General features: G+C 36.5%; 2 protein-coding genes across 2 annotated transcripts; one reads left to right on the top strand and one right to left on the bottom strand.

Annotated features, from left to right (window-relative positions):
- Nucleotides 1-40,725: 40,725 nt before the first annotated feature.
- Nucleotides 40,726-41,853, bottom strand: LOC120635572. The gene has a single exon (XM_039906585.1). The coding sequence runs from the start codon at nt 41,851-41,853 to the stop codon at nt 40,726-40,728; it is 1,128 nt and encodes a 375-aa protein (XP_039762519.1).
- A 3,728-nt stretch (nt 41,854-45,581) lies between these two features.
- On the top strand, nt 45,582-71,671 carry LOC120635570 (cylicin-2-like). Its single transcript, XM_039906582.1, has 9 exons — nt 45,582-45,615; nt 51,566-51,868; nt 52,040-52,281; nt 61,804-61,857; nt 62,113-62,167; nt 62,423-63,399; nt 67,462-67,492; nt 69,786-69,938; nt 71,539-71,671. Exons 1-9 carry the CDS (start codon nt 45,582-45,584, stop codon nt 71,649-71,651), a joined length of 1,962 nt encoding a protein of 653 aa, XP_039762516.1. The 3' UTR covers nt 71,652-71,671.
- The last annotated feature ends 418 nt before the right edge of the window (nt 71,672-72,089 follow it).

The raw sequence follows: 72,089 nt of genomic DNA, 5'->3' as shown, positions 1-72,089 counted from the left end.
TAAAAATTAATCGATTACAATAATCGATTTTAGAATCGATTCCTATATCCATTTGATTTAGATATCTAAATCAATTACTATAATCGATATAAAATCGATTAGTATAATCGATATCCTTATCGATATCAAAATCGATATCTTTATCGATTACTAAAATCGATATCAAAGTCGATGTCTTAATCGATATCAAAATCGATATCCTTATCGATATCTTAATCGATTAGTATAATCGATATCAAAATCGATATCCTTATCGATATCGAAAACAAATACTATATAAAGAAATCAAAATCGACAAACGGTAATTGACAATGATACACTATATTAATTAACCATAACGATAATCGAAAATGATAACAAAAATGAAAACAAAAACGATAAACGATATTAAATAATCGTTGTTAGCTTATTAAACATTAGGCCTAGGTGTAAAGTCTCATGTAATTACTTACTGTAATTAATTACACCGACAATAACGCCCTTCGGAGCGGAACACAGCATCGCAACAAATAAACATGGCGGTAGTACTTCACCAGACGAACTCAGACGGCTCCAAAGAGAGTACATTGGTTTTCGCAGCTTTAGTTTTAAGTTCTAAGATGTCGAATGTAGTTTCGTGTGTAAACATTCGACTATTTATTACTATTGTAATAAATAAATTATTAATAAATTTTCTAACGGTTGCGACATTCTATAATATTCAATGACAAGTCTATATTGACATGTGCTGATCTAACCTTCAATTTTCTACTCTCAATTATTATATGTATCAAATGAAAATATTTGTAAAATGCGACGGTGATATTAATTAATTTGAAATGGAATATAAAATGAATAGTGAATATATAAATAAAATGGATATAGGAATCGATTCTAAAATCGATTATTGTAATCGATTAAGACAAGATTTTGATATCGATTATAGTTATTGATTTTTATTTGATATCGATTATAGTAATCGATAATGATATCGATAAGGAGGTAATCGATTAATAAATCGATATTAAAATCGATACCTAGAATCGATATCGTAATCGCAATTGCAATTGCAATCGGAATCGTAATCCATTTAATAATCAATAACTAGAATCGATTTTAAAATCGACATCGTAGTCGCAATCGCAATTTCAAACAGAATCGTAATCGATTTAATAATCGATATTGAAATAGATACCTAGAATCGATATTAAAATCGATATCTAGAATCGATATTAAAATTGATACCTAGAATCGATACCTAGAATCGATATTAAAATCGATATCTTATTCGCATTCGCACTTGCAAAAAAATCGTAATTGATATAATAATCGATATTAAAATCGATAGCTAGAATCGATATTAAAATTGACACCTAGAATCGATATTAAAATCGATATCGTAGTCGCAATCGCAATTGCCACCGGAATCGTAATCGATTAAATTATTGATATTAAAATCGATTTAATAATCAATATTACAATTGATACCTAGATTCGATGTTAAAATCGATACCTGGAATCGATACCTAGAATCGATATCGTAGTCGCAATCGCAATTGCAATCGGAATCGTAATAGATTAAATAATCGATATTAAAATCGATTAAATAATCGATATTAAAATCGATTAAGTAATCGATATTAAAATCGATTTAATAATCGATATTTAAATTGATACCAAGAATCGATATAGTAGCCGCAATCGCAATTGCAATCGGAATCGTAATCGATTTAATAATCGATATTATAATCGATACCTAGAATCGATATTAAAATCGATACCTGAAATCGATATCGCAATCGCAATTGCAATCGGAATCGGAATCGATTCAATAATCGATATTAAAATCGATACCTAGAATCGATATTAAAGTCGATACCTGGAATCGATACCTAGAATCGATATCGTAGTCGCAATCGCAATTGCAATCGGAATCGTAATCGGTTAAATTATCGATATTAAAATCGATTTAATAATCAATATTAAAATTGATACCTAGCATCGATATTAAAATCTATACCTAGAGTCGATATTAAAATCGATACCAAGAATCGATATAAAAATCGATATCGTAGTCGAAATCGCAATTGCAATCGGAATCGGAATCGGAATCGATTAAATAATCGATATTAAAATCGATACCTGAAATCGATATCGCAATCGCAATTGCAATCGGAATCATAATCGATTGAATAATCGATATTAAAATCGATACCTAGAAACGATATTAAAATCGATACTAATCGATTTAATAATCGATATTAAAATTGATACCTAGAATCGATATCGCAATCGCAATTGCAATCGGAATCATAATCGATTGAATAATCGATATTAAAATCGATACCTAGAAACGATATTAAAATCGATACTAATCGATTTAATAATCAATATTAAAATTGATACCTGGCATCGATATTAAAATCTATACCTAGAGTCGATATTAAAATCGATACCAAGAATCGATATAAAAATCGATATCGTAGTCGAAATCGCAATTGCAATCGGAATGGGAATCGGAATCGATTAAATAATCGATATTAAAATCGATACCTAGAATCGATATCGCAATCACAATTGCAATCGGAATCGTGATCGATTAGATTATCGATATTAAAATCGACATCGTAGTCGCAATCGCAATTGCAAACGGAATTGTAATCGATTAAATAATCAATATTAAAATTTATACCTAGAGTCGATATTAAAATCGATACCTGAAATCGATACCTGGCATCGATACCTAGAATCGATATCGTAGTCGCAATCGCAATTGCAATCGGAATCGTAATCGATTCAATAATCGATATTAAAATCGATACCTAGAATCAATATTAAAATCGATACCTGGAATCGATACCTAGAATCGATATCGTAGTCGCAATCGCAATTGTAATCGGAATCGTAATCGATTTAATAATCGATATTAAAATCGATACCTAGAATCGTATTAAAATCAATATCGTAGTCGCAATCACAATTGCAATCGTAATCGATTTAATAATCAATATTTAAATTAATACCAAGAATCGATATCGTAGTCGCAATCGCAATTGCAATCTGAATTAGAATCTATTTAATAATCAATATTCAAATGGCTACCTAGAATCGATATCGATTAAATAATCGGTATTAAAATCGATACCTAGAATCAATATCGTAGTCGCAATCGCAATTGCAATCGAAATCGTAATCGATTAAATAATCGATATAAAAATCGATTTAATAATCGATATTGAAATCGATTTAATAATCGATGTTAAAATCGATACCTGGAATCGATACCTAGAATCGATATCGTAGTCGCAATCGCAATTGCAATCGGAATCGTAATAGATTAAATAATCGATATTAAAATCGATTAAATAATCGATATTAAAATCGATTTAATAATCGATATTTAAATTGATACCAAGAATCGATATAGTAGCCGCAATCGCAATTGCAATCGGAATCGTAATCGATTTAATAATCGATATTATAATCGATACCTAGAATCGATATTAAAATCGATACCTGAAATCGATATCGCAATCGCAATTGCAATCGGAATCATAATCGATTGAATAATCGATATTAAAATCGATACCTAGAATCGATATTAAAATCGACACCTAGAATCAATATTAAAATCGATATCGTTGTCGCAATCGCAATTGCAATCGGAATCGGAATCGTTTTAATAATCGATATTAAAATCGATACAGAGAATCGATATCGTAGTCGCAATCGCAATTGCAATCGGAATCGTAATCGATTAAATAATCGATATTAAAATCGATTAAATAATCGATATTAAAATCGATACCTAGAATCGATATTAAAGTCGATACCTGGAATCGATACCTAGAATCGATATCGTAGTCGCAATCGCAATTGCAATCGGAATCGTAATCGATTTAATAAACGATATTAAAATCGATATCGTAGCCGCAATCACAATTGCAATCGTAATCGATTTAATAAACGATATTTAAATTGATACCAAGAATCGATATCGTAGTCGCAATCGCAATTGCAATCGTAATCGATTTAATAATCGATATTTAAATCGATACCTAGAATCGATATTAAAATCGATACCTAGAATCTATATTAAAATCGATACCTGAAATCGATACCAAGAATCGATATTAAAATCAATATCGTAGTCGCAATCACAATTGCAATCGTAATCGAGTTAATAATCGATATTTAAATCGATAACTAGAATCGATACCTAGAATCGATATCGTAGTCGCAATCGCAATTGCAATCGGAATCGTAATCGTTTTAATAATCGATATTAAAATCGATACCTAGAATCGATACCTGAAATCGATACCTAAAATCGATATCGTAGTCGCTCGTTATCGATTTAATAAACGATATTTAAATTGATACCAAGAATCGATATCGTAGTCGCAATCGCAATTGCAATCGTAATCGATTTATTAATCGATATTAAAATCGATACCTAGAATCAATATTAAAATCGATACCTGAAATCAATACCTGAAATCGATACCTGAAATCGATACCTGGAATCGATATCGTAGTCGCAATCGCAATTGCAATCGGAATCGTAATCGATTCAATAATCAATATTAAAATCGATACCTAGCATCAATATTAAAATCGATACCTGGAATCGATACCTAGAATCGATATATTAGTCGCAATCGCAATTGCAATCGGAATCGTAATCGATTTAAAAATCGATATTAAAATCGATACCTAGAATCGATACCTGAAATCGATACCTGAAATCGATATCGTAGTCGCAATCAAAATTGCAATCGTAATCGATTTAATAATCGATATTTAAATTGATACCAAGAATCGATATCGTAGTCGCAATCAAAATTGCAATGGTAATCGAGTTAATAATCGATATTTAAATCGATACCTAGAATCGATATTAAAATCGATTTAATAATCGATATTAAAATCGATTTTATAATCGATATTAAAATCAATACCTAGAATCGATATCGTAGTCGCAATCGCAATTGTAATCGGAATCGTAATCGATTTAAAAATCGATATTAAAATCGATACCTAGAATCGATACCTGAAATCGATACCTGAAATCGATATCGTAGTCGCAATCAAAATTGCAATCGTAATCGATTTGATAATCGATATTTAAATTGATACCAAGAATCGATATCGTAGTCGCAATCAAAATTGCAATGGTAATCGATTAAATAATCGATATTAAAATTGATTTAATAATCGATATTTAAATCGATTTAATAATCGATGTTAAAATCGATACCTGGAATCGATACCTAGAATCGATATCGTAGTCGCAATCGCAATTGCAATCGGAATCGTAATCGATTTAATAATCGATATTAAAATCGATACCTAGAATTGATATTAAAATCGATACCTAGAATCGATATTAAAATCGATACCTGAAATCGATATCGCAATCGCAATTGCAATCGGAATCGTAATCGATTGAATAATCGGTATTAAAATCGATACCTAGAATCGATATTAAAAATGATACCTGAAATCGATACCTGGCATCGATACCTAGAATTGATATTAAAATCGATACCTGGAATCGATACCTAGAATCGATATCGTAGTCGCAATCGCAATTGCAATCGGAATCGTAATCGATTTAAAAATCGATATTAAAATCGACACCTAGAATCGATATTAAAATCGATATCGTAGTCGCAATCACAATTGCAATCGTAATCGATTTAATAATCGATATTTAAATCGATACCTAGAATCGATATAGTAGTCGCAATCGCAATTGCAATCGGAATCGTAATCGATTTAAAAATCGATATTAAAATCGACACCTAGAATCGATATTAAAATCGATATCGTAGCCGCAATCACAATTGCAATCGTAATCGATTTAATAAACGATATTTAAATTGATACCAAGAATCGATATCGTAGTCGCAATCGCAATTGCAATCGTTATCGATTTAATAATCGATATTTAAATCGACACCTAGAATCGATATTAAAATCGATATCGTAGCCGCAATCACAATTGCAATCGTAATCGATTTAATAATCGATATTTAAATTGATACCAAGAATCGATATCGTAGTCGCAATCAAAATTGCAATCGTAATCGATTTAATAATCGATATTAAAATCGATACCTGGAATCGATACCTAGAATCGATATCGTAGTCGCAATCGCAATTGCAATCGGAATCGTAATCGATTAAATAATCGATATTAAAATCGATTTAATTATCGATATTTAAATCGATTTTTTAATCGATATTAAAATCGATACCTAGAATCGATATCGTAGTCGCAATCGCAATTGTAATAGGAATCGTAATGGATTTAATAATCGATATTAAAATCGACACCTAGAATCGATATTAAAATCAATATCGTAGTCGCAATAACAATTGCAATCGTAATTAATTTAATATTCGATATTTTAATTGATACCAAGAATTGATATCGTACTCGAAATGCAATCACAATTGCAATCGTAATCGATTTAATAATCGATATTAAAATTGATACCTAGAATCGATATTAAAATCGATATCGTAGCCGCAATCACAATCACAATTGCAATCGTAATCGATTTAATAATCGATATTAAAATCGACACCTAGAATCGATATTAAAATCGATATCGTAGCCGCAATCACAATCACAATTGCAATCGTAATCGATTTAATAATCGATATTAAAATCGATACCTAGAATCGATATTAAAATCGACACCTAGAATCGATATCGTAGTCGCAATCGCAATTGTAATAGGAATCGTAATGGATTTAATAATCGATATTAAAATCGACACCTAGAATCGATATTAAAATCAATATCGTAGTCGCAATAACAATTGCAGTCGTAATCAATTTAATATTCGATATTTTAATTGATACCAAGAATCGATATCGTAGTCGCAATCGCAATTGCAATCGGAATCGTAATCCATTTAATAATCGATATTAAAATCGATACCTAGAATCGATATTAAAATCGATACCTGAAATCGATATCGCAATCGCAATTGCAATCGGAATCGTAATCGATTGAATAATCGATATTAAAATCGATACCTAGAATCGATATTAAAATCGACACCTATAATCAATATTAAAATCGATATCGTTGTCGCAATCGCAATTGCAATCGGAATCGATTTAATAATCGATATTAAAATCGATACCTAGAATCGATATTAAAATCGATACCTGAAATCGATATCGCAATCGCAATTGCAATCGGAATCGTAATCGATTGAATAATCGATATTAAAATCGATACCTAGAATCGATATTAAAATCGACACCTAGAATCAATATTAAAATCGATATCGTTGTCGCAATCGCAATTGCAATCGGAATCGATTTAATAAACGATATTAAAATCGATACCTAGAATCGATTTTTAAATCGATACCTAGAATAGATATTAAAATTGATACCTGGAATCGATACCTAGAATCGATATCGTAGTCGCAATCGTAATTGTAATCGATTTAAAAATCGATATTAAAATCGACACCTAGAATCGATATTAAAATCGATATCGTAGTCGCAAACACAATTTCAATCGTAATCGATTTAATAATCGATATTTAAATTGATACCAAGAATCGATATCGTAGTCGCAATTGTAATCGGAATCGTAATCGATTTAATAATCAATATTAAAATCGATACCTAGAATCGATATTCAAATCGATATCGTAGTCGCAATCGCAATAGCAATCGGAATCGTTATCGATTTAATAATCGATATTAAAATCAGCAGAGCTTCTCAACAGGTTGGCCTACGAATGAACATGAGCAAGACGAAGATTATGTCTAATGCTCATGTTCCGCTTCAACCAGTAATCGTTGAGAACACTGCACTCGAAATTCTTGACGAATACGTATACCTAGGACACACGATCCAGTTAGGTAGGTCCAATTTCGAGAAGGAGGTGAACCGCCGAATCCAACTCGGATGGGCAGCGTTCGGGAAACTCCGTGCCATCTTTTCGTCAGAAATCCCTCAGTGCCTGAAGACGAAAGTCTTCGAACAGTGCGTGTTGCCAGTGATGACCTATGGCTCTGAAACATGGTCGTTAACTATGGGCCTCATAAGAAGGCTTAGAGTCACTCAGCGGGCGATGGAGAGAGCTATGCTCGGAGTATCTCTACGCGATCGAATCAGAAATGTGGAGATTCGTAGAAGAACCAAAGTTACCGACATAGCTCAACGAGTCGCGAAGCTTAAGTGGCAATGGGCCGGGCACATAGTTCGGAGAAAGGATGGACGTTGGGGTCCCAAGGTGCTGGAATGGCAGCCCCGTACTGGTAAGCGCAGCGTTGGTCGACCCCCAACGAGGTGGACAGACGACATTAAGCGCGTCGCAGGTAGCCGTTGGATCCAAGCGGCTCAGAATCGTGGAACTTGGAACTCCCTACAAAAGACCTATGTCCAGCAGTGGACGTCTATCGGTTGATGTGATGATGATGATGATGATGATTAAAATCGATACCTAGAATCGATATTTAAATCGATACCTAGAATCGATATTGAAATTGATACCTGGAATTGATACCTAGACTTGATATCGTAGTCGCAATCGCAATTGCAATCAGAATCGTAATCGATTTAATAATCGATATTAAAATCGATACCAAGAATCGATATCGTAGTCGCAATCGCAATTGCAATCGGAATCGTAATCGATTTAATTCCTTCCTTCCTTAGTCGTTCACTCTTGACGTGGTCGTGGTTGACGATGGTTCTTTTTCTTTGCCTACTGCAGCCACCGCGAAGCGCCTCCACTTGTCACGATCTTCAGCGTTTCTGGAACATTGGACTATGGAGGTTTGTGTTGTAGCTTTAATTATGTCGGTCCAACGCGTGGGTGATCGACCACGTGACCGTTTGCCTTCCAATTACCCCTGGACAACAAGTCGTTCCATGGAGTGCTTATTCCTAGTTATGTGTCCAAAAAACTTGAGGATTCGTATCTGTACAGTCGACGATAACCTCTCTTTGACTTTTCTTTTTCTGCGCCATACAGAAATATTGGGAAGACCAAACTTCTCATCAGGCGGACTTTCGTGGCCTTAGTTATATTGCGGTTGCTTCACAATTTTTTTAGCCTATCAACGGCAGATCTTGTAATAGCACATCTCCTTTGAATCTCTTCTTCACACCCGCCCGTGTTAGAGATGGTAGAGCCGAGGTACACGTAGCTTTGGACAACCTCACAGTTGCCAATCATGGGAATGTCAGGGCGGTTCAGTTCAGCTCGGTCCACAATCATAATTTTGGTTTTGTCTCTATTGATTGCAAGTCTAAAGGAGAGGCTTATTCTTTCTAGGCGTGTCAGCAAATTCTCCATGTCCTCTTTATTTTGAGCGAAAAGAGTAGTGTCATAGGCGTATCTTAAGTTGGATATCTTCCAACCTCCTACTGAAATCCCTTTGTCGCATTCCTCCAAGAAGATTCTCATAATATACTCAGTATATATGTTGAACAGGAGTGGAGACAGTATACATCCTTGACGGACACCAGCATGTGTGTGGAAGCTTTTCGAATTGACATCATCTATCCGAACAGACGCAGTTCCATCCTCGTAGAGTCTGCAAATGAGACGAATCAGATGGTTAGGTACTCCCATTTGAATGAGTACCTTCCATAACTTATGCCACCTCACATTGTCAAAGGCCTTGCGAAAGTCAACAAAGCAGATAAAGAGCGGGATATTGAACTCTCTAGCCTTTTCAATTATCTATTTAATATATCTATTAAATAATTAATATTATTTAATTATCTATTTAATAAACGATTAAATAATCGATATTAAAATCGATATCTAGAATCGATATTATAATCGATACCTAGAATCGATATTAAAATCGATACCAAGAATCGATATCGTAGTCGCAAATCACAAACAAATTATGCATAGATAAACAATATCGATATTGAATACTTTATCGAAAACGAAAACGATAAACGATAACGATCAACGATGTCAATAAACGGTAACGATAATCAATTATGACATATTTGATGTTGATGACCAACCATTTCAGCCGAATCACCGGTAGTATAGTAGTCTGGGTAGTATCAACTTTGCACAACTCCCACAGTTAGCCCTTAACACAACCTCATGTTATCACGCAGCACAGTATATTATGACAAAGTAAATATTTCGGTACAAGAACAATGAGCGTTGTTAATGAATAAACCTCCAAAAGTATAATACAGATTTAATGAACTTTTATTTGAACAGATGCTCAAAAGTCTCCAATTTTTGGTATAAATTGTGCCCCGGGTGCAACAAAAAGAACCAAATAAACTTATTTGGTTCTTTTTGTTCGTTATTTTCGCAGAGAGCTTGCTACCGTCTATAAATAGGTATTTGATAATTTAAATAGGGCATAACTGCAGCGGCCAGGCAAAGAGGAATTAATGGACGAAGGTGTAAGGCTTTTTTCCAATATGTTAGAGTCTCTACAAACATATACACTTGACGTTTCAAAAGTGCTTATAAAGTAGTCCTACTTGAAACAAATGAATTTTGAATAATATCTTCAGTTAAACACATTTTTTTCCAACACAATAAATACTTTTCATAATCAATAATGAAAAACGTGCAACAAAAAACGTTTGTGTAAATATCTACACACGTTAGAAGTTATACTTCTTTGGCGTAACAAAATAGAAAAAGTTTTCAAAAATTTTATCTTTCGCCTTATTCTACGTTTGTAGAAAAAAAGACAGTAACAATAGAAAAAAGGAATATTTAATACATTGAAAGTTTTATTAAAATGCATTATGTAGTTTTATTATAACGCATTTATGATAACCTCGTTATCGATACATGTTGGAATGTGAGTTCTCTTTGATCAAACCATAGATTTTGCGGGACAAATATTTGTTTCGCAAAAATTTAGATTACAAAAAACTCAGGAATACATTTTTGAGAATCACCAAATCGACATATTTTATCATTGCTACCTCTGTTAGTTAATCGAGAATTTCATCAAAATGAATCTACGCACGGAAAATTTGCTTTATAGTAATTAAATGCAAAAATGTACCATGATCCTGGGCTAGAAGGAAAACATCGTAACGAAACATGCATACCAGAGAGTTATACATGTTCTCAAAGGCGTGTTAAATTACCAATTCGCACTTGGTCAGCGTGGTGGACTACGCCCTAAATCCTTCTCATAGGTAGTGGGCCGGTCATGAGCTGATAATGAGGTTCGTACTATGAAAATGTAGCTTAATTTGCTTAACTCCGCGAAAACCAGGAGACTCTGTACGGTATCATACTTCGCTTCTATTTTCTTATATATTTGCTCTGTATGTATTTGTACATAGTTTTAAAAACAGGCGTGCATAAAAATTAGGCCACCCTATGGAATGCATATTCAATTTTTATCATTTCTAGCAACAACAAAGTAAAAATCACAGCATTGCAATCTCTTTCTAAGGTAGAAGGTAAGAAAAAAAAAATATTACTTATCTATGTAATTGAGTATTACGTAAGTTTATAATAACATAAATATATATCATATATATCTATTATAGTATATATAAATTTATATCGGTATTTGTGTAGTTAATATGTAAATGTAGTATGTATGTCCATGTAAGTTTATATTATTTTTTTGTAACATACTTTATGCACCATCCACTTTCCACTTTTTTATCGGCTTCGTACGCTCAGGTTGCCTTTAAAAGATCACTTTTAGTGATAAGGCCTTTGCACCCTAGGACTAAGTACTATTACTGTTTTCCTTGTATTTTTCCTATTGTGTTGTGTTGCAATAAAGTTTTTCTATTCTATTCTTTTTTTTATTCGTTTATTAAGATATTTTCAAGAACCGTCATCGTCCTATCGCCATCGTCCGACCTATCAAGTTAAAATTAACGCAGTGTATTAGAACTCGACAACTTTTTTGTTTTTTTTTATCGCTGCTAGTACAGTAGTATCTTCTTTTAATTTTACGACGCTTAAAATGGATATTCGAGAAGCAGAAGTTGTTCGCATCATCACGCTATCGGAAACCGAAATGAGTCAACGAAATGTGGCCAGTACGTGTGAAGTTAGTCGTTCAGTATGTGTACAAAAGATATCTGGAGACAGTTGGGTACGTCAGGGTCTTGTCGCCGAAGGAAGACAACGGTGAGAGATGATCGATTTATTGTGTCTACAAGTTTAAGAAATCGTCACCGTTCTACTATTGAAGTACAGCACGTGCTCAGAGATGTTCGAAATGTTAATCTAAGTGAAAGGACAGTAAGAAGAAGGCTTAAAGAACATGGTTTAAAAACTTTTAAACCAGCAACGGAAGAAAGAAATTAACTAAGTTTATTTATTTTTATTGATACACTTTATTTGTACACCACAAATAGGAAAAAAAAACAATGGACACAACAAAAATGAACTTAAATAGTAGGATACAAAGGGCGGCCTTATCGCTTAGTAGCGATCTCTTCCAGGCAACCTTAGGATTAGGAAAACCAAGGGAAACCGATTGGTGGGGTGTATTATTATTATATACATACTTACGAACAATTACACACTAACACTTATCAAGATTACACACATAAAATACTAATAATAATAAATATAAAAAATAATAAACTAATATATACTATAACATACTTAAATATGAGTAAGAGTTAATCACTGTCGTCTTTATTGCTCAAGATAACGAATGGGCTTTAACAGCATTTTTGAATATGTCTAGTGACCTTGACTGTCGCATGCTTATTGGAAGTGCATTCCACAGTTCAGTAGCTTGAACAATGAATGAATGCTTATAAAACTTAGTTTTATGAAACGGCATGCTCAAAGTCAGCGAAAGACAAGAACGTAAATCAGACGAAGTTGAAGTATATTCACAAAAAAAAAATAGGGCATTTTATTATGTGGTCTAATGTTAATGCACGCCAGTTTATTTGTATTTGTATGTGTTGTTGTTATATATAGTTGATATAGTTTATGTTTTGCCATATTTTTAAAATTGCACTATCCCGTTTTCGTAAACATTTTCTTCTTTCATTAGGGATTGTCTGGAGGAGATCGCTTAAAGCGATAAGACCGCCTTTGCGAATTTTTATATATTTATAATATTTTTATATATTATAAATATCCAAGTGTGGATGTTTGTTACTCAATCACGCAAAAATGGCTGAACGGATTTGGCACGCATGTAGCCTTTGACATGGAAAAGAACGCAGGTTACCTTTTATCCCGATTCCTTAAGTAGTTCCCGAGGGAAAATTGAAAGTTGTTTTCAAGCTAAGCAGTGGGTAGGCAGTTTTGAAATTTCGTATGTATGTCGCCTATGTTATGGAAAAGGACTAGTAAATTCTATCATATAGTCCCCGTGGTAAGAAAAAATAACGAGCGAAGCTTTAGACCCAAGTCTGAAGTCCACGCAGATGAAGTCGCGGGCAGAAGCTAGTATGTAATAATTTCTTTAATTTTTATACTAACACAGGCAAACAGATCTTCGGCAATGTACTCTCAACGCAAGTTTCGATCCGACACCGGATGGAATAAGGTTTATTTATTTATTATTTATGATATAGATCGACGGGTGCATACCACGATAATGTTTTGACGGCCGATTGGCGCAGTTTGCAGCGACCCGCTTTCTGAGTCCAAGGTCGTGGGTTCGATTCCCACTACTGGAAAATGTTTGTGTGATGAGCATGAATGTTTTTCAGTGTCTGGGTGTTTATATGTATATTCTAAGTATTTATGTATATTATTCATAAAAATATTCATCAGTCATCTTAGTACCCATAACACAAGCTACGCTTACTTTGGGGCTAGATTTAGTATTGTCGTAGTATATTTATTTATTTATTTTATTTATTTTGGGATTTGTTTATATTTCGAGGCAGTTGCATGGATCGTGGTCACGACAGGACTGCGTAGGTACGAGATGTTAAGTTGGATGTCACAGGCAGAATCTGACTACCCGCTTTCACACACACACACACACACACACACGAATAGAAACACAAGAATCAATATCGTAGTCGCAATCACAATTGCAATCGTTATCGTAATCGATATTGTAGTCGCAATCGCAATTGCAATCGATAACTAGAATCGATATTGTAGTCGCATTCACAATTGCAATCGGAATCAATATCAAGTTGCATTCACAATTGCAATCGGAATCAATATTTAAAAGTATATTATTGACAGTAAACCAGTGGGACACATGCGACATAGCAAGGCTTACATCGTCAGTTTTTCGAGTTGGTTAAGAATTAAAAACAAAAGTTGGTTAAATATAAAATTTAAGAATAATTAACTAAAAAAACTTGAAAGGAATCCTTTAAAACCATTCGTCGCCTTATCAGGTGTTTTGTCTTTGTTATTATCGTTAGGTTTTTTAGGGGTAGTGTCAGATTTATTAGGGGTATGGTCCGGTTTTTTAGGGGTAATGTCAGGTTTTTTTGAGGTGTCTGTGTTTTTCATAGCACCAGCAGAAGCATTGGTGCCGGTAGCGGCAGCAGAGCCGCCGTTTTCTGCGGACTTCGCTACAGCGGTAGGTCCATTATCGCTCATGTTCCCAGCAGCGGCAGAACCGTTTCCGAACGTAGCCGCAGAAGCACTGTCTTTGCCTCGCGTTGTCGCCAGCACCATGATTTGTTCATCGGCTGCCAAATATAAAGATATATTTTATAATTTTTATTAGTGTTTTTAACTTAATTGCTAAAGCGCTCAGGCCACGATTGCCAGAGAGTCGCAGGTTCAAATCCTGTCGTTTCCGAATTTTTTTATGTGCAATTCACACCCAAGCTATTTTATTGTTCAAGTAATCCTTAAAATTATAATAGGATTTTTCTGTAAGCTTACGTTTTATATAAACTTTGAACTTATTGAGAGACATCTTAAAGATTTCATTTGGTAATTTGTTATAATACACAGTTATAATATACAACTGCCCTTGAATGAATTAGCATTATATATACCCAATTATTTTTGCTTCTAATATTTATAGTGTTACACAGTCCATTTTATTTTTAAATTTTGTTATATTTTTATGGACATAAATTAATTTTTTCTAATATCAGTAGGATGATAACTAGCTACGGCAGAAGCCTCTGAGATTGCAGTCGACGCAGCTCTCGACTGCACTCTGCAGGAGTAGTCTGTAGTAGAAGTGGAGTAAAAAAGGAGTATGAGAAAAAAAAATTAAAAAATAAACTGATACGTTTCTGTTTTTTTCCTTTTACGCATGTGGTTGAAAGAAATCGCTATGTAGCGATAAAGCCACCAAATTGTACTCCCTTGCTCTATGTTTATATCTCTGTAACTACTTTTTTCTTTGGTGTTAAATGAAAGTGTATTTATTCATGCATTCATTAATTCATTCATTTACACATTCATTCATACATTCATTCATACGCGTAGATACTTACGAACAGGTACAGCGTGTACTGCGACTAGCAACCACTGTAACAAGTAATAATACAGCTGAGTGAGTTAAACCTATACAAGGAGGGTTCCGTGCCAAGTTGCAATAAGAAACCACAGAAATAAGAACGTACAGAACCCTCAGCTATTCAGCTATTATTGCATGCAGCGCATTGTGTATAAAAATGCACGTCTTTAACGCACGAACCGTTTTATGAGTATTTTCACTTGGATTGCGAGGTGTAAGGTTAGATTTCTAGGTCTGATCAAAAATAAAACAATGTTCTAATAAATAATCCATGCAACGAGGTTCACCTTTTTTTTTTTTTTTGTTGACGGTGGGGAAATCTCCTGATTACGAGATACCCGAATTGTAAATAATTGGGTTATGTGGGATTTCTACCCACTAAAACCCCCTCGGTTTTTTGTTTTTTTTGCAACGAGGTTCACCTAGTTTCGTTTATTTTAAATAAATAAATAATAATAAATAAATGAATAAATATACTACGACAATACACACATCGCCATCTAGCTCCAAAGTAAGCGTAGCTTGTGTTATGGGCACTAAGATGGTGAATATTTTATTATAAATAATATACATAAATACTTAGAATATACATATAAACACCCAGACACTGAAAAACATTCATGCTTATAACACAAACATTTTCCAGTAGTGGCAATCGGACCCACGGCCTTTGGCTCAGAAAGCAGGGTCGCTGCAAACTGCGCCAATCGACCGTATCTCGTATCTCACAGTATTTTATGATGTAGTTTAAGATGCTAGCGGGCTAATCTGTTAGAAGTATAAGAGTTATACGACTTTATGAGCATGAAAAGTGAAAATATTATTTAAATTAATTTCTTACCGCCAGTGAAATAAATGCAGCTGTGTCTTTCATATCGTTCGCTTGATGCAATGTGTTATGTTTCAGAATTGCATTGTTTTTATACTGAATGTGTTATGACGTTAACTGTAGTATACCAGTCCATACTATTAGTATAAATGAAAAAGTGTGTTTGTTTATTTGGTACTGATGTTCAGCTAAACACACATTCAGCATATCAACGCTTTACCGGCCCAATACAGGGCACGGGTCTCCGTAGCCCACCACGCTGGCCTAGTTCGGATTGGTGGACTTCACACACCTTTGAGAACATTATGGAGAATTCTCAGGTAAAAAAAATCAGCGTTGTAGTATTCCTTGGCATTTACTGTCATGGTGTTGCGGCACAGAGCTGAGTAGGTGACCCGTTGACCACAGCGAAGCAACATACGCCTAAATTATTATATTATATATATATATATATATATATATATATATAAATAAATAAATTACAACATACTACAAGAGGACAGAGAAAAAGAAAATATATATATATATATATATATATATTTTCTTTTTCTCTGTCCTCTTGTAGTATGTTGTAATTTATTTATTTACTGTGGTTAATATATATTTTTACTATTATTATTATTTATTAGGTATTAGGTATAATAGGTATCTTTCCTCTCGATTAACGATTTTAAACTAAGATTTTCGTGGTGAATCAACATTCCTTAAATATGTCCCGTCGTGACCACCACCGACAAATCCAAAAATGTTAGCGTGGTATGTACTCGTTGAACTATATATATTTAAGGAATGTTTTTCTCCGCCGTTGAAACAACTGATATTTTAATTGTTTAACACTTAACTTAGTGTCTCACTGTCAAAGCAAGTGATATTTTTTGTTTCCTTAAAACGCAAATACCTGAGAAAAGTTAAGAGGTGTGTGTGCTGGGATTCGAACTTGGCCCCCCGACAGTGAAGTCGAGTACCTGCCAACTGGGCTATCACAGCTTCGCACACACATTATTAAAAAGAAAATCGTATAAGAGATCAAAATAAGCCGTTCTTTAATCATTTGAGATTCTGACAAAACAAATAGCGCATGAATTCTATTTTCAACAAACTTTAAAAAAGTAGGGGGTTCTCAATTCGACTGTATGTTGTTTTTTTTATGTATATTTTTGTTACGCGATTAAAAAGCATGAAAATGCCTTGTATACGTTTAGTAGTAATTTTCTACATTTCACATGGCAGCGACTTAAAAATGTTGTAGGAAATATTTATTTCTAACTTTTGTTGTTTTACATAGTCGGTGAAAAAACAAAAAATAGCGGTTATAGCGCAGTGGGTAGGCGCTCGACTTCACTTTCGGGGGGCCGAGTTCCAACCCCAGCACGCACCGCTAACTTTTCTCAGTTATTTGCCTTTTGAGGAAATTAAAAATATCACTTGCTTCGACGGTGAAGGAAAACATCGTAAGGAAACCTGCATGCCTGAGAGTTCTACATAATGTTCTCAAAGGGATGTGGAATCCACCAATCCGTAATGGGCCAGCGTGGTGGACTACAGCTTTAACCCCTTCTCATTTTGGCCGGAGACCCGTGCCCTGTAATGGGCTGGTATGGGTCGATATGATGACTTAATCGGGTTCTTTTTTCTCAAAAAACTTTTTAATAAACTTTGAAAAGATATTAGGCATATTTTGGATTGAATTTACCTGAGTTTGGATAAGGGGATTACGACTAAGGCAGCGTTAATTGAGTAGGTCCTCGGGACATTTTTCCGTTAACGGAATATGGTATATGGTTTATTTTCAGGCAGCGTTAAGGGAGTAGGTCCTCGGGACAGGCATTTGCGATTGGCAATCATTACGTGATTGAAGATTTCAAGTAGAGCTCCAAGAGCGGGAACCGATGCCCACCCTCAGTCATTTGTGGATATTGTATAGAAGCAGGCGTTACTTTGCGAAAATCCATAGGTAATCTATATATATAGGAGAGAAACTGTGTGGGTATGTTCCGTATAGGCTCCGAAACGGATGTGCCGATTTCAATAAAACTTTCAGTGAATCTCCGAATTTACCTGGCGAGTAATCCTGTAAAGTTTGGTGACGATCGGAGCACTCCTATTTTTGAACTGTCAAATACAGCTTTTATTTACTATGATGATATTCTATTGTTGGGTGTACATGGGTGTAGATAATGATCTTCACCCGCTCGAGAAGAGAATAGAAGAGAATGAATACGGAGAGAAATAGATGATTTAATATATTATGAGACTTAAATTAAAAATTTCATGATGTAAGTTTATTGTTTAAATAAAATAAAGCGAAATCTAGCCCGGCGAAGCGGGCTTGGTACGCTAGTATATTATGAAAATTAAGCTTAATTTGCTATACTCCTGCTGATTCTCTTGCTGAGTTAAATATGCTGAATTTCAACATATTTAAATAAACGACTGATTTTCATAATCAGTCGTTTGTTTAAATATGTTGAAATACTCCGTGTATTTAATATCAAAGATTTGTGTATTTGGCACTGCCAGTACGATTGAAAAAACTTAACGTTTGGTAAGGGATTTATTGGGGTAGTTGTAGAATATGTAGCAGTACGCTGCGACCCTTAGTTTACGCAAGCGAAATTGCAGGGCACATCTAGAAAAAAAATGAATGAAAATATTTTTGAAATCGATTAAAAATCGAAAATAACGCGGACAGAGTCTCGGACGAGTATTGGTCATAATAAGTTTTCTTTCATTGAAATATATGCTACGTATTATGTTGTTTTTATAATGTTATATGAACACACGATGTCGTCAATCGTTTGTTCAAACAACAATATTATACAGGTGCTTTTATTTTATTTTTATTTGAATAATTTCTCATAACTCGTCCGCCATTTTATCTTTTTTCTTCAATCCGACTCCAAACATGTTTGGTATGGAGTATACGGATTGAAGAAATTATAAATTACACCATACAGATTCCCCTGCTGTTCGCGGAGTAAAGCAAATTAAGCTTAATTTTCATAATCAGTCGTTTGTTTAAATAAGTTGAAATACTCCGTGTATTTAATATCAAAGATTTGTGTATTTGGCACTGCCAGTACGATTGAAAAAACCTAACGTTTGGTATGTGATTTATTGGAGTAGGTGTAGAATATGTACGCTGCGACCCTTAGTTTACGCGAGCGAAGTCGCAGGGCACATATAGAAAAAAAAATGAATACTTTCCTTTCGATTAAAAATCGAAAATAACGCGGACAGAGTATCGGACGAGTAATGGTCATAATAAGTTTTCTTTCATTGAAATATATGCTACGTTATTAACTACGTATTATCTTGTTTTGAAATATATTATAATGTTATTTGAACACACGATGTCGTCAATCGTTTGTTCAAACAACAAAATTATGCAGGTGCTTATATTTATTTTTATTTGAATAATTTCTCATAACTCGTCTGCCATTTTATCTTTTTTTATTTCTAAAATTTTAAAATTCAAAAATGTTTTATTCATTTAGACCTTATCACAGGCACTTATGAAGCGTTCATACAGTTAAAATAATAAATATACTAATAATAATAATAATAAGAGAAGAAGCGCTGGCATAAGAAGAGCCCACAACAAACTTAGCCAGGTTTTTTTTTGTTATCACCATCTCACAGTCTAGTTAATGTTGAGCTATGAAGTAAGAGCAATTTACACCCTAGCTTTTTATCATACATGTAATCTTTAATATTATAAATAGGATTTTTCTATAAGCTTACGTTTTATAAAAACTTTGAAATAATTCAGAGACATCTCAAGGATTTCATCTGGTAATTTGATTTAAAATGATATACAATTACCCTTAAATGAATTACTAATTTTATGCCTAGTAAACCGTACTACAAGTTTATTTTTACTTCTAATATTAATATTGTAACTACGTTCTACATATTTTTAAGGGTTCTTTTATTTTATTTTTTTATTTATTTTTTATTATGTATTTATAGTAGCGTATTTGTATGTTTATATGCATGGAATATATTTTATATTTTTGTACATATCTTTAATATGTTATGTTTAATATGTACTATGTTTTATGTCTATTTTATGTTAATTTTAGTTTTAAATCCTAATATTTAGTAATGTTTGTTGTACCACCTACTTATTTCCTCTAGCATTTTCTTGCATGCCTTTGGTTGCCTGGAAGAGATCGCTATTTAGCGATAAGGCTGCCAAATTGTACGTTCTACCTTATTGTGCTGTTGTATTTGTATCTCTGTAAATTTTCTCTGTGGTGTACAATAAAAGTGTATTCATTCATTATTCATTCATTTCTATCATTTATTTATTTTTATTTTTTTAATTATTAACAATGCTTAGGAATAAATTAAAAAACACTATTAAAAATTTATAAAAAAAAAAAAAACTTCCACCCTCCGCTTGCGGGGCTTTTGAATGCCCAAGCAACCGGTGGTCAGGGCTCCAGAGTGAGAAACCTCCTCACTGAACTAAACCCCAGCGAGTGTACTGTTGTGCAAGTGAACACCTCGGTGCTAATGGGATACTCCTTGGTGTCCACCGTTGAGTGTGGGTGTGGGAAAACAAGTGAATGTGTGGGAGTTGTAGTAGTTGGGGGTTACTATCTTAGCTACAAAGACGTGCCGCCGTGTGATTTCGCGTTTTAGTAGTGGGCCGTTGTGGAACTTTTTGTGACAGATCTCGTCCGGGATAGTACTGCTGCCATGCTTATTTCTGCCGCTAACCAGCAATGCTGTGTTCCAGCCTGATGATCGGCACAGGGCGGCATATGTATATTTTTTTATATATTGTGACAATACACACATCGCCACCTAGCCCCAACGTAAGCGTAGCTTGTGTTATGGGTACTAAGATGACTGATGTATGTATTTGTTTTTGATATACATAAATACTTTTAAAATACAGATAAACACCCAGACACTGAGAAACATTTTTATAAATTTAAAATGCATATAAAAATTTTCGGAGCCGACAGGATTTGAACCTGCGACTCTCGGGCAATCGCGGCCAGAGCTATTTCACGAATTAAGCTACGGCTCTCCTACCGTCGCCGCCGAAAATATGGAGGGTAGAGGTAAGGAGAGTCATCTTATATGGGAGAAAAGTTGAAAAAGTGTCCAGTTGTATGCGCTAAATAACAGTTCAAAAATCCTCCACAATGGCGTTGGTGGATGCACAGGGTATGGTATGAATGTAGCAATCGTAGATGAATTGAAGTATGCCGAGTTAAAAAATTTAATGTCATTATCAACTAAAGTAGTTAATTATTGAGAATTTCAACAACTTACGTTGTACAAAATATTGTGGTAAATTAACCTTACTTCCTTGTTTATTTTTCAAGCTTACTCTAACAATATTTATATTTGGCGCTTCTTTGAAGAGTTACCTTGATGCAAATGTAGCGCCATCCTAATTTAATACATTTTGACGACACTTTTTCATATACACAGATGATCCTCCTTACCTCTACCCTCCATAGCCGAAAATTAGTATATGCCTTTCACATCAGTCTTATAGCGACTGTAGCGTCATCTAGTAGGAAACGTTGCAGTTTCGATATACTTTTTCAAAGGTCCATATAACAATGAGACACGTTTGAAACAAGAGATGACACATTGCTTTTTTTTATGTGTATAAAACCTGCAAAACATTCATGTTCATCACACAAACATGTTCCAGTTGTGGGAATCGAACCCACGGCGTTGGACTCAGAAAGCAGAGTCACTTAAATTAAATACTCACATTCACATACAACTCCGAAAAGTAAGAGGTGCGTGCCGGGGTTCGTAGTCGGTTCCCGCCTGAACATACCTGCCATACACCAACAGGCTAGGCTGTTGCCATCTTAAACTGTAGCCTTTTACTTGTTATTTTAATGTACACGCATGACCCGATTGTCACTTATCAATCATCACTTGTCCAGCGTGGACTACAGCCTGTAAACCCTTGTAATACCTGACTGAGGACATCGTGAGTGAACCTGCATGCCTAAGAGTTCTCTATAATGTTCTCAAAGGCATGTGCCATCTTCAAACCGCACTAGGCCAGTGTGATGGACTACAGCTTATAAACCCTTCTGATTGTGTCAGCAAACCCTGAATTTAAAATATCGTGAGTAAACCCGCATGCCTGAGAGTTCTCTATGATGTTCTCAAAGGCATGTGCAATCTACAAACCGCATTAGGCCAGTGTGGTGTTCTACAGCCTAAAGACCCTTCTCATTCTATGAGCAGACCCTGAATAGAAAACATCGTGAGTAAACCTGCATGCCTGAGAGTTCTCTATAATTTTCTCAAAGGCATGTGCAATATTTAAACCGCACTAGGCCAGTGTGGTGGACTACAGCCTATAAAAAAAAGAGCAACTACTGAGTTTCTTGCCGGCTCTTCTCTGTAGAATCTGCTTTCCGAACTGGTGGTAGAGTCACTACAAACATACATACTTGACGTTTCAAAAGTGCTTATAAAGTAGGCCTACTTGAAATAAATTAATTATTTGAATTTGAATTTGAATTTGAAATCCTTCTCATTCTGTGAGCAGACCCTGAATAGAAAGCTTCGTGAGTAAACCAGAATACCTGAGAGATCTCTATAATGTTCTCTAAGGTCTACAGCCTAAACCTACAGAATAAAGAACATACAGAAGCCGTGTAAACGACTAATATTAAAGAATCAAAAACAATTCCACTTTAGTAATCTTTCTTGATAAGACGGCTAGTTACTTCACTCAAAGTAGCAGTTGACAGTAATTATTTTACCTCTAATGTTCTAAACGTTTACCATAAAATGGGGTACATGGGAAAAGTTTCTAAGCTCGCAACATTACGCGGGTATGGAGTGAGACTTGCGCGAGCGTTCTCACTGTTTGTGGGCACAATGCACTGCATGCAATAATAGCTGAATGAGGGTTCTGTATGTTCGTAATTCTATGCCTACACCATTCTTATTCGGAGAATTCCGTGCCCTATTTAATGTAATGGGTTGATAAAGTAATGGTTAGGGTTCAAATATAAACTTAATCACATTCACCTTCATATTTATTAACTAATTTTAATGTACCTAAAACCCATTTGGGTTAAAAAAAACTATTGACATTAAATCTTACTTAATTTCAATTGCACAATAAAATAAAAAATAAAAAAAAATTAAGTACATGAAACTATTAATATTATATAGAAAACATATAATTCCATTCAGAAAACACATAATAGAAAAACGTGAGCAATTTTTAAAGAAAATAAATTACAAACAAATTACTACAATAAAATCTTCTGAGGTATGAAAAGGTTTATAAAATGGCTTCCTAACGGCCAGCCTTTAAGGAAAACAGCGCATCGAATACATCTCCTTTTTTGTAATAGTTTTTGTCTTTATTTCCTTTGTGATAATTCTTCTTGGGTGGATAGGTTTTGCGATCATCGTTTTTGTGTGAATCGTCTTTGTCATCATCTTTCTTGGGTGTATTATCTTTGCAACTACCTTTATTGGGTGAATCGTCTTCTCCATCATAATTTTTGGGTAGATTAACTTTGCAGTCATCGTTTTTGGGTGGATTATAATCATCATTTACCTTCTTGCAAGTTTTGCCACCAAAAAGAACTAAGGAATACAAAATTTTAATGATGGCATTACTGTTTTGCAAAATTACATAACTTCACTAACTGGACAGTAGGTTTGGACTACCGCTTTGGGGCAGAGCTTCAGTTGTCGCTACTTACCTCGGCAAGACGTGCCGTTAAGTGATTTAGCGTTCCGGTACGATACAGTGTAGAAAACGATTAGGGAGGATTAGGGGGGGGTATGGTTTTTTATATAAACGCCATATCCTTAACAGCCCGCTACAATCTTAGACTGCATCACTAGCAGCGCGTGAGATTGCCATCAAAGACTGATTTGTAGTTGGATTACAAAAAAATATATTGACGCCATTTTGGTTCTATTTCTGTTATACTAACTAAAATTTGAATAACTACCACACTAAAAACTTAATTTTATAAATTGAAAATGCATATCAAAATGTTCGAAAAACGCGAAGCCGCTGGGCACATCTTATATCCTACTATCCTTCTATCCTACTATCCTACTATCCTACTATCCTACTATCCTTCTATATATTTGTAGTAATAATAAGGGTCAAACATTTTCTTATTGCTACGCCCTGACAGGGTCCCATGACTATGTTAATTTACTTGCGTCCATGCCGCACAAAAGTAAATAAATAAATTTAAAAAAAATATAATATTTCTGTGGAAGGTATGAGTACTTACAAGGTGCTGCGTCAACTGAAATCATCAGGCACTGAAAATAAATAAATTAAGTTTATTAAAAGGCAACAAAGGCGACAGTTCTAATTAGTAATCTGGTAATTTTTATAAAAAATTGCCAGATGAAATCCTTGAGATGTCTCTCAATAAGTCCAAAGTTTATATAAAAAGTAAGCTTATAGAAAAATCCTATTTTAATATTAAGGATTACATGTATGATAAAAAAAGCTTGGGTATGAATTGCTCATACTTCATAGCTCAACATTAACTAGACTGTGAGATGGTGATAACAAAAAAAAACCTGGCTAAGTTTGTTGTGGGCACTTCTTAGACCTGGGCGCATTTGGAACCCTCCAAGCTTTAGTTTTAAGTTAACGAATGCAGTTATCACCATCACTTACATTAGTGTAACATGTTAAATGTATGAACGCTTCATAAGTGTCTGTAATAAGGTCTACATGAATAAAACATTTTGAATTTTGAATTTAGATTTTTTGTATTCTGATCTGCCGTCATCACCCTGCAATTTGACGGCCGATTGGGTCAGTTGGCAGCGACCCGGAAGCCGCGGGCACACAGCTTTGAAATTTGATATAAATGTCACCTATGACATTGAAAAGGACATGTACTTTCATTACCGATCTCTGAAATAGTTCCCGAAGTCGCGGGTATTAGCTAGTATGTTAATAAAAATAAAAATATATATTAAATTTCTTACCAGCATAGCGAAAATGCCAAATAGTATTGAAGCCTTCATATCGAATGTTTGTTAGCTAATAATAGTTATCCGAAATGTATGCAACGTTTTATACTAAACATTGTGAAAAGATGCTTTTCAAATGCAACTGTACAAATACATAAGGTTATTTAGTTTGTTAACCTTTTCGGTTAATTATTATATTATCTTCTATCATTTATTTATAAACATACTTTTTTTATTTTTAACAATTCTTAATTATATAAAAAATTTTTTTTTTTTTTTAAACCCTCTTCCGCTTACGGGCTCTTCAGTACCGAAGCAACCTCCAGAGCGAGGTATATCACATTACGGCCGTTTTCAAGACTGCCTTCTGTATACCACCCTTGATCCAGCAACCAAGCGAAAGCTTCAATTTCAATTTGTTCAGCACAATACATAATGAATGAATGAATGAATGAATACACTTTTATTGTACACCAAAGAAACAAAAAGTAGTTACAAAGATATAAATACAAATCAAGAGAGTACAATTTGGTGGCCTTATCGCTACATAGCGATTTCTTCCAGGCAACCAATGGCGTAAAAGGAAAAAACATAGAAAAGAGGTAGGTGGTGCAATAAATAAGATTTAAAAATTATACAAATATATAAATATAAATAAAATATATATGTATATATAAATATAACTATAATATATATATATAAATATATTACATAATGTTACATTTATAATACAAAATTTGTTATAAATTTAATTATATAATGCAACGTATACGGTACACCCAGTTCGGGCGCAGCTTTAATATGTTTGTACAATAATTAGTTGGTAAAACTATCGGAACAATAACGGTTGACTCAACACTCTATACATGGCGGAAATCTCGAGAGCAAGGTCCAGTGTTTATATTTATTTATTAACTCGATGTGCCCTGCGGCTTTGCCCGCGTCAATTAAGGGACGAATCATACTACTACGTGGACTGCACCTAACTCAATAATTAGGGAAAAAAATTTTTCAATCCTACAATTGATACATGTAAAATTGACGCAAGTTCTTCAGAAGATAGATAAGTTTAGACTTTAAATAAAAAAATCTGAACTTTTTTTATATTAACGATAGGCCAGCGCTTGACGACAATCATGCCCAAAGCAATGATGAGGTCTAGGCTGGAGCACGCTTGCCTAGAAACAGCCTATTCACTCTAGCCTTGAAGGTACTCAAATTATAAGTGGCAGGAAACACAGTTGCCGGGAGGGCGTTCTACATCTTAGCGGAACGTATCAGAAACGTGGATAAAAACGTTTCGTGCGTGTTGATGGAATATCAACCACATAAGGATGCTACCGCTCACGGTGTCTCGCTGCTCTGTGGTAGAACGGGGATGGAGGAACAAAATTGTGAAGTTCCTGAGCACACTCCCGAAGTATATCCGATAAAAAACCGATAAACAGGCAACATTGCGTCGGTGCTGGAGACTATGTAGTTTCGCCTGTGTGATCCACCGAATCAAAAGCTTCAAGCTGGAACTTGGCAGAGCCACCCCACGGGTGACTACAGTACTCCATGCTTGTTCGCACTTGAACCTGGTACAGTGCGAGGCGTTGACCTGGCGTGAAGTACCGCCTAACCTTATTAAGGATACCAAGTCTTTTAGCAGCCACTTTGGCTTTAGATTCGATGCACTTGCCAAAATTGAGATTGGATGAGATGTTGACACCCGAGAGCTCAATATGGTCGCCAATCGGAACGGATACACCCCGGAAAGTGTGAGCCAAGATGAAAGAGCTCTTTTCAGCGTGCAAATATAAGGTTAAACAGCAACTTGTCTTTTTACATCGAGATAGAAAGAGGCGTAAGACAAGGCTGCATTTTATCACCCTTACTATTCGATTTGTATGCAGAATATACATAACTTTACATAACATACTTTTCCATTACTACTTTAATAAAAATGAATTTTCATCTCCTTTCCATTATGAAGTTTACTTTCTTTTATAAAGATTATATATTTTTTGGTTTTATATGTAATTTCATAACTGGACTTCCCTCAACTAAATAGGTACTGACAGAATACCAGCGTTGTGGGTACATTAGTGTCCGGAACATTGAGCTGAGTCAGAACCTTTTTATTGGCACGACACATCATAGACTTAAGCTATTAATAATTAAGTACAGCATTTAAGTTACTCCGTATGTAAGTCTGTTTGTGTTCTGGTAAATAAACAAATTTTATTCTGTTCTATTCTATTGAATCTTTATTTTCGGAAGCGCTAGATAACACTTCAGACTGTATATCAATTAATGGTAAATCATTAAATAACATCAGAAACGCATAAGATACCATATTAATGGCGGATAGTCTTGAAGGGCTTCAAAACATAGTCAATTCTGTAGCTTCCGTTAGTGCTGAGTATGGTGTTAACATCAACACCGATAAGACGAAGTTCATGGGAATCAGCCAAACATCTGAGCTAATAAATTCTATTTACCTTAATGGTCAGGTTCTTGAACGGGTATCCAAATTCAGATATCTAGCCACAATGGTTGACGACAAAGGGGATCCCAGTCTTGAAATTTGCTGCATAATTGAGCAAGCACGCAACGCCTTTTCTAGATTGAAAAAAATATGCTGTGACCGAAACCTAAGCATTCCTCTTCGAAAAAACGCGGTGCTGTTTGTTCTCTGTACTCCTATATGGCGTAGAAGCTTCGACTAACAGAGAGAACCTGTCCAGGAAACTCGAAGCGTCCGAGATGTGGGCGTACAGACGTATGTTAAAAATATCTTGGACAGATCGTGTACGGAATAGCACTGTATTGCAGAGAATAGGTAAGGTTCCAGAGGTTACTCTTAACAATTAAAAGAAGAAAGTTAGAATATTTTGGTCATGTTATGCAGAACACCAAAAAGTATGAACTTCTTCAGCTCATCATGCAAGGTACAGGCAGGCAGAAGAAGGCCTGGCCGGAGAGGAATATCATGGCTCAAAAATCGACGACAATGGTTTCGAAGGAGCACCAAACATTATTTAGAGCAGCGGTGTCCAAAGAAACAGCCCTAATGATTGCCAACCTTCGTAAGGAGACAAGGCACCCTAAGAAGAAGTTGGAAAAAAATCGTTTCACCAACTTTAAGGTGATAACTATTGGTGAACGGTTGATGCCTACGAATCTCCTATAGATTAAGTGTTACCTATTTAGGCATTGCCTTACTCGTCGTGAGTGTAAAAGACAAAATTTGTGTTTTTTGACGGCCGATTAGCGCTGTTTGCAGCGACCCTGCTTTCTGAGTCCAAGGCCACGATTCCCACAACTGGAAAATGTTTGTGTTATGAGCATAAATGTTTTTCAGGGTCTGGAGTAGTGTCTAAGTATTTATGTATATTATTCATAAAATAAATCATCTTAGTATCCATAACACAAGCTACGCTAGATGGCGATGTGTGTATTGTTTTAAAAGAAAAAACTTATGTACCAGCAGTGGCGCCTACCGATTGATATGATGATGACGAAATATTAGAAGTGATAAAAGGCTCTATTTACCTATTACCTTCACTTTTATTTATAAGACAGAAAGTCTTAAAATTCGTCAACCATGCCATAACCCGATGGAATATTTACTCAATTTATTGTTAACACAGAGTAGTGTACAATTTCAGAGACTGACTTGTGTTACAGTATTTGTAAAGTGGGGTAAAAAAATAAACTTTTGATGATTGATATTTATTTGATATTTCTTATTGAAATCGTGGACGCCATATTGAAGTTTTTGGTTATTGAACCGGTTGCTTTCAAAATCGATATCTGAGCGTCCGCGTGGATTCTAACCACAAATCTGGTATCAATAAAAAAGTGGCTACCATATGAAGGTTTTTAATTATAGAGCCGATTGCTTTCAAATGTCCAATCGGACACCCAGATATCGATTTTGAAAGCTATGCCTAGCCTAATACTTTCAATTACTTACATGCATACCAACTTTTTTTTTTTTTTAATTATTACTAAGTATTTTGAGACACGATAAATAAATAAATATATTACAACCATACACACATCGCCATCTAGCCCCAAAATAAGCGTAACATGTGTTATGGGTACTAAGATGTCTGATGATGCCTGATTTTTATGAATTATATAACACATAAATCCTTAGAAAATACACATGAACACCCAGACACTGAAAAACATTCATGCTCACCACACAATCATTTTCCAGTTGTGGAAATGGAATCGACGGCCTTGGACCCTGGAAGGGTCGCTGCCCACTGCGCCAATCGGCCGTCAAAATATTGCCTCCCAGAACATTGCGGAGAACTCTCAGGCATGCAGGTTAACGATGGTTTCGTTCACCGTTGAAGCAAGTGATATTTTAATTGCTTAAAAACGCAGATAACTTAGAGGTGCGTTTCTATGGGAGGTCGATGGGATTCGAACTCGGTCACCCGCAAGTAAAGCCGAGGTTCAAAATTTTGCAATAAAAATAGTAACTGATTAATTTTATAAATTTAAAATATAAAAAATTTCGGAACCGACAGGATTTGAACCTGCGACTCTCTGGCATTCGCGGCCTGAGCGCTTTCTCCAATTAAGATACGGCTCTCCTACCGTCGATGCCGAAATTAGTATATGCCTTTCACATCAGTCTTATAGCGACTCTTCTTTTTACCGACACTTGGTGGAATTATCAATTTTATAAATTTAAAATGCATATAAAAAAATTCCTCCAAGCGTAGGTAAAAACACTAATAAAAATTATAAAAATAGTAACTGATTAATACAAAAATACTTGGTCTGTGCTATTCACGAATCTATTTACCCAAGTGTTTGATGCAAAGTTATTAATAAATTGTTCATTGTATTAAAGATTGTAAACAAAAATGAATTGAATTGACGTATGTCGAAAACGTGTTGCCAACATTGCCACGTTAACTAACTAGATGGCGCCACTGACCTGATCCTGCATCGCGCTAGCGAATTATTTTTTTTATTCCTCTACAAGTTAGCTCTTGACTGCAATCTCACCTGGGGGTTAAGATGATGCAGTCTAAACTAAGTCGTTTTTAAACGTAAGCTTATAAAAAAGTCCTATTATAGTATTAAAGACTACGTCAACGATAAAAATGCTTGGGTGCAAATTATTGCTCTTACCAGGTTGCTTCTTTAATAGTTTTAAGACAATGTGATAACAAACAAAAAATAACAACCGGCTAAGTTTGTAGTGGGCTTCTTCTTAGACCAGGGCGCGCTTGGAACCCTCGTAGTTTTAAGTTGACGAATTTAGTTATCGCCATCAACTCACTCCTATGTCATATTTTACATGTAATGTACGCATCAAAAGTGCCATCTATGTGCCTATTTGAACAAAGAAATATTTGACTTTGACTTTAAGATGGTAGCGGGCTAATCTGGTAGGGAGTATATTTATGTTTATTTATTTATTTATATATATAGAACATGGTTTACCGGAAATATTTGAATACATTAAGGTAAAAAGACCTAATTTGGCCAAGGCGTGAGTGAGTAGGTATCTGACCCCTAACTAGTTATAACTAGATTCATAATGTAAATACTGCACTGATAAAGTGTATTATCAAAATTAAGCTCAATTTGAGAATCTGTATGGTGTAATTTATAATTTCTTCAATCCTTACACTCCACACCAAACAGATCGTCGACAATGTACCCTCTACACACGTTTCGCTCCGAAACCTTAGCATCCTCAAGAGATGTTGACTTTACTATGAATAATTGTTAATTCATTGTAAAGTCAACATCTCCTGACCCATACATTTTTTTTTTTTAATCTTTTAGTATATTTTTTACTTTGAAGATATCGAGGTACCATTGATATAGATATTGATGATTGAACGCCTCACACACACACCAAAAAAACACATCAAAAAAACGTGGGAGACGTCACGGGACGCCTGGCAGATTTGAAACATCGAAATTGTTTTCAAAAAGTTAGTGCAGATATTGCATAATGATAAAGCATTCAAAATTTGTTCCACGAATAAAAAATAAATACAACCAAATGGATAACCACTCCTTTTTGTAGGTCGGTTAATAATGACTGTTTTATCACAAAACTATTTATATATTCGTTTTTATTGTTACATACGAAATACAAAAAAACAATCATACAGCGTGGCGATGCGTCGCCACGGCCTGTGTCGCCACGCCAAAAAATCAGGTTTACCCTCAAATATATGTTTCACATCAAAAAACAAAAATCCCCGGCCTCAGTATAAAGGCTACATTATTATATAATAGGTATTAGTCAAACATTTTCATTTGATACCCAGATTGTGGTAGTTGTGAAAAAATACGAACTCCGCCATTTTGTGGCGGCGGCCATCTTGGACCAATTCTCATCGAATACACCCGGCTAATTCACCTTTAAAACAAAAATAAGTGCGACGCCAAGGCCTGTATCGCCACGCCAAAAATCGGATTTACCCTCGCCTATAGATGTTTCACATCAAAAGAATAATCAGATTCTGAAGATAAACGCTAAACTACTCACCTAGATAGCGAAAACTGCGATTGTACCTATGTTTCATGTTGAGAGTTCAAATTGTATGCAAGTCTTCTGCGTAGCCTTTATATACCCGGCACCTTGAAAAGGATTTGTTTATTGCAACTGAGCAAAACAAATGAATGAATGAATGAATATACTTTTATTGCACACCACAGAAAGTACAAAAAAAAGGAAACAAATCAACAATTAAGTAAACAAAAAAGGTTTAATGCATCTCAGACTAAGGACCTTATTACCCTACGGTAGCCAATGCACCCAAAGTCATATGAAGTTAGTCTTAAGTCTGTTATTCAATAACCCTTATCTGTGTACAAAACTGTGCCTTTCGTACAGTTTTTTTTACACAGTTGCAGTAAACAAATCCTTTGTTTTGTTAGAGTCACTGCAAACATACCTATTATAGTTATCTTTATAATATATTTATATATATATTTTATTTATATATTTGTATAATTTTAAATGTTATTTATTGCACCACCTACCACTTTTCTTTGTTTTTTTCCTTTTACGCCATTGGTTGCCTGGAAGAAATCGCTATGTAGCGATAAGGCCACCAAATTGTACTCTCTCGCTCTGTATTTATCTCTGTAACTACTTTTTTTCTTTGTTGTACAAAAAAAGTGTATTCATTCATTCATTCATTCATACTTGACGTTTCTAAAGTGCCTATAAAGTAGGCCTACTGGAAATAAATGAATTTTGAATTTTTTCAATGTGCAATACTATTGCTGAACGAACTTTTTTTATCCCACTACAAGTTAATTCTAATATTCTACTATATACTAGCAAGCAAGCGCCCCCAGCGCCATCTGTCGGGCTAATTTGTAAATCTAAACCATCCAGGGTGCCACCCAAACGTATACCAAAAAAACCATTCAAATTCGTCCAGCCGTCTAGGAGGTACTAACTTTGGGACTTTGGGACTACATGGCAGTGTGTGTATTGTCGAAGTATATTTATTATTACTTTATCCAGACCAGGGATGGAAGCGGAAATATAAATAAATATCTAAAATAAAAAATTGAATACACATATATGCTGGGAGTCGAACCCAGGAATTCAAACTTAAAACCACTCGTCTCCAAAAACTCGTCAAATCTATTCGTAGACGCCGCTACAGCGTAGAGGTTATCGTAGCGGCGTGGTTTAGTAAACTTAAAACACGATTTAAAGGCATCTGGCTGTTAAAACTTTAACCAAGCCTCGCCCATCCGTCGATAAGCATCATGCGCCTGTAATTACACCAGATACCACGCCCGCACGGAAATGCTGATTAGCGGCAGAAATAAGCATTGCTATAGCACTTCTCCGGACGAACTTACACTAGCTTCAAAATCTATCTTCTATCTATATATATAAAAGAGAAAGTGTGTGGGTATGTTCCGTATAGGCTCCGAAACGGCTGGACCGACAATGAAAATTTCAGGGAATCTCCGGATTGACCTGGCGAGTAATCCTGTAAAATTTGGTGACGATCGGAGCACTCCTATTTTTGAACTGTCAAACTGTCAAATACAGCTTTTATTTACTATGATGATATTCTATGGTTGGTTGTACATGGGTGTAGATAATGATCTTTACCCGCTCGAGAAGAGAATAGAAGAGAATGAATACGGAGAGAAATAAATAATTTAATATATTATAAGATTTAATATTTATAAGTCAAAAATATCTTTATTCAAGCAGGCCCATAGGTGGCACTTTTGATGCGTACATAAGAATCACACGGTAGTGAGATGATGGCGATAACCACATTCGTAAACTCAAAACTAAAGCTACGAGGGTTCCAAACGCGTCCTGGTCTAAGAAGAAGCCCACAACAAACTTAGCCGGGTGTTTTTTTTTTTAGTTATCACCATCTCACAATGTCATTTTAAATTATTAGAAGAATTATTAGAAGTCTTTTTCAGTAGGATGGTAACTAGTGGCTAGTTTCCATCCTACTGAAGCCAAAGCCTCCCACCAGACCAGACCGGTGAAAATTCAGAAATTATGAATTCCCAAATCATATCGGGAATCGAACCCGGTCGAATCGAACTACAATGGTAGCGAGCTAACCAGTTAACTAGAATAAAAGAAAAAAAAGGTCTCCTTGAAATAGATGAATTTTGATTTTCTTTTAACTCTGTCGCAAAAAGCTCTTAATTTTTATAATCTCCGAGTTATACCTACCACTATGCAAAGTCGCTCATGGAGATCTAGAGGCCCGGGTCACTGCCCTCTTGCCCTACGCTAGCCAATGCACCCAATGTCATATGAAGTTAGTCTTTAGTATGAAATTCATTAACCCTTATCTGTGTACACAACTGTCCCTTTCACGCAGTTTTGTTGACTCAATTGCAATAAACAAATCCTTTTCAATGTACTGGGTATATAAAGGTTACGCAGGCGACTTGCAGTATACACATCATCAACACAATCTGAACTCTCAACATGAAATATACAATCGCCTTTTTCGCTATCTTGGTGAGTGAATTACGTGTTTATTAATTAGTTAAATTCTTGAAGAATTCGGCATCACGCAACTCTATCCTCCATAGAACGGGCTCGTATTCTCACTTTCTTTGGTCACGTATCAAGAAGAGATCGACTCCATTCAACGTCTGGTTGTCCAACGAAGAATCGAGGGCACCAGATCACGTGGATCGTCTATAAGATGGGCTGACCAAATAAAGGCTGTAGAAGCTGTCCCCATACATGAGTGTTCAAGAAAGGCAGCTGAGACCTGAGCTGACCAGAGAGGAATGGCGACGGATGGTCAAGTGTGCCACAGCACTTAAGTGACGACCACGACCGCTCTGGCTTGAGCGAACCGACTGAAAAGAAGAATTAACTTTGTATGTATATGTAGCGGTCTCCGCATTACCAAACTAGATGGCGCCACAAGTACCCTGCATCGCGCTAACGAAGTTTTCACCAACATTTATAATACGAGTATCTACAACTTCCAAAGATGAAAGGTCGGACGGAAAACCCTCTCGGAGGAAGATCTTCCTATTGTTACGGTGGAGCACACACCATAACTCCCGTACATCCTACTAATATTATAAATATGAAATTGTGGATGTTTGGATGTTTGTTGCACAGTCACGTAAAAACAGCTGAACGGATTTAGATGAAATTTGGCATGCATGTTGTCTTTGAAATAGAAAAGAACGATTTACACAGTTTCCAAAGATGAATGGTCGGTCCTCCTTAAAATTGATTGAAATTCAGGAATTGAATTTGAAAATTTGACTCAAACAAGTTAAATTTGAGCTTATTCCGGAGTGAAGGGCGTATTTGCCAGTGTGGTTATAGGCGCATGAGATTTGAGATGCCTCAGTAGGGATAGTATAGGCAGGAGATAAAAGTTATTAGCCCCGATTATATCCCCTGACAGGGGATATAATTAACGTGTCCACCTGCTAAATCACGGGAACGTGGAATAGGAGAAGATTACCCAAGTTTATTATTTACTAGCTGTTGCCCGCGACTTCGTCTGCGTATGATTTTGTTTTTTGATGTGGCATTCAATTTAGTTGTAGTTCTAAAAAAAATTAAAGTATTCAGTATCGCTAAGCCTTAAGGGGTTTGCTGCTGTCCGCTGAGGAGTTCTGTTCTCTATCTCCAACCACAGTTTGGGCAAAATTAAACACATATTATAACCACTATAGTACAAAAATAATTATTTAAATCGGTTATAATTTGTCGGGGTTATGGTGTAAAATCGTCAAACACTCATCCCCTCTCCCAAAGGAACCGAGCTTAATGTCGGGATAAAAAGTATCCTATATTACTTCTAACACTTCCAAGAATATGTGTACAAAGTTTTATGAGGATCGGTCAAGTAGATTTTGCGTGAAAGCGTAACAAACAAACTTACATTCACATTTATAATATTAGTAGGGAAGTAGGGATTACACATATTTGGATATTATTTCCACTTGTGCGCCAGTGCTCTAGGAGTTGAAAAAGCTGTAGGAGAAGATAAATTTTATCCTTTCTCCGGGAATTAATAAAGTGTGTAAAGGATCGTTTGCACGGATTGCACGTTGTATATAAGAAATAATATAATTTGATCGTAACAGTGAAAATTGTACGCGTGCGAAGGGAGCGATGAGAAATAATATAACTACATTTTTTTTTCAGTGCCTGATGGCAGTAACAGCTGCGCCAAGTAAGTTTGTTTTACTATTAAAAAAATATAAATGAAAAATCGTTTGTTACAGTCGAACTACTAAAAATGAAAAAAAAAAATATCATCAGATGCATACTCAATGCGTTAAATTAATATCCTATCATATCCTACTAATATTATAATTGCGTAAGTTTGTATGGATGGATGGATGTTTTTTCACACAAAAACTACTGAACCGATTTGAATGAAAATTGAAATAGAGAAACAATTTACCCTGAATGAACACTAAGGCTTTATATCCCGGAAAAACATTACATTTCCCGCGGGATGTATGAAAAACCATACCTTAATTTTTTTCAAATTCAAATTCAAATCTCTATTTGCGTGATTGCAGGTTAACAAATTTGATCTTATACTCAAACATAACAAGTTACGTGCTAAAATCTGCCATTCTATGGCATGCAAATTATAATAACACCTTAATTATAATATTATTTTTTTCCAATTTATACAAAATGTCAGAATATTAAGGTATCAAAAAATTATGAAATTAAATAACAATGTCAACTTAAAATTAAATAATGTAAAGTAAACCAAAATACCAAATAGTAAACTTAGAAATACAATAATTTAAGCCTTTGATTTTAGATATTCGTCTACTGAATAAAATTGATGAAGCATAAGCCATTCAATAATTTTAATCTTAAATTTAGGCAGAGGTATGTCAATTAAAGTATTTGGTAATTTGTTATAAATTGTTATTGCCATACAATAAACATATTTATATTTATATTATTCAATATTTAATTTATTATGTTATTTTTAAGTAATTTAATATTTGTATTGGTAGTTACCTATTCATTTATTTGTCTTTAGTTACAAATATTGTTTTTTATTTAAGTATATTTATTTTATGTATGTATATGTGCACCACCAAACTATTTTCTGTATTTGTTTTCTTCGCCATTGGTTGCCTGGAAGAAATCGCTATGAAGCGATAAGGCCGCCAAATTGTATGCGTTGTTTTGTTATACTTTCCTTTTTTATGTACTTTTTGTGGTGTGCAATAAAAGTATATTCATTCATTCATTCATATTATTATTAATTATTATCTTCTTGACAGGTCGTGGGGGTTACTGTCAGGATTGCACCCCTAAGACTGGGAATTGCAAGGGTGCACCAGCATCGGTGGGACACTATGACCATCACGATATTGACAAGGGAGCTATTACAGAAGTCGTTGGCGATTTTTTGTAAATACATTACATAAAAGTTAATAACATGTTTTAGTTTTAAGTTTAAATTTTATATCTACGAAGCGATTTTTTGTAATTCCTTTTAGAAATAAAGAACTTAAACCATTTTCATAAGTTGCGTTTGCGGTAACTACAGGGATCCGAGGAAACAAATATTTATATTTCCATAAATAAACATATTTTTTTTTAATTATAAACTTTTATTTTTATGAAATTACTTGAATTAAAATTTAAAAAAACATATTAAGGGAGTTATTAAAAAAAACTACAATTCAACATTTTGTGATGGCGGCGGAATACAGGAGAAGCCATTAGTCCAACAGTGGACTGTTATGGGCACAGAATGAAGAAAACACAGAAACCGTGTACACGACTTATATTGAAGCATCAAAAACCACTTCACTTTAGCAGTGTTCCTCGAACAGGCGGTTAGTAACTTCATTACATTTAGCAGTTAACAGTAATCATTTTATTTTATTTTATTTATTAGCTTTTCAAGGGAAACAAACAGTACACACACAAACAAACAGTTACACATAAAAATAATGCCGTATTTTTATATCACATAAACCAATGAAGTTTCCACAACTTATTTATACATATAATACGATAACATTAACAACAATTGCTTAGGAATAAGTACCTACCAAGCGAAAATTATACAAAAAAAAAGAAAAAAAAATTAAATCAAAAAGAAAAACAAAAACTCTAAAGCTTATAATACTTATTTTGCCATAATAAATTTCCTAAAATTGCAAATTATGAAAAATGTCCGTCTCACAATATTTGCTGTTGAAAGCATTGCACGCACGAGATAAAAAGTTATTTGCCGAATACCTTCTAAAGTTGTAAATATTTACCATTCATTGGGGAAAATGAGAAGAGTTTGTGAAGTCGCAACATTTCACGGCTGTGAAGTGAGACGTGTTTGGGCTTTTACTGTTGTTGGACACAATGCAATAACGGCTGAATGAGGGTTCTGTATCTTCTTAATTCTGTGACTTGGTTTATATTTTTTATTTTTCAATTTATATATGTCGGAGACCGATGCGTGTCGCAATATTGTGGGCATGCTCCTCATCGTGATTTGGTGATATGGTTGCGGGTACTCGGGCAGAGAAAACACGAGAAACTGAATACAAAATTCAAACACGCGGCTCCTCGTAGGATGTGTTCCTTGCATGAATGAATGAATGAATGAATTAAGGAATGAATAAAGTTATGTAGCTTGTGTTATGGGTACTAAGATGACTGATGAATATTTTTATGAATACATAAATACTTATGAAATACAGATAAACAGCCAGACAAATAAACGTAGATAGAAAATCTCACACAACGCCCTCACTCAGTAGGATGGTAACAGAGATGCGATTGCACTAAAAATTTGAATGCGCTGACAGAACCTTCAAACTAGACAGGACGCGTCTGATAATAGCATCATATTGACAGCCGATTGGCGAAGTTTGCAGCGACCCTGCTTCCTGAGCCCAAGGTCGCGGGTTCGATTCCCACTACTGCAGGGCTAGCACGGGCGGGAGATAAAAATTATATCCCCTGACAAGGGATATAATCAACGTCCCCACCTGCTAAATCACTGGAACATGGAATAGATGAAGTTTACCCCCGTTTATTAATACAGATATATTATTTGGATATTATTTCCACTTGTGCGCCAGTGCTCTGAGAGTTGATAAAGCTGCGGGAGAAGATAAATTTATATAATTTCCCCGGGGATATAATGTGTGATAAGCATGTATTTTCAGTGAGTTTTTCAGTGTCTGGGTGTTTATATGTATATTCTAAGTATTTATGTATATTATTAATAAAAATATTCATCAGTCATCTTAGAATCCATAACACAAGCTACGCTTACTTTGGGGCTAGACGGCGATGTGTGTATTGTCGTAGTATATATTTATTGATTTAAAGAGACCAACGGAAAGTGTACAGCAACTGGGAACGATCTGGCGTCGTGTCAGCAGGGGAACCACGGACTTCTGATGCTATGTCAGACTTCTGTCAGAATCTGTTACTCCCTAGTCGCGCCTAAAGAAGTTTTACTTAAAAAATACGATTCTGATGGTATCGATTATAACGCTCTTTGCGATAATAATTTCGCCTATCGCCTAATACCTACGTTGTGCCCATGCGCATTTTCTATCAACAGGGTGCCCGGTCAGGTGACGTCATAAAAAAAAATTTAGGTCCGGTACGTTGTGGGGTACCAGAATCACTCCCATGTATTTTCCACGATTTTTTATAGTTTTGGAGTTATGATTTTTTTTCGATGTTTTGAGGAAGTTCGACATGACCATCTTAAAAAATTTCTACGAATAGCAAAATACTTTTTTAGAGTTTTTTTTTTTTGCAACTGAATTCTCATGAGTTGTACTTTTATGCATAAAGTAATCAGCTTCGTAGCTTTGATGAAAGTTATGAAAATGTTGGTCTAAAGTTAAAAAATTACCACAACCTAAATTTTTTTTTATGACGTTTACTGACCGGCCATCCTTTATATTGATTTTCTTTTTTTTTTATTCTTAACAATGAAAAACGGGGGTAAACTTCTTCATTCCCCCGTTGCTGTCCTTCAGCAGGAATTTTTTCCTTGTCTGCGTGGTACAGCTAGCTGTGCTTAAAACAGGGCACTGCGTACTCCTTTCAACCTGGCTAAGTTTGTTGTGGGCTCTTCTTAGACCAGCAGGGCTAGCACGGCCGAGATATAAAAATTATATCCCCCAATTATATCCCCTGACGGGGATATAATTAACGAGTCCACCTGCTAAAGTACGCGAACATGGAATAGGAGAAGTTTACCCTCGTCTATGTTTCCACATATATTATTTGGATATTATTTCCACTTATGCACTAGTGCTCTGAGAGTTGGTAAAGCTGCGGGTGAAGATGATTTTTTATTATTTCCCCGGGGATATAATTGTCGTGCAGGGCGCGTTTGAATCCCTCCCAGCTTTAGTTTTAAGTTAAAGAATGCAGTTATCACCATCACTAACATTAGTGTGACATGTTTTTGAAGGCCGAGTGGCGCAGTGGGCAGCGATCCTGCTTTCTGAGTTCCAAGGTCGTGTGTTCGGTTCCCACAACTGGAAAATGTTTGTGTGATGAAAATGAATGTTTTTCAGTATCTTGGTGTTCATCTGTATATTAAAAGTATTTATATGGATTACATTCATAAAAATATATTCATCAGCTATCTTTGTACCCATAACACAAGCTGCGCTTCTTCTTCTTCTTCTGCTTGCGGCTCAGGTTCGTTTGGTCCCTGGTGTCACGTCGACCGGCTACGATCTATTGTGACGCCGCTGTCTAGATCTCCCAGCAAGCGTTGGTCGCCTTCAGGAAAAGCAGCACTTTCCTTGCTGGAAGAAATTTAGCATCCTCTGGTTACATTATGTGTTTCCCCAAAAGAGTGCTGCGTTTATGCATCAGCGCGGGGCAGGAACAGATCAAATGCAGCGGCGTCTCCGCAGCCTCCTTACAGAGTCTACATAGATCTGTGTCCTGCAGCTTTAGGTTGAACATGTGTCTATTAAGCCCACAGTGCCCCGTAAGTTGAATGGTCTTATTACTCGAGAATGGTTCATTCCTTGGAGTTGTCTCCAGCGAATGAGTGTGTGGTAATTACAATAGGTTTGTAGGGTGAGTTGCGCCAGGCTTTTGGGTATTCCGCAGACCGGCTCTGGGCTAATTTGCTTCTCCAAAGCGCCTGACTTTGCAAGTTCATCGGCCATTTTGTGCCAAGAACTACATTCTTTAGCAGACAGGTTTCCGCACATTCAATTATTGCGAAGACCTCTGCTTGGAATATGGAGGTGTAGACACCCAGGTTACGTTGAAGCCCTACCCTGGTAGTCTCTTCAAATATTCCGCATCCTACGTTACTACCCGACTTGGAGCCGTCTGTATACCACTTAAGGCTCCCCGGTTTCCAGGTGATCCGGTTTTCAAGCCAGTCAATACGATTTGGAATTTCCACAGTATATTGCCTGAGGAAGTTAAGTTTTGGAGTTATTGAGTCTGTTGGCATCCCCAAAACAGGTATCCCAAGAACTGAGTTATGAAGATGCCTCAGTTCTCGTGGGAGCCAGTTTACCACACCCTGGCTGGTGAGCCTGTACATGCAAGCCTTCGCCTCCTTCCTAACATGTAGGTGAAGAGGAGGGAGATTCAGCAAAGCATCCAGAGCATCCCCAGGGGTGGTGCTCATGGCTCCTGTTATGAGCAAGCAGGCTGAGCGTTGTAGACTGCTTAGCTTGTTTTGGGTTTTTACCGTCGTCTTATTACTCCAAACCACGGATGCATAAGACACAATAGGCCTCACAATGGCTGTGTAGAGCCAGAAGGTTATCTTGGGTTTCATGCCCCATCTGTTCCCCGCTAGCCGACCGCAGATCCCCAGTGCTGATTTTGCTTTTTTAAGTACGCCATTTATGTGGGAGTTCCAGGTCATTTTCTTGTCAAGTGTAACTCCCAGGTATCTTATGTTTTTCAGCTTGGGCGGCTTAAGATTGTCAATCTTACGCTTCCTAGTGAACGGTATTATTACAGTTTTGTCAGCGTTAACTGTAAGTTCGTTCTCTATGCACCATTTTTCAATAGTGTTGAGTGCTCTTTGCATGCGATGGGAGAGGGTGTCCTGACATACTCCTCGCACAGTGACCACCAAGTCATCAGCGTATCCTTGGACATCAAAGTGCAAGTTAGCCATCTTGTGCAATAGATTGTCCACCGCAAGGGTCCAAAGCAGGGAACCCCGCCCTGCGGACATTCCCTAGTGGTGAGCACCTCAACCGAGAAACAGTTTAATTAGATTTTTACATTCCGGTTGAAGAGCATCGCCTCTACCCACCTGATGGTTGTGTGATCAGCCTGCTTATTAAAAGACCGCCCACCAGTATGCGTATCGGAGTGTTGTCAAATGCTCCCTCAATGTCCAGAAAAGCAGAGAATGCGATCTCCTTATCCTCCAGCGCCTTTTCAACCTTGTCAACAAGGCTGAGCAGAGCAGTTTCAGTGGACCTGCCCTTGCAATAGGCGTGCTGGGTAGCATGGATGGGTCTCTCAATGAGAAACGCATCTCTGATATACCTATCAAGCACTTTCTCCATCGTTTTTAGTAAGAACGAGGATAGGCTTATGGGTCTAAAGGATTTCGGCAGTGCGTTATCCTTTTTCCCCGTTTTGGGTATAAAGAGGACTTTAACTTTAGTCCATTGTTCCGGTATGAGTCCCCAGGCGTAGCTTGCCCTGAAGATTTTTACCAGGTGCGGAACTAACAACTGGGCTCCCTTTTGTAAAAGAAGGGGAGTAATGCCGTCAGTTCCATATGCTTTATTCGGGTTAAAAGAGCTTATAGCCCACCTCACAGTACCTGGTCTGAAGACGATGGATGCCCTTCTCCAGTCCTCAACTTTTGGATGGCCGAGAGAGCATGCCATAGTACTTCCAGCGTACCCGATGTTCGCTCCTAGAAAGTGAGTTGTGGCTAGCAGTTCTAGGGTTTCCTTCTCACTTGACGTGAAGGTTCCATCAGGATTTTTCAGGAGCCCCAATTGATTGGGTTTCGCTTTAGCTAGCATTTTGTGGAGTCTCGCACCTTGAGGCAGGCTGCTAATTTCCTCACAGAATCTCCTCCACGATGCTCGCTTAGCTTTCCTTATCTCCTTATTGTATTCAGTTAGGGCTTTTTTTATAAATGTCCCATCTCTGGTCGCCTTCGCCCTATTGAATAATTTTCGTGTTTTGTCTCGGAGTCGTTTTAGCCTCGAGTTCCACCACGGTGCCTTACGCCGTGTGGTGTTCACCCTAAGCGGGCAACTGTCTTCAAAGGCACTGATTGTACCTCTGGAGACAGCATCCACCGCAAGGTCAAGGTCAACACGGGTCTTTATACTTTTGGGTACCAGTTCTAGGTTGCTCTCTAGATTGTTTTGAAAGCTGTCCCAAGAGGTGCACCTCGGATTCCTGTAAGTAACTGTTTCCATGCTGGAGCATAACTTTAAGTTAAAGTTGATGTGTCGATGGTCCGACATGGAAGGTTCATCGCTTACCATCCAGTTTTCTATATACCTGGCTAGATTGGTAGTCGCGAAAGTAATATCTAAGACCTCCTGTCTTGCCCTTGTTATAAAAGTAGGCGTGCTTCCCCTGTTTAAGAGCTGAAGGCAGTTTGCAAGAAGAAAATCGTAAAGGTACTCACCCCTGTCGTTGATGTCGCTGCTGCCCCAGGCGTCGTGGTGGGCATTGGCCTCACATCCCACCAGTAACTCCGCGTTGTGTACCCGTGCGTACTCTACCACCGGGAGTAGGCCGACAGCCGGATTGGTGACCTCACCGGGTAAATACGCCGAGCAGAAGATGACTCTTCTGCCCCCCCAGCTGTTGAGGTCAACATATGCTGGTCACCAGGTCGTCAGTGCATAGTTCTGGAATCGGCAGAAAGTTAATGTTTCTATTGAAAACAATACAAGCTCTAGGTCTGCAACCATTGGTATTTGATAATAACTTACCCCCAGCGTTCAGGCCTAGGACGTTTGAGTGCGAAACCCAGGGTTCTTGGATGAGGGCGAAGTTGAATTTACCTTCTACAAGAACCTTCTCCACAACCACGGCAGCGGTGAAGGTTAGCTTGGAGGACCCTCGCCGGTGCCCCGGGAGTCGCCATTTATTTGGCCCTTTTAACGACGGGTGCGGGTCCACCAGAGCCTCCTCCCGTTGGAGAGGGCGCGTGCCCTCTGCCGGAATGAGCCCCCTTAGGCCCCTTGCCCGCCTTTCCTCTACGGCCAGCTGCAGCGGTATTTTGCCCGGTATGAGAGCCCGCCAGTCCGCTCGATACAGGGTTGGAGTAACTACCAGTTTTTCGGCCGGCAGTCCTCCCCAACCGTCCGCTCCTACCGGGTACTGCTCTCCCCGGGTGCCCCGCGCTCCTGCCCCCCAGCCCGCTTGGGCCAGGAGCGGGTAGTGCCGGACTGGTGTTTAGCCCAGCCGACCCCACTCCCAGGCCAATCGAGCCAGGTGCTGCAGTCGCCGGGTTTGTGTGCACCTCTGCAGCTGCCCCCGAGGCAGAACCGGTATTGGCCCCTCTCACCCTGAACACTATTTTTCTAAAGCCAATATTGACCCGAAAGTCACGTGCGCGGAGGGTCTCAACGGAGATCTCGTCGAGGGAGATAGCAGCAATGATGCCTGCTCCGTCGACCTTCTCGTTGAGGACTCTCCAGTGTTCAGGGTAAAGCCCCTCGTTCTGGTATCTGATGGTGTCCAGAGCCTCAGAGACAGAGGACGCATCAGTTGCCGGAATAAGGGTGGTTGCAATCCATGGCTTTGGAAGCTCGCTATCCTCCATTATGGATAGGTTCGCCTCAGGCCATGGCTTGCAATTTGGGAGTTCACTCACAAGCCAGTCTTTGCTGCGTTGGTTCTCACAGGTTACGAGAATCCATCCTGCCTTGTGAGTAAAGCCCAAAAAGGACGGTCCAGCGCCTCTGTTGTCCATGCACCTCCCTTTTGTGTTTAGGAAGGTGACCAGGGCCGCACGAACCGAACTCATTTGCGCGTCTGTCATTGGCACCACATTTTGGATGCCAACTCTTGTCGCGCCCGCTATGTCCCTATAGCTGAGAGGCGGGTTGGTACCCCGTCTCACAGGTGTAGTGGACAATTTTGGAGCCTTGCTCGGCTTCTCCTTGGGGGAGTTGTCCTCTGGTCTGCCCCTCTTGAGGTTATGTCGCGGACCATTCGGTTGAGTCGAGCAAGGTTTGCCTGCCTGAAGAATGGCCTCGTTGAGTTCGAGACCCTCCTTCAGGAGCCTCCACATTCTCTTCTTTCCTGCACCACTCAAGCGTCTAAACGCTGGATTGGCGTAGATGTTTTTGTTGTCGGGCTGGGCAGGTTTGCTCGAGGGCTGAGCAGAGGTGGTATGACCTCCGTCCTCCATCGTAACATCCCGGTCCAGTACCGAAGGTGCTCCAGTTGTTGCAGAGTCAATAGACGTCTTCAGCTCCTGGAAAATACCAGTTGGTGCTGAGTCAGTCTTGCTCCTCTGCTCCTGGTCTGATCCACCAGAGGTGGATGGTAATAGGTTGGACATGTGTGTATCCATGCAAGTCCCACGAGTAGCAAGGGAAATAAAATGTCGCAAGGCCCCAGAGCCCCGCATGAGACCCGAAGGGCAAGATACTACCTCGATTTGCCACGGTTTCGAGGAGACTCCGTTCAGGACTAATTAACCCATCAGCCATTCATCCATCGGCACGGGTCGTGTGACACCTTGGATTGGGTGTTTGGGAAAATATACTAGCAGTACTTTCCCAAGGTACTACTGCCACCTTTTTTGAGGGTATTTAATGCCTCAGGGTTTGTGGTAACCGTAGTCAGGATAATTTACCGCCGCCTGTTGTTCGGCGTTGTCAGCTCGTTTTGCACCACCCAGGGGACATGTGTAGGGCGGGCGCTGTTGAAGGACAAGGTGGTAATTCCTACGGACGCGAGCGACGTCATCCCCCTACGCTTACTTTGGGGCTAGATGGCGATGTGTGTATTGTCGTAAAAAAAAATGTATGAACGGTTCATAAGTGCCTGTAATAAGGTCTATATGAATCAAACATTATTTATGAATTTGAATCTTTTGAATTAAACAAACACTTTCCATTTTAGATATAACTGACTGTCCTCTCTGCAAAGACGCGTGACGGCGTGACGGATGAAACACCGATACACGTAATGCTCCAATGCAATGGAGTAGCAGAACAACGCACAGAACATTTTGGCTCCTCAGCATCACTCCATGAAGCAGTCAGCGACCTGGGCGGCCTGCTAAGCTTCTGGAGTGAGCTTGGCTGGCTGGATTCATCCGGCGGAAGTCGCGTCAGTGGCCATACGTACAACGGACGGTTTCAGACCAACCAAAAGACAAGAAGAAGAAATATATATATATATATATTTCTTCATATATATATATATATTTCTTCTTATATATATATATAAACGTATAGGCTCCGAAACGGTTGGACCGATTTCAATGAAACTTTCAGGGAATCTCCGGATTGACCTTGTAAAGTTTGGTGACGATCGGAGCACTCCTATTTTTGAACTGTCAAACTGTCAAGTACAGCTTTTATTTACTATGATGATGTTCTATTGTTGGGTGTACATGGGTGTAGATAATGATCTTCACCCGCTCGAGAAGAGAATAGAAGAGAATGAATACGGAGAGAAATAGATGATTTAATATATTATGAGACTTAAATTAAAAATTTAATAAGGTAAGTTTATCCCTATCCCTATCCCTACTAATATTATAAATGTCAATGTAAGTTTGTTTGTTACGCTTTCACGAAAAAACTACTTAACCGATCCTCATGAAACTTTGTACACATATTCTTGGAATTGTTAGAAGTAATATAGGATACTTTTTATCCCGACATTAAGCTCGGTTCCTTTGGGAGAGGGGATGAGTATTTGACGATTTTACACCATAACTCCGAAAAATTATAACCGAATTAAATAATTATTTTTGTACTATAGAGGCTATAATATGTGTTTAATTTTGCCCAAACTGTGGTTGGAGATAGAGGACAGAACTCCTCAGCGGACAGCAGCAAATCCCTCATATAAGACTTAGCGATACGGACTACTTAATTTTTTTTTAGATCTACAACTAAATTTAATGCCACATCAAAAAACAAAATCAAACGCAGACGAAGTCGCGGGTAACAGCTAGTTGTTTAAATAAAATAAAGCAAAATCTAGCCCGTCGAAGCGAGCTGGGTACGCTAGTTGCTTATAAACAGAGAAACACTTCGCAGTTCAAGCAAGGAACACGTAACGTACCGCCCTGTAATGGACACAGGGCGGTACGTTACGTAACCTGTGGCGTAGGTCTTAAGCCTCATCTACCTGTAACTACAGCGGCATCCACGCCAGTGTAAAAATTGAATACATAAACTTTGAGAAGCATTCAATAAAAACGTTACCAAATCTGTTAATTTAAAACTTTAAAAGTTACAGACTTTCAATAAAATATACATTATTCAACTAGTCCTAGTACACATTTTGTTTCGTTTTTGACACCTCTTTATACCATCATAAATGTCCTATCATAGTGTACATATGACATTCTTTTTATTATTTTATATATTATATAAAAATTGCAAATATATTATTTGCAATTTTTATTATTTTTTATATATTTAGAGAGCTGTGTATTTAGAGATCGATATATAAACTTGGATCACGAGAATCCTTTCGTACCAAATTTAAAAAATAGCCTTTATAATAATATAATCTTTATTAAACAAAACATAAGTAATTATAAACAAAAAGTCGATATAAACAGTCGACTAACTAGAAACGGACATAAATTAGTGATATCTCTATATCGTCTGAGAAAAGTACAGAAACAACAACCCTTTGCGGGGATGGGTATATGCTTTTATAACATGATACCGAAGGCAATATTAGATCTACCTTTACCTAAGTTTAAGCAATATATTAAAACACATTTAACAAATCGTGGTTACTACACGATTGATGAATTCCTCAACGACAAGGCTGCTTGGAAGCAGGCCACTCCGCTCTCATCTCTCACAGAACAGAAAAATTCTAAAGACTGTTAAACTTTAAAATGATGTTGGAAAAGAGCAATTTGCTGAGTTTTTTGCCGGCTTCTGAACCGGTAGAGTCGCTACAAACAGACAGACTTGACGTTTCAAAAGTGCTTAGTTATTAGGCCTACTTGAAATAAATGAATTTTGAATTCGAGTTTGATTTTTTGATTTTGCAATTGAGTCGTGATGTACAGTAAATTAAGATTTGCATGTTGTAGACTGCGACTAAACATGTATAATATTTTGTCATGTTTTAAGCAAATAAATGAATTTGAATTTGAATTTGAATACCGTCATCAGTTAAAGTGCGATTAGAATTTCGGAAAGAACTAGGACAGACAGTTTAAAATACCCACGGTTTTAATTATAGTGTACATTATTCTAAAAGTCAAACCCTTTCATTTGATACTCATATCGAGGCAGTAATGAAAAAAATATTTAATCCGCCATTTTGTTACGGCCGCCATCTTAGACTGGTTTTAAACAAACATAGCTAAAAACCCTCCCGACTTATTCACCTCTAAAACAAAAAAAAACTAAACTTATAACGCTACGTCGTTTTGCGTCGGTTTAAGAACCGTTACCAACAATACCAACACGTAAGTACTTGCGTCCGAGGAAAATTAATTTAAAATAATATCTCTAGAGACAATACAATGTTGAGTGACTCAGTTAGCCACATTTCGACGTTGTTTGGATAAATTTTCGAAACGCTTTAAGAATTTCTATAAAAATGACGCAGTACCGAATTCCATTGCTTTAATTTGTTCTGTTATTTCAAAACATGAGGACGCTGCTGGCACTAGCCTTAATTGTGAGTAATATTCCTTTCTAATATACTAAAAAAACGACGGAGTGTTAGAAGTTTTACGTGTCTGTGTGTTTTGTGTTTGTCTGTGGCGTCGTATTTTGCGAACATATGAACCGATTTTGATTTGGTTTTTTTTGTTTAAAAGCTTAATTAGTCGGGAGTGTTGTTAGTATGATGAAAATCGGTCTAAGATGCCCGCCGGCACAAAATGGAGGATTACATAGTATTTTGTTAACTCACTCAAAATGGGTGTCACATGAAAGGGTCTGACTAGTAGAATAATGTACACTGTAATGAAAGGGGGACCGAGTTCGATCCCCGGCACACCTCTAACTTTTCGGAGTTATGTACGTTTTTAATTTAAAGCAATTGAATGTAAGTGGCTTTAAACGGAATCACAACGAAATAAATAAATACGTATACTACGACAATACACACATCGCCATCTTGCCCCAAAGTGAGCGTAGCCTGTGTTATGGGTACTAAGATATACATAAATACTTATAATATACAAATAAGTACTCAGGCACTGAAAAACATCTATCAAACATTATGCAGTTGTGTGAATCAACCCCAGCAATGGACTTATAAAGCAGGGTGCTGCCCACTATTGGGCTGTTAGGCAGTAGTCATTTCCCTAATCGGTTTCTACGCGACATCGCACCGGAACACTAAATCGCTTAGCGGCACGTCTTTGTCGGTAGGGTGGTAACTAGCCACGGCCAAAGACTCCCACCAGAACGGACTAGAGAAAATTCAGAAATTATAAATTCCCTAAATCGGCCCTGCCGGAAAACGTGCTCGGGACCTCCTACGGTATTAGGTCCCGGGTTCACACCGCTCACCTTTTCGTCAAAAAATATTAAAAATGTGTTTTTTATTCTTTTCCAGGGCTTGATAGCGGTGCATGCTATGCCAACCTTGAGTAAGTTTATAATAAGTTAACGTTTATTAGCATACATTAAAGCTTGGCTAAAAGATCACGATTATGAGGGTACAGAGAAAATATTCCATAAGAATATCTAATTTAACTAAAACAAATTACAAATTAAACATAAACACACACGCACACACACGCATATAAACACGCACACACACACGCATACAAACACGCGCACACCCACAAACAAATAAAATGTACCTACCTAAGCACCCGCCTCAAAAATTTATATAATTCTCTTCATTTATTTATTTCTTTTTTTTTTCCTTTATATAATTTTCCCTGTAATATTGTCAAACGTTTGTTAATAAGACCATAGATATAGGGAAGACACTGTCTCCTGTAACACAGTTTTAACTACCGCAGGAGACAGGGCTTCACACTCATGAAATGTATACGTTTATTTAGATAAAATAAAGATATTATTATTATTATCATCACCAGTGAGTGCCCGGGTTTGGTCCCCGGCTGAGGCAATTTGGGAATTCATAATTTCTGTATTTACGCTGGTCTGGTCGGAGGCTTCGGCCGTGGTCACTGACTCTCTCTCACTCGGACGTTTCGTTAAGTGCTTTAGCGTTACGACACCAACCCTTCTTCTCAACAGCAACTGTTGCTTTACAGCAACCTTCCGAAGGACATGACCTTTGGAAGGTTGCTGTAAAGCAATAAGGCTTTTGTACCTTAACTTTCTTTCCTTCAATCGTGTTTTGCACGACTCATGATGCGAAGCATCAGAGAGTGCTTTACGATTTGCCGAAATTAGGCGAAAATTTTTTCGCCTAATTTCGGCGGCTATTTTTATTTTTATTATTATAGCCTTGTTAGTTCACGGAATCAAGATATTTTGCATACTATTGTCTAGATAATTTAATGGAGATTAATTTCATACTTTTAAAAAATTGATTTACTGCAATAGAATTGGAAAAAAACACCAAAATAGGTCAAAAAAATTTCCTGTCCGTCATGTGTGAAACCCGAAAACACTCTAACTTGTGAAAAAATCCATTATTTGAGTTAAATTTTTTTTTTTAAATTCTAATCGACGATTGTAGGTCACTGAATGCGAATGATTAATTAATTCAGTGTAGTTTAATTGCAATTAATAAAAAACGAAAACTGCAAGACTGTATATCTATATATATCCATGTAAAATTAACATGGATGGTGATATATCTATATCTATAGATATTATGTACATTTTATTCCACCAGGGGCGCCTGTGCAGTACCTTCCTAGTACAGCTGTTTTTTCGGCAACCAATTTTGAACGACTTATGTTTCAATATTTGATAATTAAATGAGCATTATGAGTCGTGCACTTTTGGATTTTGCAAATATTTTTTTTATTGCTTTGTATATGGTGTACAATAAAGTGTATTTGATTTGATTTGATTTAATGTAACTGCTATACAGATAAACACCCAGAAACTCAAAAACAATCATATATTCGTCACACAAAAATTTTCCAGCTTTGGGAATCGAACCTACGGCCTGGGACTCAGAAAGCAGGGTCGCTACCCACTGCGCCATTCGGCTATTGTTAATCTTTATATTATAAGTATTTATGTATATTATTCATTAAAATATTCAACAATTATCTTAATACCCATTACACAAGCTACGCTTACTTTGGGGCTCGATGGCGATGTTTGTATCGATGGCGATGTCGTAGTATATTTATTTATTATTCACAATTTTTTAACTATCTGATTTTGCTATATTTCTATCCCTCGGGAACAGTTCTATCTGCATGAAAGATCAAATTCTATACATCAGAACAGTGCTGGCAGAATTTCATAATGATCGGTTTAATGGTTAAGACGTTAAAGCGTTAAAAGCTACGAACGACGAACGAACGAACTAAATAATTTTATAGTAGCAACTTTATAGAATAAATTGTATGTATGTATGTATGTTTTGTATGGTAGTAATATTGATAAACTTTTTCCATTCCACAGATAAGCTGCTTGATAAAGATGTACTCGAGAATGTGATTCAAAATAAAAAAATACCAGAAAAAATAACAGAAAAAGATATAAAAACTACAAATAATAAACAAGGTGCAGAGGAACATCAAAAAGGCAATAAAAATAAAAAAAAGGTTGGTGACGACAAAAATGAAGACTTGAAATCAGAGGCCAAAACAAGTAAACCAGGGGCAGAAAAGCCTCATGAAGAAAAACCTGATAGAAAGAAACTCGACGACGAGCAAAATGGTGAAAAAAACGCAGACCAGGAGAAATCAGGACACGTGCAGACAGTTAACAAGAAACTAGATGACAAAAAAATTAAACCCGGTGCAGAGAAACCTGTTGGGAAAAAACTGGAGGAGAAGAAACCAGATGTAAAAAAAATTAAACCTGGTGCAGCGAAACCTGATGAAAAGAAACTAGATGACAAGAAAAAGGATGATAAAAATGCAGACCACGAGAAAGCAGGAGATGTAAAAAAAGATGACAAGAAACCAGTTGACAAAAAAATTCAACCTGGTGGGAAGAAACTCGATGACAAGAAAAAGGGTGATAAAAATGCAGACCAGAAGAAAGCAGGAGACGTAACGAAAGATGAAAAGAAACCAGATGACAAAAAAATTAAACCCAGTGCAGCGAAACTAAATGAAGATAAACCTGATGGAAAGAAAGTCGATGATAAGAAACCAGATGCCAAAAAAATTCAACCCGGTGCAGCGAAACCGGATGAAGAGAAACCTGATGGAAAGAAACTCGATGACAGGAAAAAGGGTGATAGAAATGCAGACCAGGAGAAAGCAGGGGACGTAAAGAAAAATGACAAGAAACCAGATGACAAAAAAATTAAACCCGGTGCAGCGAAACTAGATGAAGAGAAACCTGATGGAAAGAAACTCGATGACAAGAAAAAAGGTGATAAAAATGCAGACCAGAAGGCAGCAGGAGACGTAAAGAAAGATGACAAGAAACCAGATGACAAAAAAATAAAACCCGGTGCAGAGAAACCTGATGGGAAGAAACTCGATGACAAGGAAAAGGATGACAAAAAAATTAAACCAGGTGCAGAGAAACCTAATGGAAAGAAACTCGATGACAAGAAAAAGGATGATAAAACTGCAGACCAAGAGAAAGCCGGAGACGAAAAGAAAGATGACAAGAAACCAGATGGCAAAAAAATTATACCCGGTGCGGAGAACCCTGATGTAAAGAAACTGGATGACATGAAAAAGGATGCCAAAAAAATTAAACCTGGTGCAGAGAAACCGGATGGGAAGAAACTCGATGACAAGAAACCAGATGCCAAAAAAATAAAACCCGTTGCGGAGAACCCTGATGTAAAGAAACTCGATGACAAGAAAAAGGATGATAAGAATGCGGACCAGAAAACAGCAGCAGACGTAAACAAAGATGACAAGAAACCAGATAACAAACAAATTAAACACAGTGCAGAGAAACCTGATGAAAAGAAACTCGATGACAAAAAAAAGGATGACAAAAAAATTAAACCAGGTGCAGAGAAACCTGATGGAAAGAAACTCGATGACAAGATACAAGATGCCAAAAAAATTAAACCCGGTGCGGGGAACCCTGATGTAAAGAAACTCGATGACAAGAGAAAGGATGATAAAAATTCAGACCAAGAGAAAGCAAGAGACGTAAAGAAAGATGACAAGAAATCAGATGACAAAAATATTAAAACCGGTGCAGCGAAGTCAGATGAAGACAAACCTGATGGAAAGAAACTCGATGACAAGAAAACGGGTAATAAAAATACAGACCAAGAGAAAGCTGGGAACGTAAAGAAAGACGACAAGAAACCAGATGACAAAAATATTAAAACCGGTGCGGAGAACCCTGATGTAAAGAAACTCGATGACAAGAAAAAGCATGACAAAAAAATTAAACCTGTTGCAGAGAAACCTGATGGAAAGAAACTCGATGACAAGAAACCAGATAACATAAAAATGAAAGCAGGTGCAGAGAAACCTGATGGAATGAAACTCGATGACAAGAAACCAGATGACAAAAAAATTAAACCCGGTGCGGAGAACCCTGATTTAAAGAAACTCGATGACAGAAAAAAGGATGATAAAAATGCAGACCAAGTGAAAGCCGGAGACGTAAAGAAAGATGACAAGAAACCAGATGGCAAAAAAATTATACCCGGTGTGGAGAACCCTGATGTAAGGAAACTGGATGACAAGAAAAAGGATGACATAAAAATTAAACCAGGTGCAGAGAAAACTGATGGAAAGAAACTCGATGACAAGAAACCAGATAACATCAAAATGAAAGCAGGTGCAGAGAAACCCGATGGAATGAAACTCGATGACAAGAAACCAGATGACAAAAAAATTAAACCCGGTGCGGAGAACCCTGATTTAAAGAAACTCGATGACAAGAAAAAGGATGATAAAAATGCAGACCAAGTGAAAGCCGGAGACGTAAAGAAAAATGACAAGAAACCCGATGGCAAAAAAATTATACCTGGTGCGGAGAACCCTGATGTAAAGAAACTGGATGACAAGAAAAAGGATGACATAAAAATTAAACCAGGTGCAGAGAAACCTGATGGAAAGAAACTCGATGACAAGAAACCAGATGACAAAAAAATTAAATCCGGTGCGGCGAACCCTGATGTAAAGAAACTCGATGACAAGAAAAAGGATGATAAAAATGCAGACCAAGAGAAAGCCGGAGACGTAAAGAAAGATGACAAGGAACCAGATGGCAAAAAAATTAAACCCGGTGCCCAGAAACCTGATGAAAAGAAACTCGATGACGAGAAAAATGATGACAAAAAAATTAAACCAGGTGCAGAGAAACCTGATGGGAAGAAACTCGATGACAAGAAACCAGATGCCAAAAAAATAAAACCCGTTGCGGAGAACCCTGATGTAAAGAAACTCGATGACAAGAAAAATAATGATAAGAATGCGGACCAGAAGACAGCAGGAGACATAAAGAAAGATGACAAGGAACCAGATGACAAAAAAATTAAAACCGGTGCAAAGAAACCTGATGGAAAGAAACTCGATGACAAAAAACCAGATACCAAAAAATATCAACCTGGTGCGGAGAACCCTGATGTAAAGAAACTCGATGACAAGAAAAAGGATGATAAAAATGCAGACCAAGAGAAAGCCGGAGACGTAAAGAAAGATGACAAGGAACCAGATGGCAAAAAAATTAAACCCCGTGCCCAGAAACCTGATGCAAAGAAACTCGATGACGAGAAAAATGATGACAAAAAAATTAAACCAGGTGCAGAGAAACCTGATGGGAAGAAACTCGATGACAAGAAACCAGATGACAAAAAAATTAAACCCGGTGCGGAGAACCCTGATTTAAAGAAACTCGATGACAAGAAAAAGGATGATCAAGTGAAAGCCGGAGACGTAAAGAAAGATGACAAGAAACCAGATGGCAAAAAAATTATACCCGGTGTGGAGAACCCTGATGTAAGGAAACTGGATGACAAGAAAAAGGATGACATAAAAATTAAACCAGGTGCAGAGAAAACTGATGGAAAGAAACTCGATGACAAGAAACCAGATAACATCAAAATGAAAGCAGGTGCAGAGAAACCCGATGGAATGAAACTCGATGACAAGAAACCAGATGACAAAAAAATTAAACCCGGTGCGGAGAACCCTGATTTAAAGAAACTCGATGACAAGAAAAAGGATGATAAAAATGCAGACCAAGTGAAAGCCGGAGACGTAAAGAAAAATGACAAGAAACCAGATGGCAAAAAAATTATACCTGGTGCGGAGAACCCTGATGTAAAGAAACTGGATGACAAGAAAAAGGATGACATAAAAATTAAACCAGGTGCAGAGAAACCTGATGGAAAGAAACTCGATGACAAGAAACCAGATGACAAAAAAATTAAATCCGGTGCGGCGAACCCTGATGTAAAGAAACTCGATGACAAGAAAAAGGATGATAAAAATGCAGACCAAGAGAAAGCCGGAGACGTAAAGAAAGATGACAAGGAACCAGATGGCAAAAAAATTAAACCCGGTGCCCAGAAACCTGATGAAAAGAAACTCGATGACGAGAAAAATGATGACAAAAAAATTAAACCAGGTGCAGAGAAACCTGATGGGAAGAAACTCGATGACAAGAAACCAGATGCCAAAAAAATAAAACCCGTTGCGGAGAACCCTGATGTAAAGAAACTCGATGACAAGAAAAATAATGATAAGAATGCGGACCAGAAGACAGCAGGAGACATAAAGAAAGATGACAAGGAACCAGATGACAAAAAAATTAAAACCGGTGCAAAGAAACCTGATGGAAAGAAACTCGATGACAAAAAACCAGATACCAAAAAATATCAACCTGGTGCGGAGAACCCTGATGTAAAGAAACTCGATGACAAGAAAAAGGATGATAAAAATGCAGACCAAGAGAAAGCCGGAGACGTAAAGAAAGATGACAAGGAACCAGATGGCAAAAAAATTAAACCCCGTGCCCAGAAACCTGATGCAAAGAAACTCGATGACGAGAAAAATGATGACAAAAAAATTAAACCAGGTGCAGAGAAACCTGATGGGAAGAAACTCGATGACAAGAAACCAGATGACAAAAAAATTAAACCCGGTGCGGAGAACCCTGATTTAAAGAAACTCGATGACAAGAAAAAGGATGATCAAGTGAAAGCCGGAGACGTAAAGAAAGATGACAAGAAACCAGATGGCAAAAAAATTATACCCGGTGTGGAGAACCCTGATGTAAGGAAACTGGATGACAAGAAAAAGGATGACATAAAAATTAAACCAGGTGCAGAGAAAACTGATGGAAAGAAACTCGATGACAAGAAACCAGATAACATCAAAATGAAAGCAGGTGCAGAGAAACCCGATGGAATGAAACTCGATGACAAGAAACCAGATGACAAAAAAATTAAACCCGGTGCGGAGAACCCTGATTTAAAGAAACTCGATGACAAGAAAAAGGATGATAAAAATGCAGACCAAGTGAAAGCCGGAGACGTAAAGAAAAATGACAAGAAACCAGATGGCAAAAAAATTATACCTGGTGCGGAGAACCCTGATGTAAAGAAACTGGATGACAAGAAAAAGGATGACATAAAAATTAAACCAGGTGCAGAGAAACCTGATGGAAAGAAACTCGATGACAAGAAACCAGATGACAAAAAAATTAAATCTGGTGCGGCGAACCCTGATGTAAAGAAACTCGATGACAAGAAAAAGGATGATAAAAATGCAGACCAAGAGAAAGCCGGAGACGTAAAGAAAGATGACAAGGAACCAGATGGCAAAAAAATAAAACCCGTTGCGGAGAACCCTGATGTAAAGAAACTCGATGACAAGAAAAATAATGATAAGAATGCGGACCAGAAGACAGCAGGAGACATAAAGAAAGATGACAAGGAACCAGATGACAAAAAAATTAAACCCGGTGCAGAGAAAACTGATGGAAAGAAACCCGATGTCGAGAAAAAGGATGTCAAAAATGCAGACCAAAAGAAAACAGGAGACATAAAGAAAGATGACAAGAAACCAGGTGACAAAAATATTAAACCCAGTGCAGAGAAAACTGATGGAAAGAAACTTGATGACAAGAAAAAGGATGAAAAAAATGCAGACCAAACGAAAACAGGAGACGTAAAGAAAGATGACAAGAAACCAGATGACAAAAAAATTAAACCCGGTGCAGAGAAACCTGATGGAAAGAAACTCGATGACAAGAAAAAGGATGCCAAAAAAATTAAACCTGGTGCAGAGAAACCGGATGGGAAGAAACTCGATGACAAGAAACCAGATGCCAAAAAAATAAAACCCGTTGCGGAGAACCCTGATGTAAAGAAACTCGATGACAAGAAAAAGGATGATAAGAATGCGGACCAGAAGACAGCAGGAGACATAAAGAAAGATGACAAGGAACCAAATGACAAAAAAATTAAACCCGGTGCAGAGAAATCTGATGGAAAGAAACTCGATGACAAAAAACCAGATGCCAAAAAAATTAAACCTAGTGCGGAGAACCCTGATGGAAAGAATCTCGATGAAAAGAAAAAGGATGATAAGAATGCGGACCAGAAGACAGCAGGAGACATAAAGAAAGATGACAAGGAACCAGATGACAAAAAAATTAAACCCGGTGCAGAGAAACCTGATGAAAAGAAACTCGATGACGAGAAAAATGATGACAAAAAAATTAAACCAGGTGCAGAGAAACCTGATGGAAAGAAACTCGATGACAAAAAACCAGATGCCAAAAAAATTCAACCTGGTGCGGAGAACCCTGATGTAAAAAAACTCGATGACAAGAAAAAGGATGATAAAAATGCAGACCATGAGAAAGCAGGAGACATAAAGAAAGATGACAAGAAACCAGATGACAAAAAAATTAAACCAGGTGAAGAGAAAACTGATGGAAAGAAACTTGATGACAAGAAAAAGGATGAAAAAAATGCAGACCAAAAGAAAACAGGAGACGTTAAGAAAGATGACAAGAAACCAGATGACAAAAAAATTAAACCCGTTGCAGAGAAAACTGATGGAAAGAAACTTGATGAAAAGAAAAAGGATGAAAAAAATGCAGACCAAAAGAAAACAGGAGACGTAAAGAAAGATGACAAGGAACCAGATGACAAAAAAATTAAACCCGGTGCAGAGAAACCTGATGGGAAGAAACTAGATGACAAGAAAAAGGATGACAAAAAAATTAAACCTGGTGCAGAGAAACCTGATGGGAAGAAACTCGATGACAAGAAACCAGATGCCAAAAAAATAAAACCCGTTGCGGAGAACCCTGATGTAAAGAAACTCAATGACAAGAAAAAGGATGATAAGAATGCGGACCAGAAGACCGCAGGAGACATAAAGAAAGATGACAAGGAACCAGATGACAAAAAAATTAAACCTGGTGCGGAGAACCCTGATGGAAAGAAACTCGATGACAGGAAAAAGGATGATAAAAATGCAGACCATGAGAAAGCAGGAGACATAAAGAAAGATGACAAGAAAAAGGATGACAAAAAAATTAAACCTGGTGCAGAGAAACCTGATGGGAAGAAACTCGATGACAAGAAACCAGATGCCAAAAAAATAAAACCCGTTGCGGAGAACCCTGATGTAAAGAAACTCAATGACAAGAAAAAGGATGATAAGAATGCGGACCATGAGAAAGCAGGAGACATAAAGAAAGATGACAAGAAACCAGATGACAAAAAAATTAAACCAGGTGCAGAGAAAACTGCTGGAAAGAAACTTGATGACAAGAAAAAGGATAAAAAAATTGCAGACCAAAAGACAACAGGAGACGTTAAGAAAGATGACAAGAAACCAGATCACAAAAAAAATAAACCCGGTGCAGAGAAAACTGATGGAAAGAAACTTGATGACAAGAAAAAGGATGAAAAAAATGCAGACCAAAAGAAAACAGGAGACGTAAAGAAAGATGACAAGGAACCAGATGACAAAAAAATTAAACCCGGTGCAGAGAAACCTGATGGGAAGAAACTCGATGACAAGAAAAAGGATGAAAAAAAAATTAAACCTGGTGCAGAGAAACCTGATGGGAAGAAACTCGATGACAAGAAAAAGGATGATAAAAATGCAGACCATGAAAAAGCAGGAGACATAAAGAAAGATGACAAGAAACCAGATGACAAAAAAATTAAACCTGGTGCGGAGAACCCTGATGGAAAGAAACTCGATGACAAGAAAAAGGATGATAAAAATGCAGACCATGAGAAAGCAGGAGACATAAAGAAAGATGACAAGAAAAAGGATGACAAAAAAATTAAACCTGGTGCAGAGAAACCTGATGGGAAGAAACTCGATGACAAGAAACCAGATGCCAAAAAAATAAAACCCGTTGCGGAGAACCCTGATGTAAAGAAACTCAATGACAAGAAAAAGGATGATAAGAATGCGGACCATGAGAAAGCAGGAGACATAAAGAAAGATGACAAGAAACCAGATGACAAAAAAATTAAACCAGGTGCAGAGAAAACTGCTGGAAAGAAACTTGATGACAAGAAAAAGGATAAAAAAATTGCAGACCAAAAGAAAACAGGAGACGTTAAGAAAGATGACAAGAAACCAGATGACAAAAAAAATAAACCCGGTGCAGAGAAAACTGATGGAAAGAAACTTGATGACAAGAAAAAGGATGAAAAAAATGCAGACCAAAAGAAAACAGGAGACGTAAAGAAAGATGACAAGGAACCAGATGACAAAAAAATTAAACCCGGTGCAGAGAAACCTGATGGGAAGAAACTCGATGACAAGAAAAAGGATGAAAAAAAAATTAAACCTGGTGCAGAGAAACCTGATGGGAAGAAACTCGATGACAAGAAAAAGGATGATAAAAATGCAGACCATGAGAAAGCGGGAGACATAAAGAAAGATGACAAGAAACCAGATGACAAAAAAATTAAACCCGGTGCAGAGAAAACTGATGGAAAGAAACTTGATGACAAGAAAAAGGATGAAAAAAATGCAGACCAAAAGAAAACAGGAGACGTAAAGAAAGATGACAAGAAACCAGATGGCAAAAAAATTAAACCCGGTGCGGAGAAACCTGATGGAAAGAAACTCGATGTCGAGAAAAAAGATGACAATGCAATTAAACCAGGTGCAGAGAAACCTGATGGAAAGAAACTCGATGACAAGAAAAAGGATGATAAAAATGCAGACCATGAAAAAGCAGGAGACATAAAGAAAGATGACAAGAAACCAGATGACAAAAAAATTAAACCCGGTGCAGAGAAAGCTGATGGAAAGAAACTTGATGACAAGAAAAAGGATGATATAAATGCAGACCAGAAGACAGCAGGAGACGTAAAGAAAGATGACAAGAAACAAGATGGCAAAAAAATTAAACCCGATGCCCAGAAACCTGATGAAAAGAAACTCGATGACGAGAAAAATGATGACAAAAAAATTAAACCAGGTGCGGGGAACCCCGATGTAACAAAACTCGATGACAAGAAAAAGGATGGTAAAAATGCAGACCAAGAGAAAGCAGGAGACGTAAAGAAAGATGACAAGAAATCAGTTGACAAAAAAATTAAACCCGGTGCAGAGAAACCTGATGGGAAGAAACTCGATGACAAGAAAAAGGATGCCAAAAAAATTAAACCTGGTGCAGAGAAACCGGATGGGAAGAAACTCGATCACAAGAAACCAGATGCCAAAAAAATAAAACCCGTTGCGGAGAACCCTGATGTAAAGAAACTCGATGACAAGAAAAAGGATGATAAGAATGCGGACCAGAAGACAGCAGGAGACATAAAGAAAGATGACAAGGAACCAGATGACAAAAAAATTGAACCCGGTGCAGAGAAACCTGATGGAAAGAAACTCGATGACAAAAAACCAGATGCCAAAAAAATTAAACCTGGTGCGGAGAACCCTGATGTAAAGAAACTCGATGACAAGAAAAAGGATGATAAAAATGCAGACCATGAGAAAGCAGGAGACATAAAGAAAGATGACAAGAAACCAGATGACAAAGAAATTAAACCCGGTGCAGAGAAAAATGATGGAAAAAAACTTGATGACAAGAAGGAGGAAGATATAAATGCAGACCAGAAGACAGCAGGAGACGTAAAAAAAGATGACAAGAAACCAGATGACAAAAAAAAACAACCTGGTGGGAAGAAACTCGATGACAGAAAACCAGATGACAAAAAAATTAAACCCGGTGCGGAGAACCCTGATGTAAAGAAACTCGATGACAAGAAAAAGGTTGATAAAAATGCAGACCATGAGAAAGCAGGAGACATAAAGAAAGATGACAAGAAACCAGATGACAACAAAATTAAACCCAGTGCAGAGAAAACTGATGGAAAGAAACTTGATGATAAGAAAAAGGATGATAAAAATGCAGACCAAGAGAAAACAGGAGACGTAAAGAAAGATGACAAGAAACTAGATGACACAAAAATCCAACCCGGTGCAGAGAAACCTTATGAAAAGAAACTAGATGACAAGAAAAATGGTCATAAAAAAATTAAACCAGGTGCAGAGAAACCTGATGGAAAGAAGCTCGATGACAAAAAATCAGATGCCAAAAAAATTAGACCCGGTGCAGAGAAACTTGATGAAGAGAAACCTGATGGAAAGAAACTCGAGGACAAGAAAAAGGGTGATAAAAATGCAGACCAGAAGACAGCAGGAGACGTAAAAAAAGATGACGAGATACCAGTTGACAAAAAAAAACAACCTGGTGGGAAGAAACTGGATGACAAGAAACCAGATGCCAAGAAAATTAAACCCGGTGCAGAGAAACCTGATGGAAAGAAACTCGATGATAAGAAAAATGGTGATAAAAAAATTAAACCAGGTGCAGAGAAACCTGATGGAAAGAAACTTGGTGACAAGAATAAGGATGACAAAAAAATTAAACCAGATGCAGAGAAACCTGATGGAAAGAAACTCGATGACAAGAAAAAGGTTGATAAAAATGCAGACCAGAAGACAGCAGGAGACGTAAAGAAAAATGACAAGAAACCAGTTGACAAAAAAATTCAACCTGGTGGGAAGAAACTCGATGACAAGAAACCAGATGCCAAGAAAATTAAACCCGGTGCAGAGAAACCTGATGGAAAGAAACTCGATGATAAGAAAAATGGTGATAAAAAAATTAAACCAGGTGCAGAGAAACCTGATGGAAAGAAACTTGGTGACAAGAATAAGGATGACAAAAAAATTAAACCAGATGCAGAGAAACCTGATGGAAAGAAACTCGATGACAAGAAAAAGGTTGATAAAAATGCAGACCAGAAGACAGCAGGAGACGTAAAGAAAAATGACAAGAAACCAGTTGACAAAAAAATTCAACCTGGTGGGAAGAAACTCGATGACAAGACAAAAGGTGATATAAGTGCAGATCAGAAGAAAACAGGACACGTGAAGAAAAATGACAAGAAACCAGATGAGAAACAAATTAAACCCGGTGCAGAGAAACCAGATGTAGATAAACTTGATAGAAAGAAACTGGATGACAAGAAAAAGGATGATAAAAATCCAAACCAAGAGAAAGCAGGAGTCGTGAAGAAAGTTGACGCAAAACCAGGTGGCAAGAAATCTAACCCGGGTATCGAAAAACCCGACAAAAAAATGGCAGAAGACAAAAAACTTGTTGACAAGAAGAAAGATTATATAAAGAAATCGAGTGGCGTTAAGGAAGATCGCCAAAAACCAGACGCAACAAAAACAAACCCCAGTGTTGAGAAACCACATAAGCCAGAGGACAAAAAACTCGGTGACAAGAAAAATTATGATAAGAATGAAGATAATAAGGAAGCAGGAGACGTGAAGAAAGGTGTCAAGAAACCAGATCACAAAAAAATCATACAAGGTGCAAAGAAACCAGATACAAAGAAGCCAGAGGATAAACCACTCTATGACAAGAAAAAGGAAGATAAAATCGCGGATGATAAGACAGAGAGCGAAATTAACAAAGATGACAAGAAATCAGACGGTATAAATACTAAACCATGCGCACAGAAACTAGATAAAATAAGTCCAATTAGAAAAAAAATTGGTGACAAGAAAATAAAAGGCAATAAGAATGATGAAAACAAACCAGATAAAAAGAAGCCGGATTCCAACAAATTCGATACCAGCGCAAAAATTTATAAGCCACGTGATAGAAAAAGACTCGGTAACCACAATACAGGTAAATTGAAACCAGTTACTACAAAAACTAAACCAACCAAATATATAAAAAAACCTCACCGCGTAGAAACAAAACTTAAACCGAGAAGAGGTAACCTAAAACGAAAATCATTGGATAATAAACCAAAACTTAAACTATCTGATAAAAAAACCCATGTTAAAAAACCGAGAAGAGGCGTTGAAAACAGGAGAGTCAAAAACAACAGACCTCGTGACGATAAATTGACTATACCTGGATCAAAATTGATAGTACCAAGTGTAAGATTAGTTACTGATGTAAAAAATAATGTGAAAAACAGTTTTGCAAACGCTTTCGCGTTAGCTCGAAGTACTGCACGCGGTACTGCTTCAACAGCCTTTAAGTCGGCTGGAGCACTATTTGGTCTCTGATTAATTTAAAAATAAAAAGAAATGTGTGTGTACTTATGTATACGCGTTAGAAGTTATACTTCTTTCAATCTTTTCAAAGATATTGTCCTTCGCCTTATTCTACGTTTGTAGAAAAAACTACACTAACAATACAAAAAAGGTATTTAATACATTTTACATTTTAGAAAGTTTTATTACAACGCATTATCTAGTTATCTAATAAAAGGACAACCAAGTTTCACTCAACATTATAATTTGAGATTTTTGTACAATTTAAATCAATTACATCACCGGAGTGAGCCCGCAGTTTTTGACAATTGACCGTGTACACTGTCGAATCTTTTTTTGAAAAACTAAAATGGGTGTCAGTTTATTGTGCGCATCGTAAAAATGTAATCTCATAATTTTTTCCCTATCGCGCCAAAAGAAGTATAACTTCAAAAAGAAACGACGGTTCCGGCCTACCAAGTATGGAGAAACGCACACGAACAGATTTTTTTTTTTAAAAAGTGTTTAATTTAAGATTTTTCAATTTAGTTTTTTGCTTATTACAAAATGAATAAAATTGTATTTATGTTATTATATTATATTTATTTGTGTTCGCTTATTTAGATTCTAAAAATATCTTTATTATTTCATATTTCTTTCCCTCAAGAACGTCAGTTCTTACTAAATACTAGAAAAACTCAATAATATTAAATTATTATATTATTATATTCGAGCCCGTAAATTTTATTCTAGAATATTTTCACACCACTTTGGCTGGTCGCTGTTTGAACTTTTAATAAATACTTTTGTACAAAGTTTATTTTTGTTTATAAATATTTTAACTGTTTTTCTTTGTCAAAGGTTTATTTAAGTACAATTTCAAAATTAATCAATTTTATTTTAGACGCTTTTACAGTAACCTTTGTCGGTCGATTGGCGCAGTGGGCAGCGACCCTGCTTTCTGAGTCCAAGGCCGTGGGTTCGATTCCCACAACTGGAAAAAATTTGTGTGATGAACATGAATGTTTTTCAGTGGCTGGGTGTTTATCTATATATTATAAGTATATATGTATATTATTGATAAACATTATTCATCAGTTATCTTAGTACCCATAACACAAGCTACGCTTACTTTGGGACTAGATGGCGATGTGTGTATTGTCGTAGTATATTTACTTTATGTCCGGTGTTACACACAGACATTGTTAATATGTATATTATTACAAGATGTACTGTTTGTAACACTTAACATGAATAAATGTATTTTCTTTCTTTCTTTCTTACAATAATGGCTGAATGAGGGTTCTGTATCTTGTAAGTTGTGGGCCACTGTATATAGACCATTTTGTCCGACAATTATTATAAACTATAAAAAGAATATAATACATTTGAATGGTCGCCATCGGAAACTTTTAGTGCTGTATTATTTGCTGTTTGATATTTCGAGGTCACATACTGTATTTTGTTAGAACAGTTGCGCTATTCAATAGTAAGTACCCATTATTAATTCAATAATTTTACGAAACGCAATAAAAGTTTATTTTTTTCCATTGTTTTCTCATAAGTGTTTGCTTAAAGTCTGACGATTGGTAATACACTACTTTTTACCCGTGGCTTGTGTCACAGTTTGCTTCGGAAATAAATTTGGTTATTTAATAAATTTTTAATATTAATAGGACATCTGCGTGGTCAGTTCAATATTAAAATAATTATAAAAAAATTGTTTTAAACAAATTTTTTCATTTTAATTTGTTTTAGCTTATTTTTCTTAATCCAATTTATTAAACACGTGTGTTACGTATTTTACATTATCACACTCTGTTCTATTTCAGATATCACGATTAAGTTAACATTGTACGTCACTGCAAATTATATGTACGAAGATGGTCTACTTTTAATTGAACCGTATAAATACAGATTCTTATTTTTATACCAGCAAAGAGTTTGCGGCTAAAGATAGTAAACGTTTTCTAGTAGTCTAGTAGCGGCCTACTCAATTATCATACATTGGAAAAACAGCACTGGTGGGAACAAAGCGTTTTGAGCGCTGCAATATTTTAAAGAACTAGGCTGTATTGTTAGGAGAAAAAGAAAGATGTTTAAAGATTAGGAAAACACGTGAAGGACAAATCTGGATTAAGAGGAATCAACTCACGGTATCAAATCCCCTTCGCGAATTCAGCGTGTCACTTACGGTCTCCACATTACAGAACTAGATGGCGCCACAAAAATCCTGAGACAACATGAATGTTCGGACCTCGGTCCCCGAGCACGATCACCCGCTCGGAGGAAGATCTTCCTATTGTTACGGTTATCTTCACTTAAATACACACAATAAATTAACAACCACAATACTCAATAAGGCTTTATGCGAAACGATATTAATTTATATAGTTTTTGTAACTTAGACGGCCGTTTTTTATTCTCACGAATAGTATGTGCGCGCGCGATGGTAGTCGAAGGTCGACCTCTCTTTGTTTATAAATTTGCGAACCCCAAATTTTTTGGGTAGGAAGAAAATAAAGATAGGAATTTTAATGAGAGGGAAAGAGAAAGTGTCCAATTAGTCATTTTTTATAGAAGCGTTTTGTTTTGGCATATATTTAGATGGCCTTATTAAAATTGTGATTCCTATTATTACCAAGCGCAAATGGTAAGACATATTCTGAGAACGTATTTAAAACAGTATGTATGATGATAAGCGTCGTATGAAACGCGTGTGCATCGATCATTACACCTAGATATCGTTTACCACACTTGTTTTATCATATCAAACCAAATTATTTCTCTTTGGTTTGTTAATAAGGGAAAAAATATCATATGAATCTGTTTATATGAACAAGAACAAATTATGGTAAAAAATCCCTTACCTTTGAAGGTGCCAAATTTTATAATAAAATACCTGTACTTATAAAAAATGTAAACTCATTCAATGTATTCAAAACTAAATTAGGTTCTTATACATTAAGTAATACGAATAAATTTAAAGACGAATACATTGAATGAGTAAATTAATAGTAGAATTGAAATAAGTTTAGTCTAATGGCGGAGTGTATTAATTTATTATAGAAAATTAAGTTTCCTTTGTAAGTGACTTAGGTCTTTTTATGGGTATAAATGTCTTTAAACCTAAACCTATATTTCTAGGTGTTATTCAAGCAATAATTGTCATTAAAATTTAATATAGATCTGATATAGAGTTTCGGAGATAGACGACGCAACTCTTATAGCAAATCAACCGCGATTGCTGAACATAAATATCACGTTAGTAGCTGTGCAGTGATTGAGTGGATTTTTTTTTTTATACTACGACAACGCACACATCGCCACCTAGCCCCAAAGTAAGCGTAGCTTGTGTTATGGGTTCTGAGATGACTGATGAATATTTTATGAATAATATACATAAATACTTATAATATACATATTTATAAAATATTATTTCACTTGTGTGGTAAGCGATGACGCAGTCTAAGCTTTCAACTAACTCTATGCCAAAAATGGTCGCTTAGTTACGACGTGAAGTAAGAACAAACAAACAAACACTGCATTTATAATATTAGTATGTATGAATATTATACCCAGTTTATTGAATACAATACACCTGTGAGTTGAATTCTTTGGATGAAACTGCCTGCATTTTTGTTTCAAAATGAAGTGCGGAATTTTTATAATATTTTTGGTAAGTTATAATTCTATAATATCTATGATCATCATCATCATTACGGACTCATTACCGCCCTACTACAGTAACGCATTTTATGTCGAAAAAAAAAATTGGATTTGAACCAGAGACTAAAAAAAAAATTATTATAAAACTGGTTCAATTATTGTTTAGCTTTTAAGTTAGAGTTAAGATTGTTTTCTTGTTTGTTATTAAATAAATAAATATTAGATTAAGGTCAACCAAAAATATCAACGTATAATTTTGCGTTATTAACTTCAGAGGATTCACTTTTTTTACAGGCAATATTTGCAGTTCATTGTCAGCCTTACTGTAAGTTGTTATCATAATTTGTAGCTTTAAGTACATGGTTCCTGTATCTAGCTTGGACCTAGTATTTCATTGACGACCCCCCTGGCGAAGTGTTGAACGCTGCTTTAAGTGGGAGGGCCCTAGTTCAATCCCCAAATTCTTTCTTTCTTTCGTTTATTTGCGTGATTGCAGGTTAACAAATTTGATCTTATAATAAAACATAACAAGTTACGTGCTACAATCTGCCATTCTATGGCATGCAAATTATAATAACACCACTTTATAAAATTATTTTTCCATTTTATACAAAATGTCAGAAAATTAAGGTATCAAAAATTGTGAAGTTAAATTATAATGTCAACTTAAAATTAAATAATGTAAAGTAAACCAAATATAAACCTAGAAATACTTAAGCCTTTAATTTAAGATAAATAATTTAAATAAATAAATAATAAATAAAATCTTTTATTTGGGATAAAAGCAACACATAGCAATTAACATATAAAGTACGAGTTACACAAAAAAACTTATCATTAAAAATTAAATTTCATGTTTATTCTTTAAAATAATTGTTTTATAAATATAACCTAAAATAAACTATTTAAAACTAAATAAAATCTAATAAAACGTCCTCCAAACCACCGCAGCGAGGCACAGTTAAATTCAATTAACAACTCAAACTTTTAAAAAATAAAAGAAAGGATCTTAAAATTCGGTTACAAAATAAATATGCTAAACAAAACAAAACAAACAAACAAATATAGTTCCCTGGTGGCAGTGACATATCTGTGGTGTTGTTCCTCCCAAACAGAGTATCGCCTCAGCGTTATGCTGTAGCAGTGGTTTTATGATCACTGCTACAGCGCTGATTTTCAGGCGACCTTTCTCGACATCCCGGACCGGCCAAGAACTGCTATTTTGGTGGCAAGTGTATGCACTCTGTGTCTACTAAATAATATGGTTAACTTATTTCTGTCACTATGCAAAGCGTTACTTAATCAAGCCTTTAATTTTAGATATTCGTCTACTCAATAAAATTGACGAAGCATAAGCCATTCAATAATTTTAATCTTAAATTAATCTCTCATCTTATTCTCTCAGCGGGAACTATTTGTCATATTTGATTATCTGATGCTGAGGAGTTCATCAAATCACCCGATTAACGTACACTGCTGGACATAGATATTTTGTAAAGCGTTCTAAACTCCACGATTCTGGGCCACTAGTATCCAGCGGCTCCCCGCGACACGTTTGCTATCGTCTGTCCACCTGGTTGGGGGTCGACCAACACTGCGTTTAACGGTGCTGATCGCAATTCCAACACCTTGGAACACAACGTCCAACGGTTTTCCGATATATGTACTAGAGGTTACGAGTTTCTTAGCTTCAAAAGCTGAGTTTCTCGCCGGCTTCTTCTCGGTTGAATCTGCCTTCCGAACCGGTGGTAAATTCGCTACAAACAGACAGACTTGACGTTTCAAATGCGCTTTTAATAAATGAATTTTGAATTTGAATTTGAATTCACTACATCTAGAATTCCTAATTTGTAACTTCACCATAGAAATACTGTTGTACATAAGTCCAGCACATAAAGACCCCAACGGCCATCGGTTCTCTGAGCTATGTGCCCCGCCCATTGCCACTTCAGCTACACGACTCGCTGAGCTATGTCGGTATCTCTAGTTCTTCTACGGATCTCCTCATTTCTTTTGACCACGTAGATACACTCCTAACATACCTCTTTCGATTGCTCGCTGAGGATTTTATATTTTTATGATTATTTTTTGGGATTTTATTATTTCCGAAATATTTAATATATTCCGATTTTAGTACTACCGGCAAGGATATATAATAGTGATACGTATATGTAGTCCCCTATTGTGACGGCGGCCATCTTGGACCGATTTTCATCAAATATCTAAGAACACTCCCGACTTATTCACCTTTCAAACAAAAAAAAAGGAAAGTCAAAATCAGTTAACCCCTTCGGGAATTAAGATGCTACAGACAGACAAACACACATAAACACGTAATGCCCGTCGTTTATGCGACATACGTTATTTCTGCCGCTTAACAGCAGAGTCACTACAAACAGATTGACTTGACGTTTCAAAACTGCTTGTAAACTGGGCCTACTTGAAATAATTGAATTTTGAATTTTGAATTCTGCGCCGGTCTGAAGGGCGTAGCTGCCGGTGTAATTAGAAGGTGTTCCTTGCATGAGTTTCGATATCTTGCTCTGTATACGATGGTTTTTCACTGACCATTAGGTGTGCCATCCGTCCGTCAATTACAACTATCCGATTAATTCCAGGTGGTGAGGTGGAAACAACCCCAAGCATTTCAAAAAACGATACTGGCCCGGTGCTTTTCCCGCGGAATAACCAACCTGACACACCCAGTGACCAACCGAATTACTCCACCAGTTTCCAACCGGAAGCGTATATGCCCATTGACTATTCTAAAGGTGAATATGGTTGTGAATTAAGTTTATATTATGAAAATTAAGCTTAATTTGCTATACTCCGCGAACAGCAGCAGAATCGGTATGGTGTAATTTATAATTACTTCATTCCGTATACTCCACACCAAACAGATCCTCGGCAATGTACCCTCCACGCACGTTTCGCTCCGAAACCGGAGCATCCTCAGGAGATGTTGACTTTACAATGAATAATTGTTAAAGTTAAGTTAAGTTAAATTAATTTTATACAATAAATTACCAAACTACATAATATAATGTAAACATTCATATTTTTAAAAGACAGCTAAAGGATTAAATCTTAAAAATATTGATAAGTTAGTCGCTACTGAGCAACTGCTGAATTTCTTGTCTGCTCTTCTCGGTAGAATCTGCCTTACAAACCGGTGGTAGAGCCACTACAAACAGACAGACTTGACGTTTCGAAAGTGCTTATATTAGGCTTACTTGAAATAAATGAATTTTGAATTTGAATTTGAATTGACTATTTCTAGAATTCCTGATTTGTAACTTCACCATAGAAATACTGTTATATATAATGCGTGCATTCGTTCTGTGTAGATTTTAAGAATTAATTGTAAACCTATTATCTATTTTAAGTGAACAGTATTAGACCGAGGTCGATAATTTTGAAAATGGTAAAAAGTTAAAAAATATTTTAGTAGGATGAAACCCGTTAAAAAAGGACGAAAATATAACAAAATTTAAAGGAAAAATAATTTACGGGCGATCAGAGGTCGGGAATTGGAAGGGGTTGAGTTTTAAGGGTAAGAAACGGTGTATTTCAATTTCCGGCAAAACTAAAAGTCCTATGGAGAGACAAGGACAAGAGACAACTTTTGTAATTACACTTTTTCACATAACTTAAAAATTTATGTGAAAAATTCAAATTCAAAAGTTTTAGGTTTTTTATTTTTATCTTATGCAAAAAAGATATCGCCCGTAAATTATTTTTCCTTTCATTTTTGTTATATTCTCATCCTTTTTTAATAGGTTTCATCCTACTATTATTTTTTTTTGGTTTCAAAAATTATCGACTTTGGTTTATATGTTCTTTTTGAGAAAAAGAAGTGTGTGCGTGTCATTTCATATTCTATTTAAAATTCATTAATATCACTTTCACGTTTTATAAATATTTTCATTTGTTAAATAGAATAATTGAGAGTAGATAATTAAAGTTTATATCAGCAGATGTCGATATAACCTTGCATCATTAAACGCATACCTCAAATAGCAGAGTGAATAAAAATTCAACAGTTTAAAAAAAAAATATTAAAAATATAAAAGTAAATTTAGTTTTTTTTTTAAACTGTTGAATTTTTATTCACTCTGCTATTTACAATTGATCCGTTTGAAAATATTGGAAATAAATAATCCTAATTGATTATGATATTAGCCACCACTTATACACCAAGTCAAGAAGCGTGGAGTGTATGACATATACTTACGACCTTATCCATCCCGACTTTATGCATCCTTCAATATTATTTCGTAATTCTGTAATACGCTGTATACATAAAAACAGCTCTTTTAAATTTTTTACGGAAATTATTATTAACGTTAATTATTAATCTGATAATTTCAGGTGACAAGCTGAAAACAGATAGTCCGAAAACTGGCCCAAGCAGCAGAGGACCTGTTCTGTTTCCAGATAATAAACCCAGTACACAAAAGAGAAATGAAGTAACGCATTGCTGACATCAACAAAAAAAAGGAACCCAAAAAACTACTCTTCTGACGTCTAAAGCCACAGCAATAGTACTCAAACAGCTCAGCTTCTAATTTATCAATTAAAGCGTGGCTGGAATCAATAGAAATGGTAATTTAAACAGATCCGCTTCCGACATTCTTAATGGAATCAACAGAAATAGCAACCCAAGCAACTCAGTTTTTGACGTCAAAAGCAATAGTAACTCGAACAGCTGCGCTTCTAACTTAAATGGTCGAAGCGTTGCTGGAATCAACAGATATAATAATTTAAGCAGATCCGCTTCAGGCATTCCTACCGGAATCAACAGAAATAGCAACCCAAGCAACTTCGTTTTTGACGTCCAAAGCAATAGTAAGTCGAACAGCTGCGCTTCTAACTTAAATGGTCGAAGCTTTGCTGGAATCAACAGATATAATAATTTAAGC

This window comes from Pararge aegeria, chromosome 27 (genome assembly GCF_905163445.1).
Source record: "Pararge aegeria chromosome 27, ilParAegt1.1, whole genome shotgun sequence".
In the NCBI taxonomy this organism is placed as follows: domain Eukaryota; kingdom Metazoa; phylum Arthropoda; class Insecta; order Lepidoptera; family Nymphalidae; genus Pararge; species Pararge aegeria.
This window is presented reverse-complemented; position numbering and strand designations above follow the sequence as displayed.

Coding starts and splice junctions, on each gene's coding strand:
- LOC120635572 (XM_039906585.1), bottom strand. CDS start 41,853: ATGGCTAACTTGCACTTTGATGTCCAAGGATACGCTGATGACTTGGTG.
- LOC120635570 (XM_039906582.1), top strand. CDS start 45,582: ATGTGTAGGGCGGGCGCTGTTGAAGGACAAGGTG. Junction 51,869..52,039: donor TGTAAAAAAAATTAAACCTG/GTGCAGCGAAAC, acceptor ATAAAAATGCAG/ACCAGAAGAAAGCAGGAGAC. Junction 52,282..61,803: donor ACCAGGAGAAAGCAGGGGAC/GTAAAGAAAAAT, acceptor AAAATTAAACCA/GGTGCAGAGAAACCTGATGG.